At 39.3% G+C, this 72,089-nt stretch overlaps 1 protein-coding gene across 1 annotated transcript; it reads right to left on the reverse strand.

Annotated features, from left to right (window-relative positions):
* Positions 1 to 38,875: 38,875 nt before the first annotated feature.
* LOC104226420 (elicitor-responsive protein 3-like) lies at positions 38,876 to 40,191 on the reverse strand. The gene is made up of 5 exons (XM_009778415.2): positions 40,051 to 40,191; positions 39,846 to 39,911; positions 39,567 to 39,693; positions 39,352 to 39,469; positions 38,876 to 39,127 (listed from the first exon to the last, which is right to left on the reverse strand). Exons 1-5 carry the CDS (start codon positions 40,115 to 40,117, stop codon positions 39,101 to 39,103), a joined length of 405 nt encoding a protein of 134 aa, XP_009776717.1. The 5' UTR covers positions 40,118 to 40,191; the 3' UTR covers positions 38,876 to 39,100.
* Positions 40,192 to 72,089: the final 31,898 nt, after the last annotated feature.

The raw sequence follows: 72,089 nt of genomic DNA on the forward strand, positions 1-72,089 counted from the left end.
GTTAAACCTAGAGATATTAATACCCGACTTAAACCTCAATTGCTTGCACAAATTTGCATACCCAATTGGACTTGAGAAAGTCAATTAAGGCAAAATCACTTGAATAACCGAGAGGTGTAGAGTGAGTAGAATCCTGTAATGGTTATATCATACTCCCCAAATATAACAATCTAGCCTTAGACTCAAGAATTTGTTAATTAACCACCGAGGAGAAAGTCACTACCCTAGTGCCTTTTATCTATTTGATCAATTCTCAATAGTCTAATCTTAGCTTTATTTAGAATAATTTAGCATCGTAGTATTATACAATTAGAAGTAAAATCAAAACCCAAAATGTTTAGAAGTGTAATTTGGGACAAATATACAACTCCACTTTAGATAGACACTCAACTCCAATATCTAGCTCCCTGTGAAAATCGATCTCGACCTCATCGGGTAAAAGCTGCTTTGACCTCTCTTGCTACTCAAAAGGTAGTGCAGGGTTGGCCTCGATAACTTTTTGGCACCGTTGTCGGGGAGCTAACGGTTTTGGCTATCTATCTAAATAGTTTTGTGTATTGTTCTTCTTTCCTTCTTTGGTACTAATTTGTGTGTGTCAAAACATCAGGTACAAAATGGCAGCAAATGCTAATGACCCTCTTGGAAATGTGATTGCGGGGGCGAAGGTAGATGATGTCGGAGATGATGAGGTGCCTATTGTACCTCAAGAACAATGTAGAGGCTGCCAGGCCAATGCTAATGCCAATGATAATATTTCAGACCCTCCTTCGCCACCTCCAAGAGTAGCTCCTAGAGTGCTTCCAAACCAAGGCTATGCAAGTGTTATTAACCCACCCTGAAGTCGGGCGGGAAATTTTCAAATAACCAATGTGATGCTAACATTGCTGGAGCAACGTGGGTACTTCACGGGCGCTGCCAATCAAAATGCTTACAAATATCTCAAGGGGTTCATGGATACTTGTTAGGGGAGCAAGCAAACTAATGTGTTTGAAGATGCACTACTGTTGAGACTCTTCCTATTCTCACTTAGAAGAAAGGCATTGGATTGGCTCGAGCGACTTCCCAACCATTCCATCACTACTTAGGATGAGTTTGCGGACAAGTTCATTGCAAATATTTTCTCACCGGGGCATATGGGCAGCATTGAGAGATGAGATCTTGGCTTTCAAACAGGAGCCAACCGAACCTTTGCTTAAGATTTGGGAGTTCTATAGAACAATGGTGAAGGAATGCCCCAATAATGATATGACCGAGGAGATGATCCAACAGACTTTCTACCGGGGTATTAAAACCACAAACCAATGCATAGTGAACCAACTTGTTGGGGCAACTTCATGAAGCTGTCTTATGATGAGGCTTGTGACATTCTTGACGAGATGGCTGACACTTCTTCTGCTTGGCAAAGTAGAGCCAATGTGCCCCAAGGTGACCCCACAGTCACTCATTTGCACAAGGAGTTGCATGATCATGGGCAGGCTATAGCTGAGCTGACAACTACAATGAACCAACTCACAAAGGCACAGTTGCAACAAATTCAAAATCCTCGCCAAGTGAATACTATGGAGGGTGTAAACATGCTTCTCAACAAAAGAAGACAAAGAGGACAACAAAACCAAGGGAATTCGGAGCAATTTGATAATGATTGTGGGGGATTCCAAGATGATGATTATGATGGGAAGAATGAAGAGGTGCAATACATGAATAATTATCAAGTCCAAAGGGGCAATTCTTCCAACCAACAACAATGGAGACCCCAAGGCAATTGGGGCAATCAACAACAACAAGGCAATAGTAATTGGGGGAACAACAACCAAAACTCCAATTGGGGAAATCAGAACAACAATCAAAACAATCAAGGAAATTGGAATGGTAACAACAACAATTGGGGTGGTAACAACAATCAAGGTGGATGGAACAATGGCAACCAAGGAAACCGGGGCAAGGCTTTCACGAGCTCCTAATGTACCAACAACCGAACAATCCGCCTCCATTTCCATCCTAAGTTCCTAGTTTTTCTAACAATGATATAGGGAGAATTGAAATGATGTTCGAACAAATGATGAAAAAGAATACAGATTCTGATGCGCAGTTGGCTTCCCACAATACCTCAATCAGAAACTTGGAGGTGCAGTTAGTCCAAAGCTCACAGTCTTTGAATACTCGTCCTAAGGGGTCTCTACCTAGAGATACGGTGGTTAACCCGAAGGATGGGAACAATCATGTTATGGTGGTAGCTACAAGAAGTGGGAGAGGCGGTGATGTGAATGCCTCCAAACAAAAGCAAATTTTGAGTGATGAAGTTGAGTTGCAAGAAGATGAAGTTCCTTTTGTAGTTGAAAATGTGATTGATAATAATGCGAACGAAGAAGTGAGGATTGATATTCAAGATGCCGAGGTGGAAACTCAAAATAACGTGAACCCATCTAGGGAACACGTAATAGACATGTCAGAGCCGGTTGTGCCCAAAGCAAAGGCACCTTTTCCAAGGCCACCTCTGCCTTATCCTCAAAGGCTCGCGAAGCAGAAAAGTGAGAATCAGTTTAAAAAGTTTATTGACATTATGAAGAGCTTATCCATTAATATGCCTTTGGTGGAGGCTCTTGAATAAATGTCGGGCTATGCTAAATTCATGAAGGACTTGGTGACAAAGAAATGATCCATGGATTGTGAAACTATAAAGATGACTCACCAAGTTAGTTCAATAGTGCATTCAATGGCCCTGAAGCTTACAGATCCCGGAGCTTTCAACATTCCTTGCACCATTGGGAGTACAGACTTTGCTAAGGCTCTATGTGATTTGGGGGCTAGTATCAATTTGATGCCCTACTCAGTTTTCAAGACTTTGGGTATTGGTCAACCGAGGCCGACTTCCATGAGATTGCAAATGGCGGATAGAACGATGAAGAGACCATTGGGTATTATTGATGATGTCCTTGTCCGGGTGGACAAATTTATCTTGCCAGCTGATTTTGTGATCTTGGATTGTGAGGTGGATTATGAAGTTCCAATCATATTGGGGAGAACTTTCCTTGCTACGGGGAAGGCCTTAGTGTATGTGGAAGCAAGGGAACTCACCTTCCGGGTAGGTGATGAAAATGTGGTCTTTCATATGTGCAAGTCAATGAAGCAGCCCAACATCTCCGAGGTGTGCTCTTTTGTGTACCTTGTCACTGTAGTGATAGTTGATGATACCAGTGAATAATCAATGTGGAGGATCCTCTAGAGGCCGTATTGTTGAATCTTGATGTCAATGAGGATGCAAGCCTGGTGGAGTCTGTGAATGCTTTACATGGAATGGGCTCTTACTTTTATGAGCCTAGGAAGCTCTCTTTGGATCTCGAGAATAAAAAGACTCCACCAACAAAGCCTTCAATTGAGGAACCTCCGGTGTTGGAGTTAAAGCCGCTGCCTCCACACCTCAGGTATGAGTTCTTAGGCCCAAGTTCTACTTTGCCAGTTATTCTTTCCTCTTATCTTACTAACATGCAGGTTGATGCCACATTGGTGGTGCTTCAAAAGTAGAAAAAGGCAATTGGATGGATTTATCAAAGACTTTTCGAAGTTAGTGAATCCCTTATGCAAGCTATTGGAAAAGGATTCCAAGTTTGTGTTTGATGAAAAATGTATGCAAGCCTTTAAACTTCTCAAGAATAAGTTGACCATCACTCCTATCATTACTGCACCTAATTGGAGCTTGCCCTTTGAGCTCATGTGTGATGAGAGCGTGTTGCAGTTGGGGCGTTTTTGGGCCAAAGAGTGAGCAAAATGTTTCATCCAGTGTACTATGCGAGAGACAATGAATGATGCTCAAGTGAACTACACGGTGACCGAGAAAGAACTTTTGGCTATTGTGTTCGCAATGGAAAAATTTTGGCCATATCTTATGGGTGCCAAGGTACTTGATGATGAAGAAAGATTCCTAAGCTAGACTGATGCGATGGGTCTTGTTATTTCAAGAGTTTGATTTGGAAATTGTGGATCGGAAGGGTAGTGAAAACCAAGTGGCGGACCACTTGTCCCACTTGGAGGAGGAGGGGAGGCCTCATGATGGCCTAGAGATCAATGATTCATTTCCCGACGAACAACTCCTTTCGGTGTTCATGAATGGAATGCCATAGTTTGCGAACGTTGCTAATTTCCTTGTGACTGGTATAATCCTGTGTGAGCTCTCGTCTAACCAAAGGAAGAAGCTCAAGTGGGATTGTTTTGATTTCTATTGGGATGAGCCATACTTATTCAAGATTTGCACGGATGGTGTGATCCGAAGGTGTGCCCCGGAGGAAGAGCAATTGAGTATCTTGGAGTCTTGTCATTCCTCTCCCTATGGTGGCCCTCATGGCAGGGTGAGGATGGCTTCCAAAGTTCTTAGTTGTGGGTTTTATTGGCCAACTTTGTACAAAGATGCAAGTGAACTAGTGAAGAGGTGTGACGAATGTCAAAGAGCCGGTGGAATTTTGAAGAAAGATGAGATGCCTCTCAATATCATTCTTGAGGTTGATATTTTTGATATATGAGGCATTGATTTTATGGGCCCGTTTGTTAGCTCGTGTGGGAACACATACATTCTTGTGATGGTGGACTATGTTTCAAAGTGGGTTGAAGCCGTGGATTTTCCCAACAATGAGGCCCGGAGTGTTGTTGCATTTCTCAAGAAGAGCATTTTTACAAGGTTTGGTACTCCTCATGCAATCATAAGTGATGGGGGTCTAATTTTTGCAATAGAGCTTTTGACACGTTGCTTGCAAAGTATGGTGTCAATCACAAAGTTTCTACTCCCTATCATCCTCAAGCGAGTGGCCAAGTTGAAGTCTCAAATAGGGAAATCAAGAGTATATTGTCAAAGATGGTCAATGCAAATAGGACCGATTGGTCAAAGAAGTTGGATGATGCTCTATGGGTTTATAGGACTGCTTACAAGACTCTGATTGGTATGTCTCCATATCGGTTGGTGTTTGGAAAAGCTTACCATCTACCGGTTGAGTTAGAGCACAAGGCCATGTGGGCTTTGAGGAAGCTAAATCTTGAATGGGATGTTGCAGCCAATCTTCGTATGGAGCAGCTTAATGAACTTGATGAATTTCGATTCCATGCCTACTCCAGTTCGTCCTTGTATAAGGACAAGATGAAGCACCTTCACGATAAATATGCTCATGGAAAGGAGTTCAAAGTGGGTGATTTGGTTCTCTTGTTCAATTCTCGGTTATGTCTGTTTCCGAGAAAGCTTAAGTCAAAATGGAGTGGACCCTTTGAAGTGGTGCTTGTGACTCCTTTTGGTGCCCTTGATTTGAAAAACAAAAATCGAGAGGTCTTCAGAGTTAACGGGCACCGGGTAAAGCACTATCTTGGCAAAATTGATGACAGCCACGTGGTGACACTTCTTTATCTCAAGTGATTTGATGGTAACCTGCGTCGTGCCGCGACGTTAAATCAGGCGCTTCTTGGGAGGCAACCCATGTGTTTTTCTTTGATTTTCATTGTAGTGTAGGATTTATTTTTGGACTAACTGGTTGTGAGATGCTGTAGGATTGTGCTGATACAGTGCAAGATAAAGTTGGAAAATGACTACTTTCTGAAGATTGTCAATACGGACTGCACTGCCATTTTGTGCGGCCGTAAAGACCTCAGTGCGGGGGCAAGAAATCAATGTGTACCGCACTGATGAATTGACAAAAGTGGTGGTTATCTGAAGTTTACTACCGCGGCCACATTGCATTTTGTGCGGTCTGCGGTGGTGCACTGCGGCCGCATTGTATTTTGTGCGGACCGCAGTGGTTGTCTTGTCTGAGCCCTATGTTTTTATCAATGCGGACCGCAGTGCCATTTTGTGCGGTCCGCGGTGGGTAGGTGAGCTGGGACCTAGGACCTTTTTCTATAAATAGGACCCGAGGCCCTCATTTTAAACTTTTCAATCCTTTTACTATCAGAGTTTTACAAATCACTGTTCATCTCCACTTATTGCACGTAATTGATTACTAAGGCTTGTTCATCATCTCAGCATCTCATTTCTGGTACTTTAATCGCATTTCATTTGTTTAATTTTGTATTTTCTTTTAATTTTTGTTTTTTCTTGCTTCTTCTTCTTACCCTACCCGTTTTTCTTTCAATAGTGTAGCTTAGGTTGGGTAATTTTTGTTTAAAGTTAGTTAGGGTAGTTAGAACACTAAACCAACACCTAGGGACTCATCATTAAGTGAAAAATTGGACTAAAATTGATCAACACTTGAACCCTAGGTATTGCTGATAGGCATTCAGTGCGGACCGTTGTGGATTTTGTGCGGTCCGCGGTGCCCCTGTACGGTCTGCAATGGTATTTTGTGCGGAAAACAATGATAAAGTTCTGAAATCTAATCATTGACGACCGCGACCGCAGTACATTTTGTGCGGTCCACAGTGCCTCAATGCGAACTGCAATGGCATTTTGTGCGGTCCGCGGTGCATTTATTCAGAGAGTGGGTAGTCTGAACCCCACCTCTGTGCGGACCACGGAGCCATTTTCTGCGGTCCGCACTCTACAATAAGTGAACTGTCTGCAACATTTTTTTCTGCAACTGTGAATTACAATGTTTTTCTGGATACTAACAAGTCTAATGAATGTTGTTTGCAGACAATGGTTAAATCAAGAGGCAAGGGTGCTAAACAACCAGGACGAGGAGAATCCTCCCGGGGTGGGAAACAAAAAATGATAAGGTTGACCCCACAAGCCCGTCAAAACATAAAGAACACAAAGAAAATCATTAGAGCTGCTGATAGGGCTATTGATTAGTCGAGGAATGAGTACGACCCCTCTCGGGAGGCATCATCAAACTCCGTGCCAGAGTACATTCCTAACTGGCCGGAGAGAAACAGATTGAGAGATACACCTCCAACATCCCCCACTGCCCAAGCTTCAGTTCATATATCTTCTGAGTCGTCTAAGGGCTCAGCTGAAGGCAGTGGAGATGAGTACTCTACCTCTCCCACAGCTTCATTATCCGGAAAGGATGCAGTACTAGAGGAGGGGGAAAAAGCACATGGGGGTGAGCCCCAAGTTGATGGGGTTGAGCGGACTAGGAACCCGGAGGCATGGGAGGACTGGTTTATCAGTGAGATTGCCTACCACAAGTTTAGAGAGTGGTGGCCAGAAAAGAGGTTGATTCCGGAGGGAAAAATCATTACCCGGGATCTTTTGCCTCACAACCCCAATGTGTTGAGGCAATTCACAGACAGAACTAGATAGGACTTTTTCATTGACCATGTGGGGGACACAAATGAAAATCTAGTGAAAGAATTCTACACCAATGTGGCCCACATCAAAAAGGGCACCAAGGTCACAAAGGTGCGGATCTTGAAAGTCAAATTCGATGGGAAGTCCATTAATGATTACTTGGGCTTCGCATAAGAGGATGAGTTCCTATACTTAGAGAAGATGTAGTTGGGTGAACAAGCCCGTCCATGGTTGGCGGACTACTTGGCAATCCCAGGTACCACCCCTGAGTGGTTGACTACGGGAGTGAAGATATTGAGGAGGACATTAAATTTTGAGGCAAAAGGGGGAGACATTCGTGTGCAGCAGACTAGACCATACCACCCATGACAACTCACTCCCGCTTCACCAAGCGATCTTAGTAGCATCCATCATGGCAGGGTACCCGATCAATATCGGGAATGTGATGTCCCGGGTCATTTCATAGGTGGTGGATGAGGGTGATAGGTCCTACCTATTCCCTAACTTCCTGATGATGTATTTTGAGGACCTCAATATGGAGAATAGGAAATTTGACGTAAAGGTGAAGGCAAAGGCACCCTTCTCGTGGTATAGCCTATAGGGTGATGACAACCCTAAGGGCAAGCACTTCAAAGGAAAATTCACTACTTCAATTGGTCAGTCTGAAGAACCACTACTCCACAGCCTCCTCCCACTATAGTAGATATGGACCCTGGTCCATCTACCTCTGCAGATCCTGACATACCCTCCACCACTGCTTATCCATTAACTGCCTACCTCCTGAGCCAAGCCCTCACTAGCATCAACAACTGGATACAAACAGCTACTTCTAAGTTGTTTGTGTTCTCTTCTACCATGGTAGCTCAGTCGGCACCTCCGCCTCTACAGGTCCCACAGTCTATTGAGAATGCTCTTAAGGATATTCTGTACAACCAGAAAAAGATCCTTGAGACTCAGAAAGTGCTTACGGATGCTGTAGATTCTCATGGAAAGGATCTCAAGGAGCTTGCTAGGGAGGCTAAGAAGATGAGAAAGACTCGGACTTCTAAAGAGTCCGTGAAAGAGTTAAGGGTTGAGGTTGAGAGGTTAAAGGCAGATCACCTGCCTTTGAATTTGCTACTACATGACCCAGTGCCATCCCTAGCCAGAGCAGTCAGAAAGGAATCGCAAGAGGAAGAGGGTGATCCCCCGGACAGATGATGTAGTGATCCAGTTGGTAGACCCACCGGAGACTTCCTCCAGTGGAAATCGATACCGACCTCATTGGGTAAAAGCTACTTCGACCTCTCTCGCTACTAAATAGTAGTGTAGGGTTGGTCTCGATCAGCGGTCATACATGTAACCCTATAACTGAGGTGGCAGAGGCCTAGGTGGACATCCAAAGTACTAGGGCCTATAACTACCCTGATACTGCTCCTGAGACCTGGCAAATCTCATCCTTTTACGTTGCTCTTGATTAGACCTCTTTATATCCTACTGCTGACGCCTACCTCTATCTATATTCTGGGCGAATGCCTGAATCTAGGAGATATCCATACTATCCTCCAATGCAGCAGTGGCACATGCCTCGGTCAATTCTGGAGCTAACCTTTCTATAAACCTGTGCATCCTATCCCGCATAGTAGCAACTATGGATGAAGCATATCTGGCCAATGAGTCAAAACGGAAACTAAACTCTCGAACACTCATATTGCCCTACTTTAGGGTTAGAAACTGATTGACTCGAGTCGCATCTCCAGCGCTAAGTACTGGTCAAGGAGGGCTTCTAAAAAATTCTCCCAAACTGCTGGAGGTGAATCACATCCCCTGGGCCTCAGACTTGGCCCGATCTACTGGAGGTACCTTGCTGGTCCCCTCACCTACTGTTGTATCTCTTCTCTAGTTATCTGTAGTCTTCCTAGTCACCATCATCTAAGTATGCCAACACCAACACGTAATTTTAACTCAAATTTCTTATAGCTCAGTTCTATAGCATGATTTATATTTGAAAGAAGGGTAACCAACTGCTAAATGCACTATAGTTCCCTGCTTATAAAATATGGTGCACAACACATCTATAAGCAAGACCCTAGTTGACACGGCTTGTAGACTCCATATGATAGAACTATTCTGATACCAAGTTTGTCACACCCCGAACCTAGGGGGCAAGACATGCACCCGGTGCCTCACTTAACATAGCGCACCAACTTGCGACCGAGGGATTCTGAATATATAATGTCATACTTGGCCATGGGGCCATATTTCAAGATAATTTGCGAAGCAAAATATAAAACTGAACGGAAACTAGCTTTGAATAAACATCAATATAAAGCTGGGCCGACAAGGCTATTATAACTACTACAGTTGACAAACCAACCAAATATACATACAAGGCCTATAATTCCAACATACTGCATTAACTAATAGGATATGTCTACAAGCCTCTACTGATGGATGTACTGTGATCAGAATAGGGCCCCGACCAACCCATAATATATATACATATACATACATAATATGTACACAAAACCCTAGACTCGGTAACTCCGAAGGACGTAGAGTTTATCGATCAAACTGAACTCGAGCAATACCTACTGAGGAGGTCTACCCATTTATCTATTTAAACCTCCACGCATGAAATGTAGCATCCCTAGAAAAGGGACGTCAGTACGAATAATGTATCGAGTATGTAAGGCAATGAAATAACTGAAAGTTGAAACTGAACTAATAATATAATAACAGAAAGTAACTGGGAGTTAAAGATAGTCTGGAGATTTACTTACCTGCTGATACTGACTCAACTCTCTCAATATAGTAAATAAAATAAATTCCCGGCCCTATATGGCTCGGTGCGTGTAATTGCTCAGCCGTATTAGGCTCGCTCATAGGCGCATGACCATACTGGGCTCGGTATATAACTTACTATCTGATTAGAGGTTGCCCAATAAGGTCTTGCCCATCGATTATAGCTCAATGGTGGTGAAAATACTGTAATACCGTATGTATATATAGACACTCTACTCTTTTGACTGGAAGAAGACAATACTTAACTAAATATAAAGTCAAGATAAGGGATAATATTGTAACATATGAGACTAGGATAATGTATATAAGTTCAGGAATACAAATTTCTCTTTATGCTTTGTTATCAAACTCATGTAGTTACGGGATTATGCCAAAATGAAGAAAGGTTTTGCCTTAACATACCTTATCACAATCTTTTCAAACACCAAGTTGAACTCATCTCTTTGCACCTTAATCTATGTCAAATATAATAACACTATCATTAAGTTACGAAAGTTACCACTATCGCATAACTAACGATAAGCTTATTTTGTATTAAAACAGGCAACATCTCCCGTATAATTCTTACTTCCTCCAAATTCAAAATAACACCAATAATACAAGAACACAATAATAACAACATATATACATTATTTTCCAACCTTATATACACGACAAAATACTACAAAATAACCCAACATACCCTTATTTCTTCATACACAAGACGACTACTGTAGTAGTGTTAAACAACTCGAAAATGTTACAACGAACGACCAGACCACCACCCTGCATTTATATGGTGTTTATCAACACCCTTACTCCTCAAAAACTCCACAAAAATAGTATAACACGCAATTCAACAGCAATACAAAACAGTCCTCTACAAGTGAATAACTCGAACGCACGACTTCCGATCACCGTCCCGTGAGTTCTTACAAATATAGAACGAATTCCCATGCATTTACAGTAGAAAAAAAGGATGAAAGTGAGTAGTAAACTTACCTTATTTGTTTAATAACTCAGCTCTTATCTTGGTTCTTCAAATTCTAGGTTTTACCTCCAACTACAACTTGAAAAGAAGAGAAAATCAATTGGGGTTTGTGGGCAATTTTGGAGGATATTTGCAGGGTTTTAGTTCCGGTTATTGTGTTATATAATTTGGTGTTATATTTCCGGAGATAAACCCATATATTCGCTCTTTGGCCGACCAGAAATAGCCCCTTTTTGGACTCTCATTTAAGCAAGTAGGTGACACACCTACTTGTCACCTAGCGGTCTCGCCAAAACTCAGATATCTCTCTACTTCAATATCGTATTAACAAAAAGTTTAATGATTTAGAAAATAGACTCATATATCTTAAATTTGATGTATATAACATCCCTTTACTCTAAGTATATTGGGAGAAAATCGCAATTACATTTGATCCAAATTTCGGTAAAACTTATTAACGTAACTTGTGATGACTTTCATCGACTTTTGTTCCACAAGTCGCCTGACTTCAAAACCTAACACATGAATATCATACGACTAACATAACTCATAATATAACCTCCATATCACCTTAATAACCCTAGTCTAACACCAAAGGTACGGGTTATAACTTTCCCAACTTGTCGACTTTTGACGAACTATTATTTTCTTCAATTCCTGTAGCTTCTGAACCTTCCAATGCTCATTTTACTTTTTGTTCATGATATTAAATATTTGTAACCTCCTAAGTAGCATGATAACTTATTTTGTATACTTCCTAAGATGATCTCATTTTTAGTCTTACATTAGTTTGCTCACGAGGCATTTTTACGTACGAAATATGGGGTGTAACAATTTGAGCTGTCAGAGAATTATTTCACACGAGAATATCATTTTAAAGTATTGATTTCTCTTTTTTGAGGTAATTATCTTGCCTAATTTTGTGGGTGCACATGAGGTGATGAGTGCGTACTTGGGCTTATATATGGAAATTGACTGGTTTAGACTCTTAGGCCTTTTTCATGTATTTATTTGAAATTTCTAGCACATGTTATATCTTTTATTTGTCATGTTTACTCTCACATGCTTGATTTTAAGTTGTTGTTACATGTCACATCCTTTACTTGTCAAGCTTAATCTTATATGCTTTATGTGAAGTTGCTACCTATATTATCATTACGCCACTTCCTTTATTGTTGAATTAATCTTAATTTAAATTGTTGTTACATGATATCCTTTCGTTGCGGGGTTATTCTCATGCACTTGGATGTAGTTGCTAGTTTGTTCCATCTCTTTCATTGTTAGCCTATTTCATACACTAGAATCCGAAATTTGCCATTTCATAGGAAAACCTTCATTATCGAGTTTATAATTGCAATTAGTTGAAGATAAAGTCATCAAAAGTCATTGTGGTTGATCCGCAGGCTATTTGTTGTGGAATATTGAAATTGTCGATTCTACTAGAAAGGTTGTCGCCTAATGGTACTTGTGGTATAAGTTGATATGTCGTGTTATTGTGATGTTAGCGCATTTGAATTATCGTGTGGATTGGTTGTTATTATGCGGAGCATAAGGGTGGCATCTCACTATTGTTGTTATACGAAGCATAAGGGTAGCATCTCACTATTGTTGATTGTGTGAAGTGATACGGGGGACTATTGTCTTATTGTCTGGGAGGAGTGATCAGGGTGGCTATTATGTGGAGTGATACAAGTGGCTATCGGAGTGATACAGATGGCTAATGATATTGTTAAGGTGGAGTGATACGGGTGGCTACCAGAGAAATAAAGGTGGCAATGTTAGGGATGATGTATGATGGCCTAGGAGCATATGTTGACAATATTCATGTGATAGTGTGATTCTCCTTGTGTATGCCATATACCTTACATGACTTGTTGTGTTGCTTTCAATGAGCTTCTCGATGTCTTTAATATTACTTGTTGACTTGTATTGTACTAGTACACTCGCACAAGCATACATCGTAGCATGCCTCTTATACTAGTTCGGGAGTATGAAACTTAACATTTATTGATCATGCCCATGTATTGTTATATTATCTTCTTTCATGTTAATATTGAGCATGTTACCATGCCGGTTGGATTGTGATTGTGAGCTTGTGACCATGCCGGCGAAATTGTGATTGTGAGCTTGTGACCATGCTGGCAGATTATGATTGTGAGCCTGTGATCATGCCAGGGGGATTTGGACATTGGCACGTGAGTTGTCCATAAGGTTGTGATTAGACATGTGGTACTGATGCACGTAACTGCTAATTATGAGATAAGGTATTTCAGAGTAATCATGTTACAAAACTTGTGTTAGAATGACTTGATTAATTGGTTGCCATTTGTGTTTCTTATTTGGTTTCAATGGTACTTTAATGGTGTTTTGTTACATTAATGTTTAAATCATATATTGACTCTTGTTTCTATTTACTGATTCCTACTTTCATTATTAGCTTTAAACATTTATACTGCACATGTTATTTTGACTAGTAGGTGTCTTGACTTCTACCTCATCACTACTCCATTGAGGTTAGTCTTGATACTTACTGCGTACCGACCGTGGTCTACTCACACTACACTTTTGCACATTTTTGTGCAGATCCAGGCATTGGAGATATCGAACTCGAGCAGAGTTAGCTTATTGATCGCAAGGATTCAAGGTAGGGCTACTTGGTCATCATAGTCCCTTCAAGTCCTTTCCTTCTATTGTTATGTCAGCTTGTTATTTTGAACAATATTGTATTTTGATTTCCTTGTATTCAACTAGAGTTTGTGACTTTGTATTACCTAGTCTTGAGAGGCTATTATGATTATTGTCGTGTAAGCTTATTTCACTTTTTTTGGTATTCATACTAAACTCTATTTTAAATTATTAAACTGGCTTAATTGTTGTATGTAATCGGCATACCTAGTCTTAGAGACTAGGTTCAATCACGACGCCTGTGGTAGGATTTTGGGTCGTGATAAGCTGGTATTAGAGCTCTAAGTTCATAGGTTCTATGAGTCATAAATAGGTTTAGTAGAGTCTTGCGGATTAGTACAGAGACGTCTGCACTTATCTTTGAGAGGCTACGAAACTATTATGGAAATTCCACTTCATTCATTCTTGTCGTGCAGATTTGCTGATTTCAAAGTTTGAGCATTTGTATCTCTGTTCTCTCACGGATGTTGAGGACATGCACTAATGGATCAGCCAAGCAGACACCCGTGCCTCCTGCTAGAGCTGCAAGAGGCAGGGGCTAAGGTAGAGGACGAGGAGAGGCACGTGCTGCAGCTAGAGCACCTGCCACAGCAGTAGTTGAGGAGCCAACAGTTGGTCATACTCCAAGTTGGTCATACTCTGAGTGTGGTGCCGGTACAACCTGTTATTTCGGGTCATCCTAAGGTCAGGCCAGGGATATCAGAGGAGGAAAAGAAGAGTATTGAGAGGTTCAAGAGGTATAATCCACCTACTTTTAGTGGCACAACTACCGAGGATGCATAGTGATTTCTAGAAAAGTGTCACCATATTCTCTGCACCATGGGTATTATGGAGGTGAGTAGAGTTACTTTTACTATATTTTAGCAGTGGGGAGCAACGTATCAATGGTGGAAGGTTTGTGAGGAAGGTAGACCAACCAATGCAGCTCCACCCACTTGGATTTATTTTTCAGATATGTTTTTGAGAGATTTTATTCCCCAGACCCTCCGAGATGCATGGTGCACAAAGTTCGAGCAGTAGTGTCAAGGCACTTCAGTCTACTCATGGTGCTCTAGTTAGCTTGGGACCTCAGGGTACTTATATAGGACATACATCGTCTAGTGCACCACCTACATAGGGTTTCTATAGCAGTTATTCTAGTTACCCGACACAAACTCAGTACCAGCAGTCACTCTAACAGAGGTTTTTTTTTTGAATGTGGCAATGCTAGGCACATCATGAGAGATTTCCCCAGGCTCGGGAGAGGTAGATATCATCATAGCACTCTAGATATGGGCTCCATTCCAGTTTCTACCCCACCAGCACAACCAGTTAGGGGTAGAGGATAGGCAGGTAGAGGTAGGGATGGCAATTGGGGCGGGGAAGGGCAGGGCGGGGCAGGGCAATCTTTGACCCACTAAAATTTTGACTCGCCTTACCCTGTCCCGTTTAGCTTTGTTCCAAAATTTTGCCCTGCCCTGCCCTATTAAGCCCTGCCCTGCCTTGCCCCATTTAGATTCACTTTCATTTTTTCATTTGTTTTCATTTTCCAGTAGTCTAAATTTTCAAATGGCTTTGCGATTTCACTTAATACTTTCATTTATTTTCAACGATTCAATTATTAGCTTGAATTCTTATGGAATCCATCGTATCATCTTGTATACCTTAAACAATTGTTCAACTTTTCTTCTATGGAAGATGGGAATAAGATGCTCAGTTTCAAACTTTCATAAATGTTGTTTTTCTTTCTTTGTCACTAAAACGAGTAATGTGACAACATAAGCATTTGTTGACCAAGTATGGCGTATTATAGACTATAATGTTAGTTGCTAGATACTTCAATATTTTAATTATACATATAGTCAAATATGTAGTCACGTACACAAAATCTTACATATTTATCAATTTATGAAAGAAAAGAAGATATGGACAATAAAAAATATAAGGAATGAATTGGGCCTCAAACTACCTAATGGCCCACTAATGGGACTGAGGGCTGACCTACAACCTGCCCTTCCCCATTATGATTTTTCAAAAATGTAGTTGTGCCCTGCCCTGTCCCGCCCCGCCCAATTTATATGTTCCCCTGCCTGCCCCGTTTATTATTTGCCATGCCCCGCCCCGCCTTGCCCCGCCCCAATTGCCATACCTAGGTAGAGGGTGCCCTAGAAGGGGAGGCTCGACCTATTGATATTCTTTCCATGGTAGGGCTGAGGCCGCCGCACCAGATGGTGTCGTTGCAGGTACGATTTCGATTTTTCATAGAGGAGGATCAGTCTTATTTTAATATGATTTTATTTATCAGTGTGAATCCTCCTTTCTACCTCATATATGGGTAAGTTTTGTGATTCTGTACTTTGTTTATATGTTTACCCATGCTGGGAGATTCTATAGTGGTAGCCCGTGTCTATCATTTTGTTCTATCCACCACTGATAGTCATGACACTAGAATGAATTTTCTATTACTCGTTATGGTAGATCTTGGTGTGATTTTAGGATGGTTTGATTACGATTTGTGATTTAGGTGCACTACCAGTATGGGGAGTCCATTACGTGTTGTGATTTTATTTTGCGAAATTGAGTTAGTGAAAAGTTTCGATTGGTGTGGTATGTATTAGGGTTTAGGGTTTAGGGTTTCGATTGGTATGGTATGTATTCTACTTGTGATTCAAAGCTGAGGATGGTACCCTCGCATTTTCGTGTGGTTTGACATGTTTGAACCGGGCAACATGTTGTTTTATTAGGATGATATCCTTGTGATTAGTTCATATGTTTGGATTCTCCCTTTTGGAATGCATAAGTAGTATAGTACATATAGCGAGTTGTGTCTGTCGGACATGTATGATATCTCTCTCATGTGTTTTTCTTTTAATATTCAGTTGTATTCGCGTTGTGCTTATTAGGTTTTAGCTTGGTATGTGCCCAGGTGGTGTTGGGTGTGACTTGTTAATTTGGGTGAGTGGTTATGAGATCTTCATGTTTCTTGCATTGTTGTCAGTGTCATGAAGGTTTGGGACAAGGTTTTAGATAATATGAGGTTATTTACAGGTGCTGGATTTGGTTATGGGCAGCAATCGTGGTCAGAGTTGTTATTATGGGCATATGTGTGATGTGTTACATCATGTGGTTATACCTAGTGGGTATATGCATGAGCCGTTGCAGTTGGTTGAGGTTCATACCGTATGTTAATGTGGGATCAGGTGTTTGGGGGATGATCGGATGTTGAGAATTTGGTTCTAATGCTTATCGGTATGGGTGGAGGGAATAATCTTCAGTTGAGATGGTGTTGTCACTCTTATGTGGATTGGGATGACGTGGGATCACCCATGAGTATATGTATGGTGAGTTCATTAAGTTATTTGATGACTTCGAAATAGTTCTTGGCATGTTCGAGGACGAAAGTTTGTTTAAGATGGGGAGAATGTAACGTCCCGACCAGTCATTTTGAGAATTAGCATCCCGTTCGGGGCTTAAGGTCTCGAGTAGCTTTGCATTGTGTATTATGACTTGCGTGTGTGGTCGTATTCAATTTTTGGATGATTCAGGATTGATTTGGAAGAATGATTCTTGTTTTAGAATCTTAAGTGGCAAGAGTTGACTAGAATTTGACTTTTGTGTAGATGACTCCGAAATGGTATTTTGATGATCCTGATATATTTGTATGGTAATTTTGGAGTTAGGCATCCGCCCAAATTTGGATTTGGAGGTCCGTAGGTTGATTTGATGTATTTTGGCAAAAGTTGGAAAGTTGAAGGTTGAGAGGTTTGACTGGGAGTTGACTTTGTTGATATCGGGTTCAGAATGCAATTTCGGGAGTTGGAATAGCTTTGCTATGTCATTTGGGACTTGCAACTCTAGGTTAATTGTATATGATTCAGCGCGAGTTGTACAAGTTGAAAGTTTATAAGTTCATTAAGTTCTATATGAGGTCCGATTCATAGTTTTGATGTTGTCTGATATGATTTGAGGCCTCGGGTAGTTCCGCATTTGTTTTGGGATTGGTTGGTATGATTGGAAGGTGTCTCGGTGTCCCCGGATGTGTTTCGGACAAGTTTCGAATTAATTCCATATTTTTGGGCATGCCTGGTTCTGGTGTTTCACATGTGCACAAGTGGGAGCGCAGGTGCGAAATCGCTTCTGCTTGAAATTGTGTTGTTTCTGCGAGATTTTGCATAGTCAGGCTTCCTGCTTCTGTGGGTGAGGGATCGCAGGTGCGGTGGTCACATATGCGGGTAATGGGTCACTGATGTGATAGAATCCATCTTGGCGTTTGTGTGGGCGCTTCTGCGGCGTCGCAAGTGTGACCTTTTTTGCATAGGTACGGTTGCTGGTCTGGTAAGTGATAACCGTATATGCGGGTGTTGGCTCTCAAAATCAAGAGCGCAAATGCTTTGTTTTGTCCACAGTTGCGGAAATCACAAGGCAGTTTCATATATATATATATATCGAGGGTTTGTTTATTTTTATCACATCTTGAGTTGTAGACCTCAAGTTTGGGAGATTTTGGAGAGGTTTTCAATATTTGGATTGGATTAGGTATTCTTTACCCGGATTTGATTATATTTCATGATTATATCTTTATTTTTATCAGTAAATTAGTGATTTGAATTGGAGAAAATTCGGTATTTATGTCAAAACTTCCTAAAATATAAAATGAGGATTTAAAGGCCGATTTGATGTCAGAATTGGATAATGTTGGTATGGTTGGACTCGTATCGGAATAGATGTTCGAATTTTATAAAAACTTTCGGGTTCCGAGGTGTGGCCCTAGGATTAACTCTTTGGGTTGACTTTTTATTTTTCATTAAAGATCGAAGCTTTATTTTCTGGAATTGTTTCTTATGGTTTTACTTATGATATTGCATTATTTTGGCTAGATTTGAGCCGTCCGGAGGTTTGTTTCGCATGAAAAGGTCATTTTAGAGTATTGATTTGGCTTCTTTGAAGTAACTATCTTGCCTAACTTTGTGTGGGGGAACTACCCCCTTAGGATTTCAATTGTTTGTGCTATTTGTGTTATGTGAAATCCGTGTACGTGAGGTGACGAGTGCGTACTCGGGCTTATATATGAAAATTGACCGATTTAGACTCTTAGGATTCTTTCATGTATTTATTTGAAATTGTTAGCACATGTTATATCTTTTGTTTGTCATGTTTATTCTCACATCCTTGATTTGAAGTTGTTGTTAACATCGCATATTTTACTTGTCAAGTTTACTCTTATATGCTTTATTTGATGTTGTTACCTCTTTTAACATTACGTAACTTCCTTTATTGTTGAGTTACACTTAATTGAAATTGTTATTACATGATATCCTTTTGTTGTTGGGTTGTTCTCATGCATTTGGACGTAGTTGCTAGTTTGTGTCATCTCTTTCATTGTTAGCCTATTTAATACACAAGAATTCGAAGTTTGTCATTACATGGAAATACCTTCATTATCGAGTTTATTCTTAACTAATTAATTTAAGTTGAAATCGTCAAAATTCATTAATCTATTTTAATTAAAGTTGTGTTAAAGGTGGTGTAGTTCATTGTTGAGTTACTTTTCCGTTCATTTTGTTGTTATTGAGATTCTATACACATTATGGTTGAGCCGTGGGCTATTTGTTGTGGAATATTAAAATTTTTGATTCGTCTAGAAAGGTTGTGGCCAATAGGTACTTGTGGTATGAGTTGATATGTCATGTTGTTGTTATGTTAGCACATGTGAATTAGTTGTTATTATGTGAAGCATAAGGGTGGCATCTCACTGTTGTTGTTATTCGGAGCATAAGGGTAGCATCTCAATGTTGTTAATTATGTAGAGTGATACGGGTGGCTAATGATATTGTTAGGGCAGAGTGATACGGGTGGCTATCGGAGAGATAAGGTTGTACTAGTACATTCGCACAAACATACACCGTAGCATGTCTCTTATACTAGTTCGGGAGTATGAAACTTAACATTTATTGATCATGCCCATGTATTCTTGCATTATCTGCTTTCATGTTGATATTGAGCATGTGATCGTGCCGGGTGGATTATCATAGTGGGCTTGTGACCATGTCGGGCGGATTATGATTGTAAGCCTGTGATCATGCTAGGCGGATTGGGATATTGGCACGTAATTGTCCGTGCGGTTGTGATTAGACATATGGGAACAAGGTTCCATTAGCATATGATTTGTGATCAGAGACCTGTGACTGCTGATTATGAGATGAGGTATTTCAGAGTAATTTCATTGCGAAAACGACTTGATTAATTGGTTGTCATTTGTGCTTCTTATTTGGTTTCAACGGTGTTTTGTTACGTTAATGTTTAAATTATGTTTATTCTTGTTGTCATATACTGATTCCTGCTTTCATTATTAGCTTTATACTTTTATACTGCATAGGTTATTTTGACTAGTAGGTGTCTTGACTTGTATCCCGTTACTACTCCATCGAGGTTAGTCTTGATACTGATTGGGTACCGACCATAGTGTACTCATATTGTACTTCTGCATATTTTGTGCAAATCAAGGTATTGGAGATATCGGACTCAGGCAGAGTTAGCTTATTGATCGCGAGGATTCAAGGTAGGGCTACTTGGTCGTTACAGCCCCTTTTTTGTCCTTTCCTTTCATTGTAGTGTTAGCTTGTTATTTGAATAATATTGTATTTCGATCTTTGAGATATTTTCATGTATTCATCTAGAGTTCGTGGCTCTATATTACCTAGTCTTGGGAGGTTGTTATAAATATTGTCGCGTAGGCTTATTTCACTTTTTTCTTTCAGCATTCATATTAAACTCTATTTTAAATTACCATTGTCAAACTGGTTTAATTGTTGTACGTAGTTAGCTTATCTAGTCTTAGAGACTAGGTGCCATCACAACGCCTATTGCGAAATTTTGGGTTGTGACATAAAGTTCCTATGAAATCTTAGGTCTTTGATCTTCCTGACTAGATGTTCTACCTTCCATGCCATTGTTGTTGTTCCATTGATCATCTTAATAATAATCTGTCTGATTCTAGCTATTGTTGTTGTTATATTGATAACTTGTGGAGATGGTTGGTTTGGTTTCGCGAAAGTTTAGGAGTGAATTAGAGCACTTAGTTCCAATTTTGAAATCTTTCGTTACAAGAGTTGACCAAGGTTTGACTTATGAGTAGACAACCTCAGATTAGTGATTTGGTGATTCTAATAGGTTCATATTGTAATTTGGAACTTAGGCGGTATATTCGTATTTGGATTTGGAGATTCCTAAAAGGTTTTGACTCTATTTATTGATAGTTGGTAATTTAAAGAATTGGAAAGTTCATAAGTTTGACTGATTGTTAACTTTGGTGTTATCAAACTCCGATGGTGATTTTGAGAGCTTGGATAGGTCCTAATCGTTGATATGAACTTGTGTGTGAACTTTGGTTGTGATATGGAATGTCTAAGTATAATTCTAACGCGTTTGGCGAAGTTCGTATGCTTGGAAGTTAAGGAATGAATTTTTTACCTTGGATTCTTGGTTTTGATGTTGTTTGTCATATTTTGAGTCTTTGGATAAGTTTGAATTAGGTGTATGAACTTATTTATACACTTGGACGGGGGCCAGGAAGGAAACTTGGGTGTATTTCTGGACTATTTCAGACCATTTTGGAGTTGTTTGGGAATGTCTGGTCTCTGGTGCATTGCGCCTGCGTAGGTAAGTGCGCAGATGCAAAGGCCGCACCTTCGATGGTTTAGTTCGCACATGCGAAGGGCTAGTTCTGGTGATTGGTTGCGCCTGCGATTGGAGGCATGCAGGTGCGTAGGTTGCATCTACGAAAAAGGTTGTGTGCCTGCGAGATTAGGCATGCCTGGGGAGATCGCATGTGCGGGTGTTGTGGTTGCACATGCGATTCCGCATCTGCGGAAGTTTGGTCATAGATATGTTGGTCAAGCTGATGATGGGAGCTCGCAGCAGTGACGTTTTAGTCACAGAAGCGAGGTTCACACCTTTGGCTTCGTATCCGCAGATGCGAAGATGCTTCGTAGATTATATTATATCGAGTTTAGCATATTTTTTACTATTTTTAGATTTGAAGCTCGGGAGGTAAAAGGGAACGAGGAGGCAAGCCCCCCCCCCCATCTTGTTCTCTTTTTCTCCTTGAGTCGGATGAATCGAGGGTTCCAAACATTCCAGAGGATATTTTCACTACACTTTTGTGGGTAAGTAATTTTTACTTAGATTTGATTACATATCTTAATTCCCTATGGATTTCTACACTTAAAAAATAAAATTTTAAAGAGAAATTTGGGGTTTTGCCTATAACTTAAGAGAGTGTATATTTGGGAATTTGACGGTCAATTTAGATTCGAAATTGGAATCTAATCACATAATTAGACTAGTGGGGTTACGGGTTAACGGGTTCTATCACTAGACTCGATTTTTAACCATATGGTGCGGGTTAACTTTTTGTTGATTTTTTCGGGATTTGATTAATGATTGAAGCCTTATTATTTGGAGTTGATTTTTATAGCATTATTTGACTTTATTGAGTAATATTTGTCAAGTTACACATATACAATTCCTATATCCATCTCACTTCTAATCTACTAGATACACCATACTGGTCCGCTAATACTGATGGGTTCTTTACTATGCCATCTTCCTTCAAAATAATGGATCCGCTCCCCCTTTCTTCTGTACCATTGGCTTTGGAAACTTCTTACACCTGAATAAAATTAAACACTTCCTCTGGTTATTACTATGTACTTAATTACCCATTGTAGTCATGCTCTTTCATCGACAGGTACTACCTATTGTTGCCAGCACTATTTGTGGCCACCAAACAGAAGAAATCCCTCATTTCTTCATCATTTTCCCTTAGGTAGTCATGATTTGGAACCATTCGATCAAATCTCTAACCCAAGCACTGACCAAACCGGCTGGTTTCACAATCTCTATACGTCCCACAACCTCATCCCCATTAATCACATTTTAGACATATCCTTAGATATTCTTACATCATTTACCCTATGGCATATTTTACTAACTTTTTATGATAAATTTTTTATTTATTTTTCTGCCATTATATCTACTAGCTCTATATCCCTTCAAGCAACTGAATTCCTTTACTTGACTACCACTTCCTTCAAGTGTCATTCTTGCTCTCCCATCCCTGTCTACTAGATGCCACCGCAACAAAGTACTTATAAACTCAACATTGATGATGACGTTGATCCTACTACACACCAGAGGCAGGCCAACGTTGAAGGGACGGGGTCAGTCCGATAACTTCAGAAAATTAATATATATATATATATATACCTTGAAAATAGTACATATATATATTTCACGACCCCTTAAACACAAAAGCTCCATGGGGCCATTGTTAGAAGCGTTGCATTCATGCTAAAAATGCCCGGGATCAATTCCTCGCTACTTCACAGTTGCTTTCTATATTTTTAACATTTTTCAGGCAGAGAATTTGATATTGTCAGCCCAATGGCCCATATATTTAGTTGGAGAACTTGATATGGTCAGCCCATAGCCCAAATTCCTCTATACTACACAGTTGCCTATGCTTTTTTTTAAAGTACTTTTTTTGCTTTTGTCCCCCACCACCCATCTTTCCCGCCTCCTTCTACTTCTAATTAAATTCCTAAATCAAGATCCCCATATACCTTCAAGAGAGTTGCAAGCTAAACTTTATATCTAGAGATATGCATAACTATGTTGAAAATAATTGTGCCTCCGTCACCTTCAAATACTGGGTCCGTATGTGCTACATACAATGGTGGTGTCAGTGGTGTATTTAGGGACTTTAACGATTCTCGGATTGCCGGCTATTCAAAACCTCTATATCACAACTGTGTTATAAGCAAAATTGATTGCCCTTTCTACAGATTATAAATTGCTATCAACAACTTCACGCAACTCACAGTGAAAACTGACTCACATGTATTGATAACACTACTATCAATTGGAGAGTTAATACTACTTACATATTTTAGTGATTGTAGGTTGATGCTTCGTGTGTTATGCTTGCCAGGGAGCTAACACACATTTAGATGCGGAAATGGCATGGCAGATGCTTTGTCATATTTTTGGAAAGAACTGACTGTTGGTTAACAAAAATATCGTGTTTTTGGTAACCCTTCCACCTTTACTTTATCACACTTACTTTCAGTCTTAATGGGCATAATCACTACCCGTTCGTTTCTGGGTTCAATATTTATTATGCCACAGAGCATGTTGAAAGAGGTTGACCAAAAGTGTAAGGACTTCCTATGGGGTGGTTCTAAAGAGTAGAGGAAAGTTCCTTTGGTTGCGTGGGATAAAATATTTAGACCTAAGAAGTGGAGGCCTAAATATCAAAGCAGGTAAAGAATGGAACAAGGCTTCTGTTGGGAAACTTCTGTGGCAGGTGATTGAGAAGAAAGATACTCCATGGGTTAAATGGGTGCGTGGGGTCTATATGAATAAATATATCAATATTTGGAATCACAAACCTCAACAGGATAGCAGTTGGTATTGGAGGAAACATACCTTTTTAAAAGAGGAAATGAAGGATTGGTACCAACATAACACATTCACCCTAAGCATAGGGTATCCTATTTCGAACTGCTACAATGCCATCATTGGGCTGCATGGAAGACTGGAAACAACAGGACTTCTTTGGACTGTTATAGCTCAACCAAAGCACATGTTCATAGCTTGGCTTGCTCTACAAGGTAGACTGCTTCTGAAGGAGAGATTAATCAAGCTACATATTCCAATGGCAAATATTAAATGTTGTTTATGCGATGATAATGCTGAGGAATCTCATCAACACTTATTTGTGAATTGTAATTGAGAAACAACAATTCGTAATTCCTTGCTCCAATGGATTGGTGTTCACATCTCAATTGGTAACTATCAGCAAGTATTAGCCAACACAAAAAGGAAGCACTGGAAGCAACGTAAAAAAGAAGTGGTAGCTACAATATGGGCAGCGAGTATATATCATACATGGAGGGCTAGGAACTGTAGAATCTATAGAGGGCAAATGTACAAAAAGAGATGGTAATTGCACGGATTAAAAAGAAACTATTAGGAAGAATAGGAAAACTTAACAAGTCCAGGAAGATGAATAGAAGTAGGAGGTTCATAATAAACTTTTTGTGTAATTAGTAGATTCATTCTATGATCTAGATCACTTTTGTTGAGTGGCTAGGTGCTCTTTAATTATTTGTATACTTCATTGTTGTTATTAATGGTAATTCACAGTGTTACCAAAAAATCACTACCCGTTCAGTTCCCTTTATCGAATACTTTAGTTTCGGTTTGCCAATAAAATGCTTGTTCCTAGCAACAACAAAAAAAATTAAAGCCCTTTAGACATTTCTAGAAAAAGTGATATATTGTAGTTTACTGAAGGGTGGCAGTGCAATCGATAGTATCACGCTTTAGCGCAAAAAGGCATGAGAGGTTCAGAAGAAATTACCAAAAACATATTTATTCGCGCTTTAGTGATCACTCCATTGTATAAATGGGTTGCATCGCGTGCATTCATGACTATCTTTTTGTCATTCATAGTCTCTTTGACACGCTACCGGAAAATAATATATGTCATTTATGTGGGACCCATCTAAATAAATAAAAAAGAAATAAAGAAAAACAAGATAGAAACAAGTTGCAGGAACCAATTGTGAGCGGCAACAACAAGTTGCAAAACCAATTTGCTAAAGTTAGTTTTCTAATGGATTTTGCAAATTGAAAATATTAATATTTTGATTGGTTAGAGATGCAGTGACTTCTCCTATAAATAGAAGTATTAAGCTTCATCTCATACATATCAAAATCATAGAGCACAATATAGCGTAGAGAGAGTAATCCACAAATTCTAGCCTGTGAGATAAGTAGAGAGTGAGCGTAATATTATAGTGTGGTGTTTAATAAAGAGTGTTATTTATTTTGAAGGTGTAATAGTCTCTTGACACTACCAAATTGTAATGTTATAGTGGTATTATACTACTCACCTCGGGTATTATATTTTACCCCGCTAAAATATTTGGTGTCGTTATTCTCTTTTGTTATTGTTATTTACCGTAGATATTATTTATGGGCGGGATATTTGTTCCTAACAAGGTGGTATCAGAGCTATGGTGAATAATGGTTCGCTATCTTTTCAGTACCCCCGTCTCATAAAATAATTATGAGAAATGATGTCTACGTATAAAAGCCATTCTTGGCTCCTAGAATGTGTGAGAAATTGTAGACAGAGGGTATGCAAAATCGGATAATGAGGAAGCTTTTCCTCAAAATGAAAAAGAAGTCTTGGAAAAGATAAGGAAGAAGGATTAACAAGACCTCACACTCATCCACCAATGTTTGGATGATGCCATGTTTGAGAAGGTGACCAATGCTACCACCTCAAAGGAAGCTTGGGAGATTTTACAAAATTCTCTCCAAGGAGTTCATAATGTGAGGAAGGTAAAACTTCAAACTTTAAGGGCAGACTTTGAAGTTTTAAAAATGAAAGAATTTGAATGTATTTCGAATTATTGTACAAAAGTGAAGGCTGTTGTGAATCAATTAAGAAGATATGGAGAGGACATAGAAGATGTCCGTGTGGTAGAAAAGATCCTTCGTACTTTAACACCTAAATTTAATTTTATGTTGTGTGTTATTGAGGAGTCTAAAGATTTAGACTCTATGATGGTGGAGCAATTGGAAGGTTCTTTACAAGACCATGAAGAAAAGATCAAGAGGAGACAAGAAGTTCCACTAGAGAAACTTCTTAAAACTCAAGCATCCTTTAAGTTATGGAGGTGAAAAAACAATCGAGGGAATGAACGAGAACGAGGCCGTGGTCATGGCCATGGTAATCATGGAAGAAGAGGAAGTAATGGTAACAACTTCAATAATAAAGTTAATATCCACCAAACATTCAGAGGTTGTGGTCGTGGACAAAGAGGAGGAAGAGGACGTGACTACTATCAAGAAAATAATGGACAAAGGTATGACAACCAAAAATTGAGTGTTATAATTATCATAAATTTGGCCATTACTCTTGGGAATGTCATAGCAACATTGAAGAGAATGCTAACCTTGTTGACGACAAGAAAGAAGAAGATGAGTCGACATTGTTGTTGGCACTCAGAGAAAAAGTCATGGATGATTGTAACTCGTGGAATTTAGACAATAGAGCACACAATCACATGTGGATGCAAATATAAGTTTGTGGAGATCAATAAGCTGGTGAGAGGCAATGTTTCCTTTGGAGAAACCTAAAAAATTCAAATCGAAGGGATAAGTACGATTTCGATCTCTTGTAAAAATAGTGGCCACATGTTAATTCAAAATATTTATTATGTGTCAAAATTAAAAAGTAATATTCTAAGTTTGGGCCAACTTATTGAAAAGAGATATGATATCTACATAAGAAATATGCATCTTTGGCTTAGAGATGCAAGTGGAATTCTAATTGCTAAAGTGCATATCGCTAAGAACAAATTATTTTCTCTGAATCTTAAGATAATTGATGCAAAGTGTTTGCAGGCTAATGTGCAAGATGAATTATGGTGTTGGCACATGCGATTTGGGCACTTAAATTTTGAAGCGCTTAAATCAATGGGAGAAAAGAACATGGTACATGGGATACCATCAATCAACCATCCCAATTAATTGTGAAGCTTGTCTTCTTGGAAAACATGCTAGGAGGAGCTTTACGAAGGAGTCCATGTCAAGAGCAACCAAAGCACTCCAACTTGTTCACACTGATGTGTATGGGTCAATCAATCCACCTTTTTTTGTTAAAAGTAAATATTTTCTGCTCTTTATTGATGACTTATGAAATAAAATCTTTAAGGTCTGATAGAGGAGGCGAATTCACTTCAAAAGAATTTAATAACTTCTGTCAGTCTCATGGAATTCGTCGTCCTCTAACAGTACCTTATTTACCCCAACAAAATGAAGTTGCTAAGAGAAAGAATCGAACGATTCTTAATATGGCTAGATGATGTTGAAAATTAAAAGTATGCCCAAGGAATTTTGGGACGAACATATTTCTTGTGCAATTTATTTGACCAACAGGTCTCCAACAAGAAATGTTAGAGATCAAACTCCTCAAGAAGCATGAAGTGAAATAAATCCAAGTGTCAAGCATTTGAGAATCTTTAGGAGCATAGCCTATGCTCATATTCCACAGCAAGGGAGAGCAAAGCTTGACGATCGAAGTATCAAGAATATGTTTGTTGGCTATGATACGAGTTCAAAAAGGTTACAAGTTATACAACCCAAGCAGCGGAAAAATGGTGGTAAGTCGTAATGTTGAATTTGATGAAAAATTGGAATGTAATTGAGAAGCTCAGGAAGAAACTTCATATGATTTTCTTCCATTATTTGGTGATGAATAAGAACCGAAGAACGTGGAACCCATACAAGATGCAGCTCCACCTCCTTCATCAACCAATGTTGCATCTCCTTCTTCCCAAGAAAGTTCAAACGAACAACCGCAAAGGACGAGGAACATTCGAGAGCTCTATGAGGGAAAAGAAGAAGTTACTAATTGTTATAAAATAAAGTCTGTAAAGTAAAGACAAGTATAGAGAGAAACTGTTATATTATTCGAATTCAAACTGATGTACATAATGAACTGAAATCTCTTCTATTTATAGAAGAAAGAAAGCTGTTGTGTAAGCTGCTACTATACCAGATATGGATAATCTTCTACTGAGAGCAATGTTTATCCATAACGAAGTACTGAAAGGATAAGATTATTATACCCGATATGAATAATCTTCTACTGGGGGTAATGTTTATCCATAACTGGGTACTGAAAGGATAAGCTTATTATACCCGGTATGGATAATCTTCTACCGGAGGTAATGTTTATCCATAATTGGGTACTGAAAGGATAAGCTTATTATACTCGGTATGGATAATCTTCTACCGGGGGTAATATTTATCCATAACCGGGTACCGAAGTGATAAGCTTATTTCCAATAGAGTACTAAATAGATAAACATATTTACGGTGGAGTCCCATATGGATAAGCTTCTTCAGGAAGCTTATTTACAACGGAGTACTAATGAACATCCATAATATAATATATTTATAACACTCTCCCTTGGATGTTCATTAAAAGATAATGTGCCTCATTAAAACCTTACTAGGAAAAATCACGTGGGAAAAAATCCCAGTGAAGGAAAAAGAGTACACATATTTAGTAAGACGCATTGTTAGGTGCCTCATTAAAAACCTTATAAGGAAAACCCCATGGGAAAAAACCTTAATAAGTGAAAAAGAGTGCATCTCGTATTTTACTCCCCCTGATGAAAACCTTGTTTCAAATATTTGAGTCTCCACATTCCAATCTTGTATACCATTTTCTCAAAAGTTGAAGTTGGTAAAGATTTAGTGAATAAATCTGCTAGATTATCACTTGAACGAATTTGTTGTACATCAATGTCACCACTTTTCTGAAGATCGTGTGTGTAGAATAATTTTGGTGAAATGTGCTTCGTTCTATCTCCTTTTATAAATCCTCCCTTCAATTGGGCTATGCATGCAGCATTGTCTTCGTATAAAATTGTGGGTCTTTTCTCACATTCCAAACCACATTTTTCTCGAATAAAATGAATTATTGATCTCAACCATACGCATTCCCTACTTGCTTCATGAATAGCTATTATCTCAGCGTGATTTGAAGAAGTAGCAACAATAGATTGCTTTGTGGAGCGCCATGATATGATAGTACCTCCATATGTAAATACGTAGCCGGTTTGAGATCGAGCTTTATGGGGATCAGATAAATAACCTGCATCTGCATAACCAACAAGGTCTGCACTATCTTTGTTAGCATAAAACAAACCCATATCAAGAGTTCCCTTTAAATATCGCAATATATGCTTAATCCCGTTCCAATGTCTCCGTGTAGGAGAAGAACTATATCTTGCTAGTAAATTAACAGAAAATGCTATGTCAGGCCTTGTAGCATTAGCAAGATACATTAGTGCACCAATTGCACTGAGATAGGGTACTTCGGGACCAAGGAGTTCCTCGTCCTCTTCTGGAGGTCGGAACAAATCCTTATTCACTTCAAGTGATCGAACAACCATTGGTGTACTCAATGGGTGCGCTTTGTCCATGTAAAAGCGTTTTAAGACCCTTTCTGTATAGGCAGATTGATGGATAAAGATCTCGTCTGCTAAATGTTCAATTTGCAGACCAAGACAAAGTTTTGTCTTTCCAAGATCTTTCATCTCAAATTCTTTCTTAAGATATTCAATTGCCTTTTGGAGCTCTTCTGGAGTTCCAACAAGATTTATGTCATCAACATAAACAGCAAGTATAACAAATTCTGATGCCATTTTCTTTATAAAAATACATGGACAAATAACATCATTTATGTAACCTTCTTTCAGCAAATATTCACTAAGGCGATTATACCACATGCGCCCAGATTGCTTTAAACCGTACAAAGATCTTTGTAATCTGATTGAATACATTTCCTGAGATTTTGCTTCAGGCATTTTAAATCCTTCAGGGATTTTCATATAAATTTCATTATCAAGTGAACCGTACAGATAAGCTGTAACTACATCCATTAGATGTATTTCAAGCTTTTCATGTAGTGCTAAACTGATGAGATATCGAAATGTTATGGCATCCATAACAGGTGAATATGTTTCATCAAAATCGACTCCAGGTCGTTGTGAGAATCCTTGTGCAACAAGGCGAGCTTTGTATCTTTCAACTTCATTTTTATCATTCCTTTTTCGCACAAAAACCCATTTATGACCAACTGGTTTTATACCAGCAGGTGTTTGGACTACTGGTCCAAAGACCTCTCTTTTAGCAAGTGACTTCAATTCCGATTGAATTGCCTCTTGCCATTTTGGCCAATCAGATCTTTGTCGACATTCTTCGACAGATCGAGGTTCAAGATCCTCACTATCTTGCATAATATTAAGTGCAACATTATATGCAAAAATATTATCCACCACTATTTCAGATCGATTTAAATTAATCCATCACCGATCGAACTTATTAAAAGTTCCTTACTCACATGAGCTTCGGATTCATTGATTTCTTCAGGAATCTTAGAACTAATCAGATTTTGGGTCTCTTCAGGAGATCCCTTCATAGTATCGTTTTGATCATTTGTTGATTTTCTTTTTCGAGGATTTCGATCCTTAGAACCCAAAGGCCTACCACGCTTCAGGCGTGCTTTAGGTTCACTAGCTCTCATGCTAGTAGATGGTCCTACTGGGACATCAATTCGGATAGGCACATTCTCTGCTGGGATATGTGACTTAGTTATCCTTTTCAAATCAGTAAATGCGTCTGGCATTTGATTTGCTATATTCTGTAAATGGATGATCTTCTGGACCTCCTGATTACATATAGGGGTACGGGGATCAAAGTGAGATAATGATGAAATTTTCCACACAATTTCTCTTTTGATTTCCTTTTTCTCTCCCCCTAATTGTGGAAAATTTGTTTCATCAAACCGACAATCTGCAAATCGAGCAGTAAATAAATCTCCTGTCAATGGTTCAAGATAGCGAATAATAGAGGGTGATTCAAACCCAACATATATTCCTATCCTTCTTTGTGGTCCCATCTTACTACGTTGTGGTGGTGCTACTGGCACATATACAGCACATCCGAAAATTCGTAGATGGGCAATATTTGGTTCATGACCAAAAACTAATTGTGACGGAGAATATTTATTATAATGTGTCGGTCTGAGACGGATAAGTGATGTTGCGTGCAAGATAGCATGGCCCCAAGCAGTAGTTGGCAATTTTGTTTTCATAAGTAGTGGTCTTGCTATCAATTGCAGGCGTTTAATAAATGACTCTGCAAGGCCATTTTGAGTATGAACATAAGCTACAGGATGTTCAACTTTTATCCCAACGGATAGACAATAATCATCAAAAGCTTGAGATGAGAATTCTCCAGCATTATCAAGGCGAATAGCCTTTATAGGATAATCTGGGAATTGTGCCCTTAATCGAATTATTTGGGCTAATAGCTTTGCAAACGCCAGGTTGCGAGATGATAGTAGGCACACATGAGACCATCTTGAAGATGCATCTATTAGGACCATAAAATATCTAAACAACCCACTTGGTGGGTGAATAGGTCCACATATATCCCCATGTATACGCTCTAAAAAGGCAGGGGATTCAATACCAACCTTCATTGGTGATGGTCTAGTGATCATTTTTCCTTGATAACAAGCATCACAAGAAAATTCGTCATTTGTAAGAATCTTCAAGTTCTTTAATGGATGCCCACTCGAATTTTCAGTAATTCGTCTCATCATTATTGATCCGGGATGGCCCAAACGGCCATGCCAAAGCACAAAAGTATTTGAATCCGTAAACTTCTGGTTTACGATAGAGTGTGCTTCAATTGTACTAATTTTTGAATAGTATAAGCCAGAAGATAAAGTTGGTAACTTTTCTACAATGCATTTCTGGCCAGAAATATTCTTTGTAATACAAAGATATTCCCTGTTCATTTCATCTATTGTCTCTACATGATACCCATTTCGGCGGATATCTATAAAACTCAACAAGTTTCTTCGGGACTTGGAGGAGAACAATGCATTGTCTATAATAAGTTTTGTTCCCTTAGACAGAAATATTATGGCTCTTCCGGAGCCTTCAATCAAACTTATATTACCAGAAATTGTTGAAACATTTGCTTTTTCCTTATGCAAATAAGAAAAGTATTTCTGATCGTTGAATATGGCATGAGTTGTTCCACTATCAATAACACAAATATCTTCATGATTTGTCTTTGATCCAAACATAATTTGAGGGTTATCCATATTCTTCAAAATAACATAAATAAAATATATTATAGTAAACATCATTATCAAAGCATAACTTTTATTTATGTACAACAATTACATAACCATACTATCTATTACAAACAACAAAAATTAAAATATTTACATTTCTACAGATTCACTACCGATTACATGACTTGTTTCTCCTTCTGGGAGTGCAAAGTAATCAGCTACATCCAAATGCATGAAGTCTAAATTATCTTCAGAAATAAAATTTGCTTTAACATTTTTCTCTGTCTTCTTCAGAGAGGCTTGATAAAGCTCAACCAGGTGCTTTGGCGTACGACAGGTACGTGACCTGTAACGACCCGACCGGTCGTTTTGAGCTCTGGCGCGTCATTCAGCAGTTTGAGGCCATGAGCGGCTTAATCTCAGGTATATTAACTTGTGTGTATGGTCAGAATTAAAATTCAGGAAGTTTGGAGTCAAATCTAAATGGAAATTCTCATTTTGAAAGCTTAAAATTGAAGAAATGAACTAGGATTGGAATTTTGAGTAAACGACCTCAAAATTGGGATCCGAAGGTTCCAGAAGGTTAGTATGATGATTTTGACTTGGGCGTATGCCCGGATCGAGTTTTGGATAACCCGGGAGCATTTTGGCGCCTATTGTGGAAGATAGCATTTTAGAAGAAATTGCATCAGTTTGGTTTAAAATGCATTTCAGTGTTATTGATGTCCGTTTGGGATTCCGAGACTGGGAGTAGCTCCGTATGGTGATTCTGGATTTGGGAGCATGATCGAAAGTGAATTCGGAGGTCCGTAGGTCATTTTGGAGCCGTTCGGCTAAAGATGGAAAATTGAAGGTTTTTGAGAAAATTTGGCCGGAAGTGGAAATTTTAATATCGGATTCGAAATGCGAATTTTATAGTTTGGATAGCTTTTTTAGGTTATTTGGGACTTAGGAGTGTGTCCGGAATATCTTTGTGTTGAAATATATGAATTATGGGAAAAATTTGGAAAATTTTGATATTTAATATTGTTAAAGTTGACTTTGGTCAACTTTTTGGTAAACGGACCCGGACCCGTGATTTTTCGGTCTCGAAAGGTCCATACAAAAATATGGGAGTTGGACGTGTTTCCGGAATCGAATTCCGAGGTCCCAGGCCCGAGAAATGAATTTTTTCGTGAAATTGTTTTCTGAAAATGTTTAAGGAAAATGAAAATGAAATTTGATCAGAAAGTGATGGTATCGGGCTCGTATTTTGGTTCCGATGCCCGGTACAGGTTATATATATTGGTTAAGCGCTTCCTCTAAAGTTTGGTTACAAACGGACGTTGTTTGACGGGTTTCGGCCTTAAATTGGAAATATTGAAAGTTTATGAAATTTGAAAGAATTCTTGGATTTAAGGCTCAAATCATTGATTTTAATGTTATTTTGGCGATTTGATCGCTCGAGCAAGTTCGTGTGATGTTTTAGAGTCAGTGTTCATATTTGGTTTGGAGCCCCGAGGGCTCGGGAGTGTTTCGAAGTGATTTCGGACTTAGGAAAAATTGCAGAAAATTCTGCTGTGCCCAGAAAATTTTAGGTGCGAGTAGTCCAGTTTGGAAGATCATATCTTGTAATATATAAGAAATCGGAAAAGTGTAAAACACGAAATTTGTATCCCATACATTCTAGTTTTCGGAAAGTTAAACCATTCGCGATTTGGATATCATCTCAGAAAGTTACGATGGATCGAAAAGGGCTGCTGGAGCAATTTCGGCAGAATTTACGATGCACTTTAGAAGCTCATATCTCGGGATATATAAAGAGTTATATGGTGTACAACCTATCAAATTAAAGATCTTTGAGTCTAGTTTCTAAATCTTCAAACCGTTTGTCATTTGGATATTTATACAAGACGTTATGGGTGTTTAAACAGAAGGTGTCCGACAAGAAACAATTTTAATAGGATGTACAACTTGTATAGCACAAGTGCAAGGTACAACTCGACGAAGCACAGGCAGATTCTTTTATACACGGATTTAGCTCACTTTTCTTCATTTCTTCAAAGTATGGACGATTTTTGGGGAGCTTCAAGAGGGGATTTTCATCATCAATGTGAAGGTAAGTTATCCCCACCTATTTTGAGTTAAGTACATCAATTATGTATGGATTTGAGCATGAAAATTGTAGAAAAATTGAGGATTTAGGCCTAGGGATTTGAAAATAAGATTTGGTGATTTGAGGGGTCAAATGAACTCCGATTTTCGTAAATTTTATATGTACGGACTCGTGGCGAGATGAGGAATCCGGTGATATGACTTTCGTAATTTTTCGAGAAGTGGGCCCGGGGCTCGGGGTTTGCAAATTTCGTGATTTTCTATATTTTTCGAGTCTTTTCGATTGGGTTATATTCCCTTAGCCTATTGTAATATATTCCTTGTGGTTTTGGAAAGATTCGACGCGCGAGGAGGTCGATTCGAAAGGAAAAGACATCGCGGAGTAGACTTTTGGCCGTCTTGAGGTGAGTAATAGATGTAAATGCTGTTCTGAGGGTTTGAAACCCCGGACTTTCACATCGTAACGCTATATTGAGGCGTGACACGCACTCCATGGCGAGTGCGGGGTCGGATACTATTGGGGATTGTGACTTGGTCCATCCCGTGTGATGTTTATACTATACTGGTGATTGATACACATACTTCATTGATATTACTGGGCTTGATGCCATGTTTGGGGCCTTGTGCCGATTTGTAAAATCCTTCGAGGATTGATATTACTGCTTAGCATGATTTGCATATCATTTAATTTCAGTCCAAGGTTTTAAATGTTGTTTTGCAAACTCAGCCATAATTCTAAGTGTTGAAAACTTAAATGATATTTTTAAATGTATTCCGGGCTGGGAACTTCTGTTTTGTAAATGCCCAAGGGGCTTATTATATTATTTTCTGGACTGATTATAAAGTGACTTGAAATAGTAGTAACAATGACACTGTGTAATATACTTGAAATAGTGGTAACAATGACACTGTGTGATATACTTGAAACAGTGGTAACAATGACACTGTGTGATATACTTGAAACAGTGGTAACAATGACACTGTGTGATATACTTGAAATAGTGGTAACAATGACACTGGATGATATACTTGAACAGTGGTAACAATGGCACTGTATGATATAAATTGGTCAGGTAACAATGGCTGACCGGTCAGGTAACAATGACTGACCAAGATATTGCGCTTGGGCTGTAGGAGCCCCTCCGGAGTCTGTACACACCCCCAGTGAGCGCCGTCGACGATAAATAAATATGGATGGCTCGGGCTGCACGCCGCAGTGGGTACTGGAATGTACCATCATATGCATTGCATTGCATTCATGTATTTGTATTTATACTGGTGTTTAGCTGCTCAGTTCCATATGTTGCTGTATATTCGGATTGTAGCTTACTTTGTGTATTTACTGGATTTTCTTATCTTCGGACTGTAGTTACTTTTATTACTCACTAGGTCGGAGTACTCACTTTACTCCCTGCACCTTGTGTGCAGATCCAGGGCAGTCTCAGGCTCAGTAGATCCAGTTGATCAACAGATCCAGCCTCTAGGAGTATCGAGGTAGCTACACGGCGTTCGCAGCCATTGATATTCTCCCTCCTATCCTATCTCTTTATTTCCGCATTATCGGACTTTGGATATACCGTGTATTAGGATGATATTCTGTATTCTAGAGGCTCAGATTCGTGACACCGGATCCTAGTGAGATTATATTGTGTAGTTTGTTAAAATCTTCAGTACTTTAATCTTGCTTAATTGATATTTCTTTCCGCTATTTTTGATAAATTGGGTTAAGTGTTGAATAATGGTCGGGCTTGCCTAGTAGTGTGCTGGACGCCATCACGACCGGGATTTGGGTCGCGACATGACCAGTGCCCTTTTCCTCCACATCTATAGCATGCATTTTCTGCATTTGGCGCTTGCACCGCTTCATGCTTTTGTTCCTTCCTTTTCCACTGCTGGTGGTGAGGAGGCTTCTTTGGTGCATTATTATTACCATGATTGGGGTTTCTTCCCCGACCACGGCCATGACCACGACTGGGGCCACGACCTCTTCCACGTTTAGCTTGGTGGAAGTTCGTCTCATTCACTTCAGGGAATGGACAAGAACCAATAGGTCGGCTTTCATGATTTTTCATTAATAGCCCATTATGTTGCTCTGCTATAAGAAGATGTGAGATAAGTTCAGAATACTTTTTAAATCCCATCTCTCGATATTGCTGCTGCAGGAGCATATTCGAGGCATGAAAAGTGGTGAAAGTTTTCTCCAACATATCATGATCAGTAATATTATCACCACATAATTTCAATTGGGAAATAATTCTGAACATAGCAGAATTATACTCACTGATAGATTTAAAATCTTGTAGCCTTAGATGAGTCCAATCATAACGTGCCTGTGGAAGAACGACCATCTTCAGGTGGTCATATCTATCTTTCAAATTATTCCACAGTATGACTGGATCTTTAATAGTGAGATATTCCATTTTCAGGCCCTCATCAAGGTGATGGCGTAGGAATATCATTGCTTTGGCACGGTCTTGGTTTGATGCCTGATTTTTATCCTTGATGGTGTCTGCCAGACCCATCGCATCAAGATGAATTTCAGCATCAAGCACCCAAGACATGTAGCTTTTGCCCGATATATCCAGGGCTACAAATTCAAGTTTAGAAAGATTTGACATTATTTAGGAAAAGAAAGTTCTTACCTCTAATACTTTCAAAGTATTTGCTCGAGATGTCAGAGTCTCGTGCTGATAACGTGTTATAAAATAAAGACTGTAAAGTAAAGACAAGTATAGAGAGAAACTGTTATATTATTCGAATTCAAACTGATGTACATAATGAACTGAAATCTCTTCTATTTATAGAAGAAAGGAAGCTGTTGTGTAAGCTGCTACTATACCAGATATGGATAATCTTCTACTGAGAGCAATGTTTATCCATAACGGAGTACTGAAAGGATAAGCTTATTATACCCGATATGGATAATCGTCTACCGGGGGTAATGTTTATCCATAACTGGGTACTGAAAGGATAAGCTTATTATACCCGGTATGGATAATCTTCTACCGGGGGTAATGTTTATCCATAATTGGGTACTGAAAGGATAAGTTTATTATACCTGGTATGGATAATCTTCTACCGGGGATAATATTTATCCATAACCGGGTACCGAAGTGATAAGCTTCTTCAGGAAGCTTATTTCCAATAGAGTACTAAATAGATAAACATATTTACGGTGGAGTCTCATATGGATAAGCTTCTTCAGGAAGCTTATTTACAACAGAGTACTAAATGAACATCCATAATATAATATATTTATAACACTAATTGTGATTTTTTGTATTTTCTCTTTGTTGATAGTAAACAAATGAACTTTGATGAAGCTATTACAGACAAAAGGTGGAGGCAAGGCTTAGAGGAGGAGATCGAGTTGATAGAGAAAAGCAACACTTGTAAGTTAACAACTCTTCCCAAGGGTCATCGAGCAATAAGAGTTAAATGGGTATACATGACAAAGAAGAATGCTTATGAAGATGTGGAGAGATAAAAGGCACGACTTATGGCTAAGGGCTACAAGAAAAGGCAATGTGTTTCCAATAAGGAAGTAGAGCTCAAATATGTGAAGTCTCATGATCAAACTGCAGATATCTTTACAAAGCATCTCAAGTTTGAAGATTTTCATAAATTGAGATCAAGACTTAAAATGAAAAAGAAAAATCAAAATTAAGGGAGAGATTTGTGGGACCATCTAAATAAATAAAAACGAAATAAAGAAAAATAAGATGAAAACAAGTTGCAGGAAGTTGCAAAACCAATTTATTTCGTACACACTAAAATCAGAGAGCGCAATAGAGCATAGAGAGTAATTCATAGATTGTAGTTTGTGAGTTAAGTAAAGAGTGGGAATAATATTATACTGAGGTATTTAAAATAAAAAGTATTTTTGTTTTGAAGGTGTAGTAATCTTTTGACACTATCAAATTATAATATTATAGTGGTATCATATTACTCACCTTAGGCATTGTACATTCTAACTGTCCACATTTACCTATTTGGGTTCCAAGTGGTACTGGTTCTTTTACCACTGCTTCAGCTTGGAATTTAATCAGGCAAATAGTGTTAAATGTCATGTCTAAAAGAAGATTTTGCAAAAATATATCCCTTTTTAATTGTCCTTTACTTGAGTGGAGGATTAAACAAAAAAAAGTTGCCTTTTGATGATATTATTTTGAAGGCTAGGTGTGCAGTAAAATATGGCACTTAGAGAATCCATTACCTTACACAACCTACATGGATTGTGTCCCCAAGACATCTCTGCTAATCATTAATATGTTGAAAGGGGAGAAAACCACCATAACATATTCTAGCTATAAAAAACCAATTAAGTTGCGAACGCTTTGGCTAAATGGAGTACTGATAAGCAAAAGAAATAAGTAACAATAGTCAACTAATTAACAACTTGATGACACAAACGGTATGTTTGCTAACACGTGTATCTTTATTCACGTTACATTCAATATAAAACAATACAAAAATCATCGCATAACTAAATGCATATATTATTCGCGAATACAAGAACATGATAATGAAAAAAAAACAATTCGCTATCATTTCATAATTTATTCTAGGACTAATATTTCTTATAGTACGGATAACCACACGACCTTCCGTAAACTCAAACTCCTCGGCTAGACAGCAAAAATTAGTAGTCCTCGTCACATTCATCCCTCTGCAAGTAATGAAAAAAAAACATCAAAAAGGTTTAAGTTTCATGCATTAACAATATAAAATAATCACGTCACTTAGATTATTGCAGATTAATCTTGTAATGAATGTTAATCGGTGATCTAGAATAAATAGTAAGTACACATTTTATATGGTAGAAACATGCTATAACATATTAAATTACACAGATAGAGAAAATTATAAAGTTATAATTGACGAATCTATTACCTCCTCACGAGTGAAAGTGAGGCCAAGTCTGATGGATCCACATTCTTCATCATCCTTGTAAAGCTGATAAGAGGTTGATCCTACTTCTCCTTCACGAAACACTTCTTCCAAAGAAATTCTATTTTCGATTAACAAAAAACAACATTATTAACGTTGTTTGACTGTATAACAAAAAAATATTACTATTATGGAATATAATCAGGGAGAGTATTAACGTTGCTTCTCCTAGGAAATCGTCATCTTGGAATGTGTTTTCATCCATAAGTTTGATGTGAAGCTCGTCGCAACCACGAGTGATGGTGAAGAGGAAGGACTCATTCCACTCAGGGTCGGATCCTTCACCTGTAAAAAGCAGTTCTTATTATTGAGTTACAAATTCCAAATGTGTATACACTGAAAGTACAATGAATTTTTATACTTACATTTTTTTTTTACTAAGATAGGTAGGATACAATAAAATTTCATTGTTCAATCCAAGTTAATTAATTACAAACCTGATGCAGTACTGCTTTTCTTCTCTTCAGTGCGGCAGGTGACGACAACATAAGGATTCATATCAGCTGTTGAAATTTGAAAAAGAAAAATAAATAAATTCTTTAACCCATGAGATGAAGCATTACGTAATCAAAATTTGCATGCCTGAATTACTCTAGGATTTATCTTACGGAATGACCGTAAGGGAATTCGTGAGGAACATACTTAGCCAATTTGTGTCATCAAGGCCTCTGGCATTTGCAACATAAACTTCAAGTTGTCCGTAAGGCATCTTTGGATCAGATTATTGGTAAAAAAACAGAATAAGATAATGGGAAGAAATTAAAAGACTTCAACAAAAATACTTTTATTGCTTTAAATTATGACATTTAGGCCTGCTCAATTTATAGTTTACTAGTCCAATCACTGCAATACACGTGATCACTGTGATCCGTAAATATTTGAAGACGCATTTGAATAATTGTGGTTAAAGAAAAAGTAAGAGTAACTGATGTACTAAAAAGTAAGAGTAACTGATGTACTAAAAAGTAACAGTAAACTATATTTCAGAAAATATTGTGTAACAATATTGAATGACTGATGGCCTTTTACATATTTATTTCTCTTTTAATTTTTCTGTGGAGTACTACTTCAGACCCTTATTAGAAGGTAGTATTAGTGGGCGGAGTCAGAATTTTCGTTAAGGAGTGTCAAAATATATAAAAGTAAACATACCAAGAAATTAAGGGGAGTCAATACATAGTATATATATACATATAATTTATTTTTTTACCTACCTACATAGTATATTTTTACCAATGACACCCCTTCGTATAAGGTGGCTCCGCCACTGCTAGTGGTGATCCTGATAATTTAACTTGCTTCTTACTTTTTGTATTTTTATTAGAATTCTTGGATTCAGAATGTGAGCACGTGATTTTTGTCTTACGCGACAATCGCTCCAAAAGAAATAAAAATAATAACAAATGGTCCTGTTGTACAATTTTTGGATTTTACGTGGCACTTTGTTAATTATTTATGATTTTTGCCCATTTTTATTTTTTATTAAAAAAAACAATATATATATAAAAAAAATGTGTATGTGTCATGCGTAGTTGGAACCGTAATCCGGTTATTGAAAAGAAAAATCATAAATAGGCATCTTTGTCCGTGATTTTTTTTGTTTTGTTTGATTTTACCTGCTTTAAATACTTTAATATACGTGTGCAAATAATTGTGTTACGTGTTTATTTAATTTTAATTTGATTTACTTAGGTTTTGTTTTTAAATAAAAATAATAATAATAATAATAATAAAAATATATAAGAGATAAGTGCAGAATTAGTTTGAAAATCAGTTTGGGCTGATTTTCGTTTTTTAATTCAAAGCCCAAACAACCGAGCCCAAAAACCTAAGCTTGCCCCGGTCCGGACCAGCCTACTTCAAAAACGTCCAAACGACGTCGTAGTGGTTGAGTCTGATCTGAGCCGTTGATCTTTGAATGATCAACGACCAAGATCTCACACCCCGTACCCACTCACAGACCCGACCCGTCTCACCCGGACCGACCCCAACCCTTCACCCTTGAAACGACACCGTTTCCCGTTAGTTGAAGGATCCTGGCCCTTCATCGTGTCTCATCCAACGGCCAGGATCCATCTATCCACTAACTATATAAACCTACAACCCTTCACCCCGCGCCCTGATCCAAACCCCCCCGCCTTAGGTCGTCTTCACCAGACCTCAGACCTTCAAACCCTAGCCGCCCCTGTATACTTTCACCATGAAAGCCGGCGGCATGAACGCCGGTGGCCTTCACCTTAACACCATAGGACCATCTCACCCCCCTGAACATGGATCTGTGGACCGTTTAGTTCGAATCATCCTCTAGGTCCTCGAATCTTCATTTGAAGATTCGAGCAAAACTCGATCTACACCGATCTGCCCTAGATTCATACCAGACAATCACCGGACCCCCCTCGTGACCAAACCATGCTTGGTTTGGTCCGAATCTAACCAAGAAAGCCCAAAACCCAAATCTGCCCTCTAGAACCCTAGGTTTCCTTGTGCCTGTTCCGTGCCTGTTCGAACCAAGAGATTAGGGTCTAATGGACCTTAATCGAAGTGTTTCTCATTTGAGAAACATTTCGATTAAAGTCCGTTCAACCTTGAGAAAGGGTCTGTACAACACAAGCTGATTTTTTCTGTTTCTGCTTTCAAAGTTTAAGGTAAGTTTGTTTTCTCTTTGTTATTCAGTACGTGTGTGGTTTAAAGGTCTGTTCGTATTGGCCGAATGTCTTGTGTAATTTGTTGTCTTTGAATTTTTTACCAAATGTATCCTGTCCACCTTTCCTGAACCTATGTGTTTGATTAAAGGCCTTCTTCTATTCACTGATAACATGTATGTATGTATGTGCTGTGCAATTAGCTGAATTTCAAATTTGAACTGATTAACTGATTCCTCGAGTACAATTCTGCTGGGTCAGTATGACTCGAGTCATGTGTTCGATACTATTAAACATCTGATTTTTGGTTACGATTGTACATGTTATGATTAATATAGTCGAGTCGACATGTGTCGTCAATTAGTTTCAGCTGCCTGAACAATAACAAATCGATTTGCTTCTGCTAAGCATTGCCTGAATCAATTAGGAACTGAGTTTAGTACTTATAATTGTTAATTTGAATCAGAAATGTAAAATCAATGTTTTGTTCAGTTACAGTTCTGATATTGGAGGGCATGTGCACTTGTGCACCACATGTGCATTTGTGCACAGCCTGTGTCCTGCATAAGGGCTTTTTGAATTAAATAGTTTGACAGCATATGCTGTCAGACTACATTCTGCTGCCCATACTCTACTTTAGTTTCAGAAATAATAAACATTACTCAAAAGTGAGTCTGCCAGGGAATATCATGGGGTTTTGTTTATACTTAATTAGCTAAGTGGAATCTGAAATAGGAGAGCACATGGGAGGGGTGTTCTAATTGTCTGAACAGGCTGTTAAAGGTTTTAGGTTTATAAAAGAGGGGACTTTCATCAGTTTTAGGAGATCAGATAGATCAGATAAGAGGGAGGAGCTGAAGACATACACAGATAGACATAGATACACACACACAAACAGAGAAAAAGAGAATACACACAGAAAACTTAGTTTGGAGATTGAGAGTTGAAGTTCTGAAAAGCAGAAAAACTGGAAAAGAACTCTGTTTGATAACACAGACAGACAAAACTAGAAATTGCATTCTTCTTGCTGTCTTGATTTCACTGGTCTCGACCTGTTTGTCCAATACCGATTTCTTCTAAATCCAACTGAGTCTACTGGTTGTTTGTTGGTTTACTCTGGGACTTGATCTAGCTGGGATCTTGATTCTATTCCAATTATTTTGCTTGTTGCTGCTGCTGCTATTCTGTTTCTTGCTGCTGCTGATTTCCCTATCTTCTTCCTCTTCTCCTTGCATTTTCAGTATTTCCAGGTACACATCTCGAGTCTCACATTGGTGTAGCTGATTGTAACATTGAAAAGCATGAATCGAAAGATCTGAAGAATTTTTTTTATCATCTGTTGCCTTACTTATAGCTTTGCGAATATTGTTAAAGTTGTATAAATCCTTTAACTTGTAGCCTAATAGAGAATACATTAGTAAGTTTGTACTTAATTAATGTTTATTTGAAACTGTGGTGTTTGATTCGTTTAGTAGCATACAGGATGTAAATATAACTCATGGAATGTGAAACTATTTAGTGCGATTGTTAAAATTAAATTCACTCTTTCAGCATGCTTTGAATAAGTAGAGGCAAATGGCTGTTAAATCTAGCCAAATATAATACAGTTTTGAATCACCCAGTTTCGATTTCTTTAGGCAGTTTATAGGACTAGTTTTGAATATCATCGGTAGTATTCTTTAATAAGGAATTCTATTAACCCTGTTTAAGCAAGTTAATCTAAATTCGACTTAAAGATGTTTATTCGGATTAAGTGTTGTATTTCGTTAGAATAAACGGATTTCTTTGTCAAATTAAAGCATTTTTCCATTGAAGTACAATGTTTTCTCAACTTTGTAAATAATTAACCATAAGAATCCGGATTAGGCCAAAGCATATAATTAAATTAGCATGTACCTTTTTTCTTTTAGTTTTAGAGACAAACGCGTTAGAAATGTAGCCACTTTAGGATATCCTTTCTAAAATAGAGACGAGCCTCGCCAAATAAAACGCAAAATTGCGGGGCCCTCAATAAATAACCATAATAATTTTTTAGAATTCGGGATAGGCCGTTTAGTGAATTTCATGGCCTTCTACAAAAATAATAACGCGCTAGACTCTTTAGGCGCGGCTTAATAATTTAACCTTCTTAAACACGGGTGCACATTGATGTGACCCAAATCCAAATCTCAACGGAGTCAAAATGTGTCGACGATCACGGGTGCATTGATTGTGACGTGGTTCGAGATGCATTTTCGCGACATTGCAATTCTATAAAACTAAATAATAATAATAAAAGCGGTTTAAACTTAATAAAGCACATAAGTCACAACATGTATTTAAATCAGATATTTAGCCATTATAACAATTTAAGCGACCGTGCTAGAACCACGGGATTCGAGGGTTGCCTAACACCTTCCCTCGGGTCAACAGAATTCCTTACTTAGAATTTCTGGTTCGCAGACTTCATTTGGAAAAGTCGAAAATTTCCTCGATTTGGGATTCAAGATAAACCGGTGACTTGGGACACCAAAAGCCAAACCTTTCCCAAGTGGCGACTCTGAATTAAATAAATAATCCCATTTCGAATATTGTCACTTAAATTGGAAAAACTCCCTCGCGCATTTAACCCTTCGGGGCGGGCGCGCAAAAAGGAAGTGTGACAGTTCTGGCGACTCTACTGGGGAAAGGTTCAGAACCACTGGTTCAGGGTTCAAGAATTCGAGCTTAGAATAATTGTTATATTTGGCTTTATTATCTGATCTTTATTACATGTTTTGCATAACGTGCTAAATGTTGTCTTTTACCGCTTTGATATTATCTGAACTGTATATAAACTGTGCCGAAACCCTTCTCTTCTTACCTCCGGGGAGAAGCTCGCTGGTCGAGACTCCCTATTCTGTTAGTGTCAATACCTGAAATAAGAAAGAGGTCGGACAAGTTACAAAGCCGGACGATCTCGCGGGTCCCCGGTACGTAGCCCCCTCCTCGACTCGAGTTGTCTGCTCGGGTACACAGTCTAGAACAAATACCCAGGGTATAAACCTAGTATAACAAAACTTCATGCCGGATCCCTAGTAGGAACGTTTATTTGCATCATGTTGCATTTGACTTAGGGGGCTCAACACAGGTGTTGGGTCCGTCTAGGACAGGCCACCTGAAATGAAAAGACCACCCTGCTGCATCCTATTTGTTTTGCGCATTTATTTGCTTCGGTTCCGCATGCTGACCGGTTTCTAAAAAAAAGAAGAAAAATAGCAGCGTAGGGAGATAATTACTTATTTTGGAAAAATAAAACCAATGTCCAAGTAGTGTCGAAACCTCGCCGGAATTTTTCTAAAAAAAAAAAACAGAATAAAACCAAAAGTTGTCTTTTAGTTTGATTTATTAAAAAAAAACATATAAAAATTTTTTCTTTTCTTTTTTTTTTTTAAAAAAAGGTATTTATTTAAAAGTAAAAAAATAAATTTTTTTTTTTGGAAATTCATCATTCAAAAAAAAGTTGTTTCTCTCGTAGTATCTCTTTTATAAATTCAGACTAATAGTCTAAATACTTCCTAAAAAAAATTTTTTTTTTAGTCTTTATCTCTTTTCGGAAGAAAATAATAATAAAAAAATATTCTTGCTTTCTGGGTTTAATTGATTTTCTCTATTCATGATGGGCCGAACTACACCGGTTTGATTCTCACCGGATGTGAGATACGTAGGCAACCCTCGTCGGGTTCAACCCCATTTTTGCTAAAATAGCCAAAATCAATAAATAAATAAAAAAGAAGAAGAAAAAGACGTGTCAAATTTTAAAAGAGTCATAAATAAGTCAGGTGATGTTGTTTTGTCATAAATAGCCGAATGTTCCCGAAAGGGACGCCGGAAAGCTGACTTTGCATAAACGGCCACCTTTGAGTCATTTTTCAAGGTTTGATCCAGTTGACCCACACAGCCTTAAAATCTTCGTCACCGAGGCGTTGAAAGGCCGTGTTGGCAATATTTGAGTTTTCTAATTTGAAAAACTATAAATAAGTCAGGTGATGCGGTTTGTCATAAATAGCCGAATGTTCCCGAAAGGGACGCCGGAAGGCTGACTTTGCATAAACAGCCACCTTTGGGTCTTGTTTAGTATTTTTGTCCAGTTGACCCACACAGCCTTAAAATCTTCGTCCCCAAAGTGCTTAAAGGCCGTGTTCAAAACTTGATCCCCTTTGTAAAATATTTTTGAGTCAAGTCATTTTGTTAAAATCACCTTAATAAATGTGCAGGATGAGCACGATGCAAAATGAACATTTTTCAATAATGACCAAAATCCCTGTCAAGTTACGACTATGGTGGAATGATCTAGGTGTTGAAGGACAAAATGAGGTTAAGAAATATCTGAAAGGTCTTGTGGGTTTGTTGGAAATCCAGCCTCGGGGAGATATCATAAGAGCTTTGGTTACCTATTGGGACCCGGCGCACAATGTTTTCCATTTCTCTGATTTTTAACTCACCCCGACTTTGGAAGAAATGGCTGGGTACATCGAAAATGTTGAACTTCTGTTGAGGCAAAAATACTTGGTCGCCCCAAGAGCTGTCACGGTACATCGGTTCCTAGATTCACTGAAGATACCCAGAACGGTCCACAACCCGGATTTGGCTGCCGGTTTTTGCACTCCATGCTTCATATATGATAGGTACGGTCATGAAGAAGGATTCAATAATCCAATCAACAAACTGTGCAGCAAAGGTATTCGTCAGAAGTGGGACAAACACAGACGGGTAGCCTTCATGATGATGTTCCTGGGCCTTCTGGTATTTCCAAGGAAAGGCGGAAACATTGATTTAAAGATATTCGGGGTCGTCAGCACCTTACTCACGCAAAGTGACAGTACTCTCGCGCCTATGGTGGTATCTGACATTTTTCGAGCTCTCACAGCTTGTAAAGCTGGGGGAAATTTCTTCGAAGGTTGTAACTTGCTCCTACAAATGTGCATAGAAGAATTTTGCACGAGAACCAAAGAGATCAGTTGGCCCAAAGGAGTCCTGGCATGGACCTCGTTCTTTCAAGCTCTTACTGCCAGCCAAATACAATGGACGCTGGGATGGTTGCCTGTTGAGGAGATCATATATATGCCGGCAGCTAAAACTCATTTCTTACTGATGGGACTTAAGAGTATTCAACCTTACGCACCCTGCCGAGTTTTGAGACAGCTCGGAAGATGCTAGATAGTACCTCATGAGGAAGATCTTAGCACTCAAGCAGTTGAGATAAGTCCTAACGGACAATTTCCAGAAGCGAAAATTCGCCAAATCTGGAGTGAGTGTCAATATTTGAAATCAGATACTTGCGTGCGGGATCGAGCCAAAGGAGAGACGGCGCCAGGTTACTTTGCATGGTATAGAAGGGAACTTGAGCATGAAAGACCGGCTAAAAGACCCCACATCCTGAATTTCGCCGATTCATCGTGAAAACAGTGAGATTGGTTAGCGAAAGAAAGAGGCTATTGCGCCGAAATCAGCAGGTTGAAGCAACAAGTGGAAAGCTTGAAATATGAGCACAATGTGCAAGTTGCTACCAATCTGGGAGAACGAAACAGGTTGATTCAGGAAAACGAAATGCTCAAAGTCCAGATCAAACAGATAAGGATGGATGCGGATAAGCAGCCAAGGCATCGATCAGATGAGCAGTTGATAAAAAGGCTAAAAGGCAAAGTCAGGGAATGGCAAGAGGATTTAGAGAAATCTAAAAACATCATAGCAGAGCTCAGGGCACAATGGGATACAAGAGCAGATAAGCATCGCCGACACTTGAATCAATTGGAAGGCGATCACGAGAAAACTGTTGCTAAAATAAAGAGAGAGATGGCTACACTTGAGATCAAAGCAGCTAATCAGGCCCAGGATTTCCAAATTGAGAGCAGATACTGGTACGATTCATTGGCCCAGATGAAGTTAAAAGTACGGCAACTAAAGCATCAGCATATACAGGATGCTCAGGTGTTCAAGATATGTAGCGATCAGATAAAACGCCTACTCATAGAGAAGAAGCAAACCAGAGATAGGATCAAGGCCATTGCCCATGCCATCACCAGACGATGTCTACGATGTGAGAACATGACCAGCGTTACCGTCCTCTCGGCAGTGATGAGTTATGTCAATCAGACCATGCATGAGTTGGAACAACTTGAGAGGGATCTCACACCTAGGACCGCGGTGAGGCCGAACGATGCCCCGCGGACACAAATTGTCAAAACCATAATGTACTCATAAGTCGAGTCTGTATCTTAGCATCTGTTGCTTGTTTTTCCCATCAGTTTGTTTAGTCTAGGATGAGTCTAGGTTTATTTTTAAAGTTTGCTCTTTCTTTTGCAAAATGTAGTTTTGTAATAGACTGTTTCGACAATAAAAGGTGTGTTTCTTTCATTTGTGTTTCGAACTACGTAATGATCTGATTCACGTAGGCATCGTGATACGTAGGCAATCCTCATCGGATCCGGTCACATTTTTACCGTAAAAATAAAAAAAAAATATAAAAGAAAAACAAAAGAAAAAAAATGATAAGAAAAGGGAAGCCTAAAAAAGGAACGCCGGAACAACGCATGCTATCGTCGCAAACATGTAGAATTCACTTAACTGTATAGGTGCATCATGCTCAACGTGAGGTTGCCTATCTGTTATTTTGTTTCAAATTAACCGTGCGTTTGTCGTTGAGTACATTCAGGTTTTTGGGAAAGACGGTTGGTTTGGTGAAAGTCTGGCCTCGCACTCATACTTCACGAGGTCAAGGAGAAGTGTTCAACTACCTGTTGTTAGAACCAGAAGCAGCACTCACACTTACTTCACCAGGTCAAAAGGAAGTGTGGAAATGTCTTCAGAGGTTCCGATGTCAACAACCCCTGTTTCCGAGGAAAGTTCTATCTCGGCCGTCCTCACACCGGAATCCGCAACTGCGGAGGAAAATAGAATCATACGGCTCCGCATGTTGGAAATGCTGGACGACTGGAATAATGGGAAAGAGCCGCCAAGTGTCGTCCCCGGATTCCCTGAGTTATTCTCCAGATCAAGCGGGACTTCTAATGTCCCCATAAATTATCCTGCTACTCCATTCGGGTACCTAGCCACCTCAGCCTTCTCTGCTGGATCGCCTTCTGAGCCTCATCCCCGAATGTCAGCCACCGATGCAAGTATGAACATCTTTACTGCACCGCCCTGCCCGATTACGGCACAGCCTGCTACGTACAAGCCAAGCTTTGACTCATCTTCTTTTACATTCCAAGCACCCTCATTCTCAATAGAACCAACTAGGTTCACTACCAACGCTAATCCTCCACCGCCTCAGTGCGAGCTTGCACCCGGGCAGGATCAGAACCCCAGAGTTGCAGAACAAAATGAGATGGCCAAAAGAATGAGAAGCCTTGAACAAAGTTTGAAGAATATGCAAGGTTTGAGCGTACAGAAGAGCGTCTCTTACGCCGACCTATGCATGTTCCCTCACGTGAACCTGCCAGCAGGTTTCAAGACCCCAAAGTTTGAGAAATACGATGGACACGGCGACCCCATTGCACATCTTAAAAAATATTGCAACCAATTGCGGGGAGCCGGCGGAAAAGAAGAACTGCTAATGGCATATTTTGGGGAAAGTCTAGTAGGGATAGCCTCGGAATGGTATATGGACCAGGAAATGTCCCGATGGCATATATGGGATGATCTCGCCAGAGATTTTGTGAAACAATTCCAGTATAACATCGACATTGCACCAGACCAAAATTCTCTGTCGAATCTGAAGAAGAAACCTTCAGAAAGTTTCAGAGAATATGCTATTAAGTGGCGTGAGCAGGCGTCGAGGGTAAAACCTCCCATGGATGAAGTGGAAATGGTCACTACCTTTCTCCAGGCTCAAGAGTCTGACTATTTCCAAAACATGATGTCAGCCATGGGAAAGCCATTTGCATAAGCAATCAAGATTGGAGAGATGGTGGAGAATGGTCTGAAAACAGGTAGGATTCTGAGTCAAGCAGCCATAAAGGCGACCTCCCAAGCCGTCCAGAGCGGGTCCGGATGGATGGCAAGAGGGAAGAAAAAGGAAGAAACGACCATGGCAGCCTCGGAAGCAAGGGAATATCATCATCCCAAGCCCCGTTTTCCAGAAAGAATCCCACAACACTACTACCCCCACTCAAATCTGGCATATGCTCATTAACCCTATATGGTCATGAATGCCTAGCCTTATGCCCATCCACCGCAACAAGCCAACCGAGGCCAAGCTCTACCTCCCAGAAATCAGCCTCCTTACCGCAACCACTATAACCCACAACCTCCCCAGAATAATTCCGCCCTCAGGAGCCACCTCGAAGGCGGACTTTCACGCCCATCGGTGAACCATACTCTACTTTGTTCCCGAAGCTAGTCCAGTTGGGTTTCTTACAACCAATCCCTCAAACGAGGCAAAACCCGACGTCACCTTCTTACAAAGCTGGAGTCAGATGCGCCTATCATTCAGGGGCCGAGGGACATGATACAAATGACTGCTGGTCGTTGAAAAGAGTGGTCGAGAATTTGATAGAGCAAGGGAAAATAGTGCTAAGGGACGAGGAGATCCCGAATGTAACTAACAATCCATTACCTGCTCACAATAATGGGCCGCTGATCGGAATGATTTGCGAAGACAAAGAATTCGACCCTGCTCTGAAAGCTATAATCGCCATTGTCGACACGGGGAAAAGGCCTAAGACAGACCAGAAACCAGAAAAGGGGGAGGAGGCCAAGGCTATAAAGAGCGAGCCTGAAAAGAAGGTGGAGAAGAAAGTGGTACCGGTAAAGGATGGAGTTCTTTACATACCACGAGGTCGAGCTGAGAAGACGCAGAACTTCGGGATCAAAAAGACAAAACCTATGTACGTTCCAAAAGGGGCCTATGTGGTCCGGGGGACGATTCAACCACCTCGGCTGAATGAGCCAGTGGTTATCGGACGCGTGCCACAAAAGCCAATGACCAACCCGTCCACAGTGCCGTGGAATTATCAAAAGACTTTGGTAATGTACAAAGGTAAAGAGGTCATGGGAGAACTTCCAGAAAATACTTTCATTGGAAGGTATTCAAATACCCAAGAGCTGAACAACGCCACACAAAGGCGCTTCTCACCAAAGAAGCCTGTAAGCGTTGAAGAAGCGGAAGTGTTCTTCCAACAAATGAAAATGCCGGATTACGAAGTGATAGATCAACTGCGCAAGTACCCCGAGCAAGTGTCTATGCTATCATTATTGATGAGGTCGGCCGAGCATCAAAAGATCTTACTGAAGACCCTGAATGAAGCACATGTGCCAGTTGAAACCTCGGTTGAACAACTAGAGCGGATGACGGAAAGATTCTTCGCCGTCAACCAAATCTCTTTCAGCAAAAACGATTTACCCCCAGAAGTAGCGGCACACAACAAGGCCTTGCATCTAACAGTTAAATGCGAGGACTACTATGTCAAGCGGGTAATGTTGGATGGGGGATCAGGTGTTGACATTTGCCCGCTCTCCACGCTACAAAGAATGGAAATTGGGACCGGAAGAATCCGACCCAATAATGTCTGCGTAAGGGCTTTCGACGGCATCAAGAGAGATATCATGGGGGAAATAGACCTGTTCTTGGTCATAGGACCAGTCGAGTTTGAAGTAACCTTTCAGGTGCTCGACATGGATACATCCTACAATTTCCTCCTCGGCAGACCTTGGATCCATGCGGTAGGAGCTGTGCCTTCCACTCTTCACCAGATGGTGAAGTTCGAGTACGAAGACCGAGAGATTGTGGTCCATGGGGAAGACGAGCATGCTATCTATCGGGACCCATCCATCCCATATCTTGAACCGAGAGAAGGGAGCGAACATACGGTCTATCAAGCTTTCGAGATTGTACTGGCAGAGCAGCACGAAGAGGGAATACCCTGCCCCCAGCCTTTCTTGTCTAACGCCTCGGTTATGGTGGCCAAAGAGATGATCCGGCACGGATTTAGGCCAGGGAAAGGGCTTGGACGAACCCTTCAGGGAATAACAGAACCCATTACCTTTCCAGTCACCAAGACACCTTTTGGACTAGGCTTCAAACCTACTCCAGCAGACAAAGAGTGGGCAAAGAAAAGGAGAAATGAGGGTTGGAAGTTACCTCAACCATTGCCGGATTTGTATAAAACCTTCATCAGGCCAAGATACACCGAAGAAGAGGACGACGAGGTCTTCACGGCTGAGGAAATTGAGGAGATATGTGGGGCAATGAGGGAAATGCTCTACGAGACTCACATGGTTCAACCAGGTGAAGGCACAAGCACTGCTGAGATGCTGTACGTGGGACCGAACGCCAAACTTCAAAACTGGGAGGCCACGCCATTCCCCACTAGACGGAAGTCCGGGTAGACCTGTCCTGCCACCTTTCCTGTGTCGCAAGTTATCTCTAGGACATAACTTGAACGTTTTCTTCCTTTCAATTGTTGTTTTGAATTCCTAAGTTGTAATCATTGTTGTCTTCCAACTTCCCAAAGAAAAATAAAAAAAATCGTCATTGTTTTCCCATTTTTTCTTTTGTTCTGATTTTTGTTATTTTTCCTTTTATCTTTCCTTTCAGTTATAATAATGCGGCTTTAAATATGACATGCTTGCGGACTTCATGCCCAGATCACAACGAGCTATTTAACTGTGAATTAATGAACTCAGAACCAGAATATGACGAAGAAGAGGCTTTTAGGGAAATAAACCGAGAATTGGAACATTTTGAGAATAAACCTAAGCCAAATCTGAATGACACCGAACTGGTTAATTTAGGAACTCCTGAAGAAATCCGGAAAACCAAAATAAGCATTCACACGGACAAGAAAACGCGAGAGGCGATAATGATGACATGCCGGGACTAGGCGTTGAATTTAAAGACGTGTTTGCTTGGTCATATGATGACATGCCGGGACTAGGCGTTGATCTAGTGGTTCATAAATTGCCGATTCATCCTGATTGTCCTCCGGTTCAACAAAAGCAACGAAAGTTCAAAACTGAGGTCAGTGACAAGATTAAAGAGGAGATTACCAAAAAATTGAAAACGGGAGTGATTCGGGTAGTCCAATATACAACTTGGTTGGCAAACGTGGTTGCAGTACCGAAAAAGGACGGGAAAACTCGGGTATGTGTAGATTACCGAGATCTGAACAGAGCAAGTCCTAAAGATAATTTCCCGCTGCCCAACATCCACATCCTCGTTGATAATTGCGCCAAACACGAGATACAGTCTTTCGTAGATTGTTACGCTGGGTATCATCAGGTATTGATGGATGAAGAGGACGCCGAGAAAACTGCCTTCACCACGCCTTGGGGCACCTACTGTTATCGGGTCATGCCATTTGGTTTGAAGAATGCTGGGGCTACTTACATGAGGGCCATGACTGCCATTTTTCATGACATGATGCATCAGGAAATAGAGGTGTACGTGGACGACGTGATAGTCAAGTCCAGGACGCAGGATAATCACATCCAAGACTTGAGGAAATTCTTCGAGAGATTAAGGAAGTATGACTTGAAGCTGAACCCAGCCAAATGCGCTTTCGGAGTTCCGTCGGGCAAACTTTTGGGCTTCATCGTAAGCAGGAGAGGTATCGAGCTAGATCCAACTAAGATAAAATCCATCAGAGATCTGCCTCCCCCGAGAACAAAGAAAGACGTGATGAGTCTGTTGGGCAGGTTGAACTACATCAGTCGGTTTATTGCCCAGCTGACAAGCACGTGTGAGCCCATATTCAAGCTGTTAAGGAAAGATGCGGCGATTAAATGGACAACTGAGTGTCAAGAAGCCTTTGATAAAGTCAAAGAATACCTTTCGAATCCCCCAGTCTTGGTCCCTCCAGAACCGGGGAGGCCACTTTTCTTGTATCTGACAGTCTTGGAGAACTCTTTCGGTTGCGTCCTCGGGCAACACGACGTAACCGGAAAGAAAGAGCAAGCAATCTACTACTTGAGCAAGAAATTCACCGGCTACGAGGCCAAATACACTCTGCTGGAAAGGACATGTTGCGCTCTCACGTGGGTTGCTCAAAAGCTGAGACATTATCTCCAAGCCCACACTACGTTCCTCATAAGCAGGTTGGATCCTTTAAAGTATATATTTCAGAAACCAATGCCTACTGGGAGACTGGCTAAGTAGCAAATCTTGCTTACTGAATTCGACATAGTCTATGTCACTCGCACGGCAATGAAAGCCCAGGCGTTAGCAGATCACTTGGTCGAAAATCCGGTCGATGAGGAATACCAGCCATTGGATACCTACTTTCCAGATGAAGAAGTAAACACCGTAGAAGTGGTCTCGGAGGAAGCTCATGTTTGGAAGATGTTCTTTGATGGAGCCGTGAACGCCAAGGGTGTAGGGATTGGGGCAATTTTGATCTCGCCTTCTGGTCAGCATTATCCCGCCACAGCTAGACTTCGTTTCTTTTGCACAAATAATACAGCTGAGTATGAAGCCTGCATCATGGGCATGCATATGGCAATCGATCAGGATGTCGAAGACTTACTGATTATGGGAGATTCTGACCTGATTATCCGGCAAGCTCAAGGCGAATGGGAAACTCGGGATGTCAAACTTATCCCTTACCGACAGCATGTGGAGGACCTCGGCAAGCGCTTTACATCAATAGAGTTCAGGTATATCCCGAGGTGTCACAATGAACTGGCGGACGCACTTGCTACTCTGGCTTCAATGCTACCCTACCCGGGCAACGCCCACGTCGATCCTTTGGAAATCCAAATCAAGGAAAGACACGGTTACTGCAATGTAATCGAGGCGGGATCAAATACGCAGCCTTGGTACCATGACATCAAGAGGTTCTTGAAAACGCAAGAATACCCCGAGCATGCTACTGGAGATCAAAAGAGGACCATTAGGCGACATGCAAGTGGTTTCTTTCTGAGCGGTGAATTGTTGTACAAAAGAACCCCGGACCTCAACCTCCTAAGATGTGTCGACGTTGAGGAGGCGAGAAAGATCATGCACGAAGTACACGCAGGTGTGTGCGGACCTCACATGAACGGGTATGTCTTAGCAAAGAAAATCCTTCGAGCAGGTTATTAATGGATAACCATGGAAAAGGACTGCTTTAGTTTCGTTCGGAAGTGTCATCAGTGTCAGGTGCACGGTGATTTGATTCATGCACCTCCCACCGAGCTGCATCCCATGTCTACACCTTGGCCATTTGTCGCCTGGGGCATGGATGTCATTGGACCAATTGAACCAAAGGCTTCGAATGGACACAGGTTTATACTGGTTGCCATTGATTACTTCACAAAATGGGTAGAGGCTGTCACTCTCAAGTCAGTCACTAAAAAAGGTGTAGTGGTTTTTGTACACTCAAATCTTATCTGTCGTTTCGGTATTCCTGCGACTATCATTACAGATAACACAGCAAACTTGAACAGTCACTTAATGGGAGATGTATGCGAGCAATTCAAGATAACGCATAAGAATTCTACTCCTTATCGGCCAAAGGCCAATGGTGCTGTAGAAGCGGCAAACAAAAACATCAAGAAGATTTTGAGGAAAACCATCCAAAGTTCCCGACAGCGGCATGAGCAGTTACCATTTGCATTGTTGGGGTATTGCACTACGGTACGCACATCAGTAGGAGCGACTCCTTATCTTCTGGTTTATGGGACCGAGGCTGTAATACCGGCAGAGGTAGAAATTCCTTCGCTTCGAACCATTGTCGAAGCAGAAATCGAAGACAGCGAGTGGGTCAAGACTCGGTTAGAGCAATTGACTTTGATTGATGAAAAGCGAATGGCCGCGGTTTGTCACGGACAGTTGTACCAACGAAGAATGGCCCGCGCTTACAACAAGAAAGTCCGACCCAGGAATTTCGAAGTAGGTCAGCTGGTACTGAGGCGTATTCTGCCACATCACGAGGAAGCGAAAGGGAAATTTGCTCCAAATTGGAAAGGCCCATACATCATAAGGAAGATATTGCCGAGAGGAGCATTGTATCTAGGTGATATCGAAGGAAATGATCCCGAAACAGCAGTAAATGCAGATGCAGTCAAGAGATACTACGTCTGAATTATACTCCAGTGGTCTTGACACATTTGAAATTGACGAAGGTTTTACTCCCTACTACCCCCAAACACTACCAATTCTCTCTACAAGCCATTTGAGCCGGTCACATCCCTTCGGCGACCATTAAAAAAAAAATTTGATTGAGGCCTGAACTACGTTTAACTTGATTCCGAAAGGATACGTAGGCAGCCTCTCCCTGAGGTTCAGTCACACCAACAATAAAATCCCATTCACCCTGAAATTGAAACCAGGGTGCATTGAGCAGTTTAGAAGTTAGTATCATCTACCTCTCTTTACCAAGCACAAGCCTTCAAATCAATTACCAAAGGTAGCGGGAAACCAATAAGCGTCACAAATGGAGACCGACACACTCTGAATTGAGAAAGATAAAATGAGAGAGTCTCGTCGGTGAAAACCTTCAGGCACCACGAGGCGACGGGAGTAGAGAAACCAAAATGAGAGAGAGCTTGTTTAGTAAAAACTCACCAAAGAGTGCTATCAAGCGATGACAGGAAGAGAAATGAGAGAGGTCAGCCAGCGAAAACCCGCAAAGGGCGCTATTGGCCGAAAAGAATGACTCCACCCCAAGGAGGTCTCGGAAAAGTTCCACCGGTTTGGAATCACAGATCCGTTCTGGTTCAGGGAGACGCAAGTTCATGGAAGGTCAGGCGTCCAGTCCAAAGAGCATTTCATGTCATTTAAAGCCAGCATTATCTTCCTCAGATAAGTCTTTCTCGTCCCAAAAGGGACACTCCCTTCCTGAAATTTGTTTTCTCCTTTCTTTGTTTCTCTTCGAATCCCTTTTATGTTTTAACCCCAAGTTCAGGATACACCGGAAAGGGCAGGTGGCAGGTTTGTTTTCACGGAATTCCGTTTCATGAAGGAAAACACCCCGTTTCGTTGGTACGTCTGTCCAAACTTGATGAATCACGATGTTTGATGGCGTTCGAAGTAAAGAGGAAAAAGAGAAATTTCCCCCAGCAAGTCCGCCTTCGGACGAATCCCCACAGAGTCTCCCCTTGTACAATCCCCCACAGAGTCTCCCCGATATATATAAAAAAAAAAATCCCTGTTGGAATTTCCCCAGCACATCCCCAGCGAGTCCCTTTGTAAAAATTCCCCAACAAGCTTACCCCAACAAATCCTAGAAAGCCCGCTTCGAAACAAATCCCCAGCATGCCCCATTGTACAAAAATCCACACAAAGAATCCACTTTGTAAATATTCCCCCACAGAGCTTCCTTTTGTACAAATCCCCGCAGAATACCTCCAATAAAATCCCCGTTGAGAACCTCCAAGCAAAACGGGACAAAAAAGAGAGAAAAGAAAAAAAGAGCCTTACGGGGCAAATCATCACAAAATCTGGAAATAAAAGCCTGAGCAGTCTAAAGGGTTTCGACATATGAATCAAATCAATGGCGGGACTTCGCAACAGAAATGAAGACGCAACAAAGCAACCGGGAACGATCAAGGTCACCAAACCGACCGTCATTTCTGAACTAACAATTGTTCTTTGTCTGAAAAGTTGAAACAGGTTTAATCCAAGACAACCGTGCAAGAAGCAGGTATCGCCCAAAGAAGAAGGTACATGGGTACAAGAAATATTTTGGCAATAAGAAATTCACTCGAAAGGTAAGATTCCACGAAACTCCCTTTTATCTTCTACTAAAACAAGAAAATTCAAAAAAAAAGAGGTCAGTTGTTGTTCTCGAATTCTGTCCCCAGCCAGTCAGCATTAGGTTTTTAAACCCTAAACTGAATTTTTCCTTTAGTCAGCATTAGGGTTTTAAACCCTAAACTGAACTTTTTTCCATTCAGCCAACATTAGGGTTTTAAACCCTAAACTGAGCTTTTTCATGCAATCAGCATTAGGGTTTTAAACCCTAAACTGAACTTTTTTCCATTCAGCCAGCATTAGGGTTTTAAACCCTAAACTAAGCTTTTTCATGCAATCAGCATTAGGGTTTTAAACCCTAAACTGAACTTTTTTCCATTCATCCAGCATTAGGGTTTTAAACCCTAAACTGATCTTTTCCATTCAGCCAGCATTAGGGTTTTAAACCCTAAACTGAGCTTTTCCATGCAGTCAGCATTAGGGTTTTAAACCCTAAACTGAATTTTTCCTTTAGTCAGCATTAGAGTTTTAAACCCTAAACTGAACTTTTTCCATTCAGCCAGCATTAGGGTTTTAAACCCTAAACTGAGCTTTTCCATGCAGTCAGCATTAGGGTTTTAAACCCTAAACTGAATTTTTCCTTTAGTCAGCATTAGGGTTTTAAACCCTAAACTGAACTTTTTTCCATTCAGCCAGCATTAGGGTTTTAAACCCTAAACTGAGCTTTTCCATGCAGTCAGCATTAGGGTTTTAAACCCTAAACTGAATTTTTCCTTTAGTCAGCATTAGGGTTTTAAACCCTAAACTGAACTTTTTCCCATTCAGCCAGCATTACGGTTTTAACCCCTAAACTGAGCTTTTCCATGCAGTCAGCATTAGGGTTTTAAACCCTAAACTGAATTTTTCCTCTAGTCAGCATTAGGGTTTTAAACCCTAAACTGAACTTTTTTCCATTCAGTCAGCATTAGGGTTTTCAAACCCTAAACTGAGCTTTTCTGTGCAGTCAGCATTAGGGTTTTAAACCATAAACTGAATTTTTCCTTTAGTCAGCATTAGGGTTTTAAACCCTAAACTGAACTTTTTCCCATTCAGCCAGCATTAGGGTTTTAAACCCTAAACTGAGCTTTTCAATGCAATCAGCATTAGGGTTTTAAACCCTAAACTGAATTTTTCCTTTAGTCAGCATTAGGGTTTTAAACCCTAAACTGAATTTTTTTCCATTCAGTCAGCATTAGGGTTTTAAACCCTAAACTGAGCTTTTCCATGCAATCAGCATTAGGGTTTTAAACCCTAAACTGAATTTTTTCTTTAGTCAGCATTAGGGTTTTAAACCCTAAACTGAACTTTTTCCATTCAGCCAGCATTAGGGTTTTAAACCCTAAACTGAGCTTTTCCATGAAGTCAGCTTTAGGGTTTTAAACCCTAAGCTGAATTTTTCCTTTAGTCAGCATTAGGGTTTTAAACCCTAAGCTGAATTTTTCCTTTAGTCAGCATTAGGGTTTTAAACCCTAAACTGAACTTTTTTCCATTCAGCCAGCATTAGGGTTTTAAACCCTAAACTGAGTTTTTCCATGCAGTCAGCATTAGGGTTTTAAACCCTAAACTGAATTTTTTCCTTTAGTCAGCATTAGGGTTTTAAACCCTAAACTGAACTTTTTCCATTCAGCCAGCATTAGGTTTTTAAACCCTAAACTGAGCTTTTCCATGCAGTCAGCATTAGCGTTTTAAACCCTAAACTGAATTTTTCCTTTAGCCAGTATTAGGGTTTTAAACCTTAAACTGAATTTTTCCTTTAGTCAGCATTAGGGTTTTAAACCCTAAACTGAACTTTTTCCATTAAGCCAGCATTAGGGTTTTAAACCCTAAACTCAGCTTTTCCATGCAGTCAGTATTAGGGTTTTAAACCCTAAATTGAATTTTTTCTTTCAGCCAGCATTATGGTTTTAAACCCTAAACTTAGCTTTTCCATGCAGTCAGCATTAGGGTTTTAAACCCTAAACTGAATTTTTCCTTTAGTCAGCATTAGGGTTTTAAACCTTAAACTGAACTTTTTCCATTCAGCCAGCGTTAGGGTTTTAAACCCTAAACTGAGCTTTTCCATGCAGTCAGCATTAGGGTTTTAAACCCTAAACTGAATTTTTCCTTTCAGCCGGCATTAGGGTTTTAAACCCTAAACTGAGCTCTTCCATGCAGTCAGCATTAGGGTTTTAAACCCTAAACTGAATTTTTCCTTTAGTCAGCATTAGGGTTTTAAACTCTAAACTGAACTTTTTCCTTTAGTCAGCATTAGGGTTTTAAACCCTAAACTGAACTTTTTCCATTCAGCCAGCATTAGGGTTTTAAACCCTAAACTGAGCTTTTCCATGCAGTCAGCATTAGGGTTTTAAACCCTAAACTGAATTTTTCCTTTAGTCAGCATTAGAGTTTTAAACCCTAAACTGAACTTTTTCCATTCAGCCAGCATTAGGGTTTTAAACCCTAAACTGAGCTTTTCCATGCAGTCAGCATTAGGGTTTTAAACCCTAAACTGAATTTTTCCTCTAGTCAGCATTAGGGTTTTAAACCCTAAACTGAACTTTTTTTCATTCAGCCAGCATTAGGGTTTTAAACCCTAAACTGAGCTTTTTCATGCAGTCAGCATTAGGGTTTTAAACCATAAACTGAATTTTTCCTTTAGTCAGCATTAGGGTTTTAAACCCTAAACTGAACTTTTTCCCATTCAGCCAGCATTAGGGTTTTAAACCCTAAACTGAGCTTTTCAATGCAATCAGCATTAGGGTTTTAAACCCTAAACTGAATTTTTCCTTTAGTCAGCATTAGGGTTTTAAACCCTAAACTGAACTTTTTCCCATTCAGTCAGCATTAGGGTTTTGAAACCCTAAACTGAGCTTTTCCGTGCAATCAACATTAGGGTTTTAAACCCTAAACTGAATTTTTTCTTTAGTCAGCATTAGGGTTTTAAACCCTAAACTGAACTTTTTCCATTCAGCCAGCATTATGGTTTTAAACCTTAAACTGAGCTTTTCCATGAAGTCAGCTTTAGGGTTTTAAATCCTAAGCTGAATTTTTCCTTTAGTCAGCATTAGGGTTTTAAACCCTAAGCTGAATTTTTCCTTTAGTCAGCATTAGGGTTTTAAACCCTAAACTGAACTTTTTTCCATTCAGCCAGCATTAGGGTTTTAAACCCTAAACTGAGTTTTTCCATGTAGTCAGCATTAGGGTTTTAAACCCTAAACTGATTTTTTCCTTTAGTCAGCATTAGGGTTTTAAACCCTAAACTGAACTTTTTCCATTCAGCCAGCATTAGGGTTTTAAACCCTAAACTGAGCTTTTCCATGCAGTCAGCATTAGGGTTTTAAACCCTAAACTGAATTTTTCCTTTAGTCAGCATTAGGGTTTTAAACCCTAAACTGAATTTTTCCTTTAGTCAGCATTAGAGTTTTAAACCCTAAACTGAACTTTTTCCATTCAGCCAGCATTAGGGTTTTAAACCCTAAACTCAGCTTTTCCATGCAGTCAGTATTAGGGTTTTAAACCCTAAATTGAATTTTTTCTTTCAGCCAGCATTAGGGTTTTAAACCCTAAACTGAGCTTTTCCATGCAGTCAGCATTAGGGTTTTAAACCCTAAACTGAATTTTTCCTTTAGTCAGCATTAGGGTTTTAAACCTTAAACTGAACTTTTTCCATTCAGCCAGCGTTAGGGTTTTAAACCCTAAACTGAGCTTTTCCATGCAGTCAGCATTAGGGTTTTAAACCCTAAACTGAATTTTTCCTTTTAGCCGACATTAGGGTTTTAAACTCTAAACTGAGCTCTTCCATGCAGTCAGCATTAGGGTTTTAAACCCTAAACTGAATTTTTCCTTTAGTCAGCATTAGAGTTTTAAACCCTAAACTGAACTTTTTCCCATTCAGCCAGCATTACGGTTTTAACCCCTAAACTGAGCTTTTCCATGCAGTCAGCATTAGGGTTTTAAACCCTAAACTGAATTTTTCCTCTAGTCAGCATTAGGGTTTTAAACCCTAAACTGAACTTTTTTCCATTCAGCCAGCATTAGGGTTTTAAACCCTAAACTGAGCTTTTCCATGCAGTCAGCATTAGGGTTTTAAACCCTAAACTGAATTTTTCCTTTAGTCAGCATTAGGGTTTTAAACCCTAAACTGAACTTTTTCCCATTCAGCCAGCATTACGGTTTTAACCCCTAAACTGAGCTTTTCCATGCAGTCAGCATTAGGGTTTTAAACCCTAAACTGAATTTTTCCTCTAGTCAGCATTAGGGTTTTAAACCCTAAACTGAACTTTTTTCCATTCAGTCAGCATTAGGGTTTTCAAACCCTAAACTGAGCTTTTCCGTGCAGTCAGCATTAGGGTTTTAAACCATAAACTGAATTTTTCCTTTAGTCAGCATTAGGGTTTTAAACCCTAAACTGAACTTTTTCCCATTCAGCCAGCATTAGGGTTTTAAACCCTAAACTGAGCTTTTCAATGCAATCAGCATTAGGGTTTTAAACCCTAAACTGAATTTTTCCTTTAGTCAGCATTAGGGTTTTAAACCCTAAACTGAACTTTTTCCATTCAGCCAGCATTAGGGTTTTAAACCCTAAACTGAGCTTTTCCATGCAATCAGCATTAGGGTTTTAAACCCTAAACTGAATTTTTCCTTTAGTCAGCATTAGGGTTTTAAACCCTAAACTGAACTTTTTCCATTCAGCCAGCATTAGGGTTTTAAACCCTAAACTGAGCTTTTCCATGCAGTCAGCATTAGGGTTTTAAACCCTAAACTGAATTTTTCCTTTAGTCAGCATTAGGGTTTTAAACCCTAAGCTGAATTTTTCCTTTAGTCAGCATTAGGGTTTTAAACCCTAAACTGAACTTTTTTCCATTCAGCCAGCATTAGGGTTTTAAACCCTAAACTGAGTTTTTCCATGCAGTCAGCATTAGGGTTTTAAACCCTAAACTGATTTTTTCCTTTAGTCAGCATTAGGGTTTTAAACCCTAAACTGAACTTTTTCCATTCAGCCAGCATTAGGTTTTTAAACCCTAAACTGAGCTTTTCCATGCAGTCAGCATTAGGGTTTTAAACCCTAAACTGAATTTTTCCTTTAGTCAGTATTAGGGTTTTAAACCCTAAACTGAATTTTTCCTTTAGTCAGCATTAGGGTTTTAAACCCTAAACTGAACTTTTTCCATTAAGCCAGCATTAGGGTTTTAAACCCTAAACTCAGCTTTTCCATGCAGTCAGTATTAGGGTTTTAAACCCTAAATTGAATTTTTTCTTTCAGCCAGCATTAGGGTTTTAAACCCTAAACTGAGCTTTTCCATGCAGTCAGCATTAGGGTTTTAAACCCTAAACTGAATTTTTCCTTTAGTCAGCATTAGGGTTTTAAACCCTAAACTGAACTTTTTTTCATTCAGCCAGCATTAGGGTTTTAAACCCTAAACTGAGCTTTTTCATGCAGTCAGCATTAGGGTTTTAAACCATAAACTGAATTTTTCCTTTAGTCAGCATTAGGGTTTTAAACCCTAAACTGAACTTTTTCCCATTCAGCCAGCATTAGGGTTTTAAACCCTAAACTGAGCTTTTCAATGCAATCAGCATTAGGGTTTTAAACCCTAAACTGAATTTTTCCTTTAGTCAGCATTAGGGTTTTAAACCCTAAACTGAACTTTTTCCCATTCAGTCAGCATTAGGGTTTTCAAACCCTAAACTGAGCTTTTCCGTGCAATCAGCATTAGGGTTTTAAACCCTAAACTGAATTTTTCCTTTAGTCAGCATTAGGGTTTTAAACCCTAAACTGAACTTTTTCCATTCAGCCAGCATTAGGGTTTTAAACCCTAAACTGAGCTTTTCCATGCAGTCAGCATTAGGGTTTTAAACCCTAAACTGAATTTTTCCTTTAGTCAGCATTAGGGTTTTAAACCCTAAGCTGAATTTTTCCTTTAGTCAGCATTAGGGTTTTAAACCCTAAACTGAACTTTTTTCCATTCAGCCAGCATTAGGGTTTTAAACCCTAAACTGAGTTTTTCCATGCAGTCAGCATTAGGGTTTTAAACCCTAAACTGATTTTTTCCTTTAGTCAGCATTAGGGTTTTAAACCCTAAACTGAACTTTTTCCATTCAGCCAGCATTAGGTTTTTAAACCCTAAACTGAGCTTTTCCATGCAGTCAGCATTAGGGTTTTAAACCCTAAACTGAATTTTTCCTTTAGTCAGTATTAGGGTTTTAAACCCTAAACTGAATTTTTCCTTTAGTCAGCATTAGGGTTTTAAACCCTAAACTGAACTTTTTCCATTAAGCCAGCATTAGGGTTTTAAACCCTAAACTCAGCTTTTCCATGCAGTCAGTATTAGGGTTTTAAACCCTAAATTGAATTTTTTCTTTCAGCCAGCATTAGGGTTTTAAACCCTAAACTGAGCTTTTCCATGCAGTCAGCATTAGGGTTTTAAACCCTAAACTGAATTTTTCCTTTAGTCAGCATTAGGGTTTTAAACCCTAAACTGAACTTTTTTTCATTCAGCCAGCATTAGGGTTTTAAACCCTAAACTGAGCTTTTTCATGCAGTCAGCATTAGGGTTTTAAACCATAAACTGAATTTTTCCTTTAGTCAGCATTAGGGTTTTAAACCCTAAACTGAACTTTTTCCCATTCAGCCAGCATTAGGGTTTTAAACCCTAAACTGAGCTTTTCAATGCAATCAGCATTAGGGTTTTAAACCCTAAACTGAATTTTTCCTTTAGTCAGCATTAGGGTTTTAAACCCTAAACTGAACTTTTTCCCATTCAGTCAGCATTAGGGTTTTCAAACCCTAAACTGAGCTTTTCCGTGCAATCAGCATTAGGGTTTTAAACCCTAAACTGAATTTTTCCTTTAGTCAGCATTAGGGTTTTAAACCCTAAACTGAACTTTTTCCATTCAGCCAGCATTAGGGTTTTAAACCCTAAACTGAGCTTTTCCATGCAGTCAGCATTAGGGTTTTAAACCCTAAACTGAATTTTTCCTTTAGTCAGCATTAGGGTTTTAAACCCTAAACTGAACTTTTTCCATTCAGCCAGCATTAGGGTTTTAAACCCTAAACTGAGCTTTTCCATGCAGTCAGCATTAGGGTTTTAAACCCTAAACTGAGTTTTTCCATGCAGTCAGCATTAGGGTTTTAAACGCTAAACTGATTTTTTCCTTTAGTCAGCATTAGGGTTTTAAACCCTAAACTGAACTTTTTCCATTCAGCCAGCATTAGGGTTTTAAACCCTAAACTGAGCTTTTCCATGCAGTCAGCATTAGGGTTTTAAACCCTAAACTGAATTTTTCCTTTAGTCAGCATTAGGGTTTTAAACCCTAAACTGAATTTTTCCTTTAGTCAGCATTAGGGTTTTAAACCCTAAACTGAACTTTTTCCATTCAGCCAGCATTAGGGTTTTAAACCCTAAACTCAGCTTTTCCATGCAGTCAGTATTAGGGTTTTAAACCCTAAATTGAATTTTTTCTTTCAGCCAGCATTAGGGTTTTAAACCCTAAACTGAGCTTTTCCATGCAGTCAGCATTAGGGTTTTAAACCCTAAACTGAATTTTTCCTTTAGTCAGCATTAGGGTTTTAAACCTTAAACTGAACTTTTTCCATTCAGCCAGCGTTAGGGTTTTAAACCCTAAACTGAGCTTTTCCATGCAGTCAGCATTAGGGTTTTAAACCCTAAACTGAATTTTTCCTTTCAGCCGGCATTAGGGTTTTAAACTCTAAACTGAGCTCTTCCATGCAGTCAGCATTAGGGTTTTAAACCCTAAACTGAATTTTTCCTTTAGTCAGCATTAGGGTTTTAAACGCTAAACTGAACTTTTTCCTTTAGTCAACATTAGGGTTTTAAAACCTAAACTGAACTTTTTCCATTCAGCCAGCATTAGAGTTTTAAACCCTAAACTGAGCTTTTCCATGCAGTCAGCATTAGGGTTTTAAACCCTAAACTGATTTTTTTTCCTTTCAACCGGCATTAGGGTTTTAAACCCTAAACCGAGCTCTTCCATGCAGTCAGCATTAGGGTTTTAAACCCTAAACTGAATTTTTCCTTTAGTCAGCATTAGGGTTTTAAACCCTAAACTGAACTTTTTCCATTCAGCCAGCATTAGGGTTTTAAACCCTAAACTGAACTTTTCCTTTCAGTCAGCATTAGGGTTTTAAACCCTAAACTGAACTTTTTCCATTCAGCCAGCATTAGGGTTTTTAAACCCTAAACTGAGCTTTTCCATGCAGTCAGCATTAGGGTTTTAAACCCTAAACTGAATTTTTCCTTTAGTCAACATTAGGGTTTTAAACCCTAAACTGAATTTTTCCTTTAGTCAGCATTAGGGTTTTAAACCCTAAACTGAACTTTTTCTATTCAGCCAGCATTAGGGTTTTAAACCCTAAACTGAATTTTTCCTTTCAGCCGGCATTAGGGTTTTAAACCCTAAACTGAGCTCTTCCATGCAGTCAGCATTAGGGTTTTAAACCCTAAACTGAATTTTTCCATGCAATCAGCATTAGGGTTTTAAACCCTAAACTGAATTTTTCCATTCAGCCAGCATTAGGGTTCTAAACCCTAAACTGAGCTTTTCCATGCAATCAGCATTAGGGTTTTAAACCCTAAGCTAAATTTTTCCTTTGGTCAGCATTAGGGTTTTAAACCCTAAACTGAATTTTCCTTTAGTCAGCATTAGGGTTTTAAACCCTAAACTGAATTTTTCCTTTGGTCAGCAGTAGGGTTTTAAAACCCTAAACTGAACTTTTCCCCAGTTGGTCAGTATTAGAGTTTTAATTCTAAAAACTGAACTTCTCCCCAGCTATTCGGTATTAGGGCTCCAACCCTGAACTGAGCATTTTTATCTCCCTTCCTCAATTTTATGAACTTCCTGGCGAATAATTAACGAAATTTTCCTAGTGAAACTGGGGCAGAAAATTTCGTTCGTTTGTTTGTTTTCTCCCGCAGGTCTAACCTCGAGCAACATGGATCAAAATGACCCACGAGATGAGTCTCAACTCAGAATCAAAGAAGAAAAAGACAAAAAGAAGATGTCCCGAGATATCGGAGTAAATGGAAGGCGGATCGACTCCAACATTTGATTAAGGTCCTGAACTCTGCCAGTCACGTCTCACTGAGTATCCCAGAGTGAGCAAGCACCTACAACTCGCAAGCATCAAGATTCGGATCGAAGTCTACAAGCAAAATCAGCTGAGCCCAAGATCAAGTCGCAAAAGAATCATAGATAGGGATCTTGTAACTAGCAGTTGACATGCATATAAGTATTTAGTTCAGTTTCAATTTTCCTTTGGTTGTAATAAGGCGGTCAGTAAAGCAACGATGACAACAGCAACAGCTGTAACAGCAAGCATTACAGTCCCATGGTAGTCCCAGCTGCCAAAGTTTACCGAACTACATTGACCTGATTCCTGTTTAGCCCAGGAAATGTAGGAAATCTTTGAAGCAAAGATTCGGTCAAATCTTTCAAAAACATGCTTCACACGGAGTAGTCCATAGGCAAAAATCGCTCATATCCGCTCACTTTATCTTTGCACGAAAACCCTTCGTGTTTCCGAACAAAGAGGGGCAGCTGTGAGCACGTGATTTTTGTCTTACGCGACAATCGCTCCAAAAGAAATAAAAATAATAACAAATGGTCCTGCTGTACAATTTTTGGATTTTACGTGGCACTTTGTTAATTATTTATGATTTTTGCCCATTTTTATTTTTTATTAAAAAAAACAAAATATATAAAAAAAATGTGTATGTGTCATGCGTAGTTGGAACCGTAATCCGGTTATTGAAAAGAAAAATCATAAATAGGCATCTTTGTCCGTGATTTTTTTTGTTTTGTTTGATTTTACCTGCTTTAAATATTTTAATATACGTGTGCAAATAATTGTGTTAAGTGTTTATTTAATTTTAATTTGATTTACTTAGGTTTTGTTTTTAAATAAATAAAAATAATAATAATAATAATAAAATATATAAGAGATAAGTGCAGAATTAGTTTGAAAATCAGTTTGGGCTGATTTTCGTTTTTTAATTCAAAGCCCAAACAACCCAGCCCAAAAACCTACGCTTGCCCCGGTCCGGACCAGCCCACTTCAAAAACGTCCAAACGACGTCGTAGTGGTTGAGTCTGATCTGAGCCGTTGATCTTTGAATGATCAACGGCCAAGATCTCACACCCCGTACCCACAAACAGACCCGACCCGTCTCACCCGGACCGACCCCAACCCTTCACCCTTGAAACGACACCGTTTCCCGTTAGTTGAAGGATCCTGGCCCTTCATCGTGTCTCATCCAACGGCCAGGATCCATCTATCTACTAACTATATAAACCTACAACCCTTTACCCCGCGCCCTGATCCAAACCCCCCCTGCCTTAGGTCGTCTTCACCAGACCTCAGACCTTCAAACCCTAGCCGCCCCTGTATACTTTCACCATGAAAGCCGGCGGCATGGACGCCGGTGACCCCACCCTTAACACCATAGGACCATCTCACCCCCTGAACATGGATTTGTGGACCGTTTAGTTCGAATCATCCTCTAGGTCCTCGAATCTTCATTTGAAGATTCGAGCAAAACTCGATCTACACCGATCTGCCCTAGATTCATACCAGACAATCACCGGACCCCCCTCGTGACCAAACCATGCTTGGTTTGGTCCGAATCTAACCAAGAAAGCCCAAAACCCAAATCTGCCCTCTAGAACCCTAGGTTTCCTCGTGCATGTTCCGTGCCTATTCGAACCAAGAGATTAGGGTATAATGGACCTTAATCGAAGTGTTTCTCATTTGAGAAACATTTCGATTAAAGTCCGTTCAACCTTGAGAAAGGGTCTGTACAACACAAGCTGATTTTTTCTGTTTCTGCTTTCAAAGTTTAAGGTAAGTTTGTTTTCTCTTTGTTATTCAGTACGTGTGTGGTTTAAAGGTCTGTTCGTATTGGCCGAATGTCTTGTGTAATTTGTTGTCTTTGAATTTTTTACCAAATGTATCCTGTCCACCTTTCCTGAACCTATGTGTTTGATTAAAGGCCTTCTTCTATTCACTGATAACATGTATGTATGTATGTGCTGTGCAATTAGCTGAATTTCAAATTTGAACTGATTAACTGATTCCTCGAGTACAATTCTGCTGGGTCAGTATGACTCGAGTCATGTGTTCGATACTATTAAACATCTGATTTTTGGTTACGATTGTACATGTTATGATTAATATAGTCGAGTCGACATGTGTCGTCAATTAGTTTCAGCTGCCTGAACAATAACAAATCGATTTGCTTCTGCTAAGCATTGCCTGAATCAATTAGGAACTGAGTTTAGTACTTATAATTGTTAATTTGAATCAGAAATGTAAAATCAATGTTTTGTTCAGTTACAGTTCTGAAATTGGAGGGCATGTGCACTTGTGCACCACATGTGCATTTGTGCACAGCCTGTGTCCTGCATAAGGGCTTTTTGAATTAAATAGTTTGACAGCATATGCTGTCAGACTACATTCTGCTGCCCATACTCTACTTTAGTTTCAGAAATAATAAACATTACTCAAAAGTGAGTCTGCCAGGGAATATCATGGGGTTTTGTTTATACTTAATTAGCTAAGTGGAATCTGAAATAGGAGAGCACATGGGAGGGGTGTTCTAATTGTCTGAACAGGCTGTTAAAGGTTTTAGGTTTATAAAAGAGGGGACTTCCATCAGTTTTAGGAGATCAGATAGATCAGATAAGAGGGAGGAGATGAAGACATACACAGATAGACATAGATACACACACACAGACAGAGAAAAAGAGAATAAACACAGAAAACTTAGTTTGGAGATTGAGAGTTGAAGTTCTGAAAAGCAGAAAAACTGGAAAAGAACTCTGTTTGATAACACACACAGACAAAACTAGAAATTGCATTCTTCTTGCTGTCTTGATTTCACTGGTCTCGACCTATTTGTCCAATACTGATTTCTTCTAAATCCAACTGAGTCTACTGGTTGTTTGTTGGTTTACTCTGGGACTTGGTCTAGCTGGGATCTTGATTATATTCCAATTATTTTGCTTGTTGCTGCTGCTGCTATTCTGTTTCTTGCTGCTGCTGATTTCCCTATCTTCTTCCTCTTCTCCTTTGCATTTTCAGTATTTCCAGGTACACATCTCGAGTCTCACATTGGTGTAGCTGATTGTAACATTGAATAGCATGAATCGAAAGATCTGAAGAATTTTTTTATCATCTGTTGCCTTACTTATAGCTTTACGAATATTGTTAAAGTTGTATAAATCCTTTAACTTGTAGCCTAATAGAGAATACATTAGTAAGTTTGTACTTAATTAATGTTTATTTGAAACTGTGGTGTTTGATTCGTTTAGTAGCATACAGGATGTAAATATAACTCATGGAATGTGAAACTATTTAGTGCGATTGTTAAAATTAAATTCACTCTTTCAGCATGCTTTGAATAAGTAGAGGCAAATGGCTGTTAAATCTAGCCAAATATAATACAGTTTTGAATCACCCAGTTTCGATTTCTTTAGGCAGTTTATAGGACTAGTTTTGAATATCATCGGTAGTATTCTTTAATAAGGAATTCTATTAACCCTGTTTAAGCAAGTTAATCTAAATTCGACTTAAAGATGTTTATTCGGATTAAGTGTTGTATTTCGTTAGAATAAACGAATTTCTTTGTCAAATTAAGGCATTTTTCCATTGAAGTACAATGTTTTCTCAACTTTGTAAATAATTAACCATAAGAATCCGGATTAGGCTTAAATTAGCATGTACCTTTTTTCTTTTAGTTTTAGAGACAAACGCATTAGAAATGTAGCCACTTTAGGATATCCTTTCTAAAATAGAGACGAGCCTCGCCAAATAAAACGCAAAATTGCGGGGCCCTCAATAAATAGCAATAATAAATTTTTAGAATTCGGGATAGGCCGTTTAGTGAATTTCATGGCCTTCTACAAAAATAACAACGCGCTAGACTCTTTAGGCGCGGCTTAATAATTTAACCTTCTTAAACACGGGTGCACATTGATGTGACCCAAATCTAAATCTCAACGGAGTCAAAATGTGTCGACGATCACGGGTGCATTGATTGTGACGTGGTTCGAGATGCATTTTCGCGACGTTGCAATTCTATAAAACTAAATAATAATAATAAAAGCGGTTTAAACTTAATAAAGCACATAAGTCACAACATGTATTTAAATTAGATATTTAGCCATTATAACAATTTAAGCGACCGTGCTAGAACCACGGGATTCGAGGGTGCCTAACACCTTCCCTCGGGTCAACAGAATTCCTTACTTAGAATTTCTGGTTCGCAGCCTTCATTTGGAAAAGTCGAAAATTTCCTCGATTTGGGATTCAAGATAAACCGGTGACTTGGGACACCAAAAGCCAAACCTTTCCAAAGTGGCGACTCTGAATTAAATAAATAATCTCATTTCGAATATTGTCACTTAAATTGGAAAAACTCCCTCGCGCATCTAACCCTTCGGGGGCGGGCGCGCGAAAAGGAGGTGTGACACAGAATAAATTAGGTTCTTTCTAATGAGTCAGTGAAAAATCTTCTTTTTTTCCTTTTTGTTTTCTTTTGAATTTATATTTACAGAGATAATGTAGGAAGAAAGCGAGGAAGAGATAAGGTAGTGAGTAAAATCTTAACCCTGTTATGTTCAAGTGGGAAACAATGAAGGGAATACTTTAAGAAATCTTTTAATACAATCTTTCCAAAATAAATATTTCACTAAGGAAACTGTGAGCACCTAATTTTTTACTGTATTTAAGTTTTTCATCACCTTTTAATATGTAAATATATTTTAAGTTTTATGTACATATTTTAGCTCTTATTTCCTCTTTTATATATTTTACTTAAAGGAAATTGAAAGCAATAAAAAAAAGAGTCACATTTTTAATATAAGCTTTATCTTCATTTACAAAAAAAGAAAATGTTTTCCAAAAAAATATTATATTGATAAGTAAATTTTGAGTGGTTAGTATTTTATCTTGCTATTCAAGTTTAGGAGTAATATTTTTGTTATTTTATCTATTAATCAATAAAAGAAAATCAAAATCACAAAAAAAAAGATTTAATTTGGACTAGTTCTCTTAAAATCTTGCTTTGTTCAAATGTCCTAGTCATGACTCTAATTGGGCCAAACCTGAGCCTAAATAGCTTGACCCATCAGCCCTTTTATAATTACAGATAAAATCTCAGCCGTTAAAACTCTTTCAATCCAAAGGCTGAGATTCATTTTCTCCCTCACATATAAAATACACAGTACACCCAATCCCTAACCTAATCTATAACCTAGATACATCAGCTGCCAAATCTAGATCAGACCTCACTCAAAAAATTCCAGCTGCATGCCCAATAGAAAGGAGCTCACTTCTCATCGTCTCCTTCCTAATACTCAGCGGCAAAACA

This window comes from Nicotiana sylvestris, chromosome 8, assembly GCF_000393655.2.
Source record: "Nicotiana sylvestris chromosome 8, ASM39365v2, whole genome shotgun sequence".
Taxonomy (NCBI): Eukaryota; Viridiplantae; Streptophyta; class Magnoliopsida; order Solanales; family Solanaceae; genus Nicotiana; species Nicotiana sylvestris.

Bases quoted from the DNA above. Each gene is read 5' to 3' on its own strand.
- LOC104226420 (XM_009778415.2), bottom strand. From the start codon at position 40,117: ATGCCTTACGGACAACTTGAAGTTTATGTTGCAAATGCCAGAGGCCTT. The intron at 39,694-39,845 runs GTTTGTAATTAA...TGCTTTTTACAG, and splicing joins GAAAAGCAGTACTGCATCAG to GTGAAGGATCCGACCCTGAG. The intron at 39,128-39,351 runs GTAATAGATTCG...CATTACTTGCAG, and splicing joins TCACTTTCACTCGTGAGGAG to AGGGATGAATGTGACGAGGA.